At 32.9% G+C, this 70,088-nt stretch overlaps 1 protein-coding gene across 1 annotated transcript; it reads right to left on the bottom strand.

Annotated features, from left to right (window-relative positions):
- Positions 1-28,724: 28,724 nt before the first annotated feature.
- Positions 28,725-59,976, bottom strand: LOC143241947 (anoctamin-8-like). The gene is given in 17 exon segments (XM_076485263.1): positions 28,725-29,429; positions 30,416-30,526; positions 31,084-31,215; positions 31,859-32,044; positions 32,046-32,057; positions 35,158-35,372; positions 35,375-35,429; positions 35,902-35,976; positions 38,451-38,506; positions 44,907-45,056; positions 48,692-48,830; positions 49,338-49,499; positions 49,825-49,955; positions 50,486-50,602; positions 51,067-51,302; positions 52,799-53,045; positions 59,905-59,976. Coding segments are annotated over 17 exon segments (2,652 nt in total). The 5' UTR covers positions 59,969-59,976; the 3' UTR covers positions 28,725-28,865.
- Between the last annotated feature and the right edge of the window lie 10,112 nt (positions 59,977-70,088).

The raw sequence follows: 70,088 nt of genomic DNA, 5'->3' as shown, positions 1-70,088 counted from the left end.
TGAAGTCAAACACCAGACACAGAAGATAATGTACTAATAACTGTCTTGATGAAGTCAAACACCAGACACAGGAGATAATGTACTAATAACTGTCTTGATGAAGTCAAACACCAGACACAGAAGATAATGTACTAATAACTGTCTTGATGAAGTCAAACACCAGACACAGAAGATAATGTACTAATAACTGTCTTGATGAAGTCAAACACCAGACACAGAAGATAATGTACTAATAACTGTCTTGATGAAGTCAAACACCAGACACAGAAGATAATGTACTAATAACTGTCTTGATGAAGTCAAACACCAGACACAGAAGATAATGTACTAATAACTGTCTTGATGAAGTCAAACACCAGACACAGAAGATAATGTACTAATAACTGTCTTGATGAAGTCAAACACCAGACACAGGAGATAATGTACTAATAACTGTCTTGATGAAGTCAAACACCAGACACAGGAGATAATGTACTAATAACTGTCTTGATGAAGTCAAACACCAGACACAGAAGATAATGTACTAATAACTGTCTTTGATGAAGTCAAACACCAGACACAGGAGATAATGTACTAATAACTGTCTTGATGAAGTCAAACACCAGACACAGGAGATAATGTACTAATAACTGTCTTGATGAAGTCAAACACCAGACACAGGAGATAATGTACTAATAACTGTCTTGATGAAGTCAAACACCAGACACAGGAGATAATGTACTAATAACTGTCTTGATGAAGTCAAACACCAGACACAGGAGATAATGTACTAATAACTGTCTTGATGAAGTCAAACACCAGACACAGGAGATAATGTACTAATAACTGTCTTGATGAAGTCAAACACCAGACACAGGAGATAATGTACTAATAACTGTCTTGATGAAGTCAAACACCAGACACAGAAGATAATGTACTAATAACTGTCTTGATGAAGTCAAACACCAGACACAGGAGATAATGTACTAATAACTGTCTTGATGAAGTCAAACACCAGACACAGGAGATAATGTACTAATAACTGTCTTGATGAAGTCAAACACCAGACACAGGAGATAATGTACTAATAACTGTCTTGATGAAGTCAAACACCAGACACAGGAGATAATGTACTAATAACTGTCTTGATGAAGTCAAACACCAGACACAGGAGATAATGTACTAATAACTGTCTTGATGAAGTCAAACACCAGACACAGAAGATAATGTACTAATAACTGTCTTGATGAAGTCAAACACCAGACACAGAAGATAATGTACTAATAACTGTCTTGATGAAGTCAAACACCAGACACAGAAGATAATGTACTAATAACTGTCTTGATGAAGTCAAACACCAGACACAGGAGATAATGTACTAATAACTGTCTTGATGAAGTCAAACACCAGACACAGAGATAATGTACTAATAACTGTCTTGATGAAGTCAAACACCAGACACAGGAGATAATGTACTAATAACTGTCTTGATGAAGTCAAACACCAGACACAGGAGATAATGTACTAATAACTGTCTTGATGATAAACTGTCTTGATGAAGTCAAACACCAGACACAGAAGATAATGTACTAATAACTGTCTTGATGAAGTCAAACACCAGACACAGAGATAATGTACTAACTGTCTTGATGAAGTCAAACACCAGACACAGAAGATAATGTACTAATAACTGTCTTGATGAAGTCAAACACCAGACACAGAAGATAATGTACTAATAACTGTCTTGATGAAGTCAAACACCAGACACAGAAGATAATGTACTAATACACTGTCTTGATGAAGTCAAACACCAGACACAGAAGATAATGTACTAATAACTGTCTTGATGAAGTCAAACACCAGACACAGGAGATAATGTACTAATAACTGTCTTGATGAAGTCAAACACCAGACACAGAAGATAATGTACTAATAACTGTCTTGATGAAGTCAAACACCAGACACAGAAGATAATGTACTAATAACTGTCTTGATGAAGTCAAACACCAGACACAGAAGATAATGTACTAATAACTGTCTTGATGAAGTCAAACACCAGACACAGAAGATAATGTACTAATAACTGTCTTGATGAAGTCAAACACCAGACACAGAAGATAATGTACTAATAACTGTCTTGATGAAGTCAAACACCAGACACAGAAGATAATGTACTAATAACTGTCTTGATGAAGTCAAACACCAGACACAGAAGATAATGTACAGAAGATAATGTACTAACTGTCTTGATGAAGTCAAACACCAGACACAGGAGATAATGTACTAATAACTGTCTTGATGAAGTCAAACACCAGACACAGGAGATAATGTACTAATAACTGTCTTGATGAAGTCAAACACCAGACACAGGAGATAATGTACTAATAACTGTCTTGATGAACAAACACCAGACACAGAAGATAATGTACTAATAACTGTCTTGATGAAGTCAAACACCAGACACAGAAGATAATGTACTAATAACTGTCTTGATGAAGTCAAACACCAGACACAGAAGATAATGTACTAATAACTGTCTTGATGAAGTCAAACACCAGACACAGAAGATAATGTACTAATAACTGTCTTGATGAAGTCAAACACCAGACACAGAAGATAATGTACTAATAACTGTCTTGATGAAGTCAAACACCAGACACAGGAGATAATGTACTAATAACTGTCTTGATGAAGTCAAACACCAGACACAGGAGATAATGTACTAATAACTGTCTTGATGAAGTCAAACACCAGACACAGGAGATAATGTACTAATAACTGTCTTGATGAAGTCAAACACCAGACACAGGAGATAATGTACTAATAACTGTCTTGATGAAGTCAAACACCAGACACAGGAGATAATGTACTAATAACTGTCTTGATGAAGTCAAACACCAGACACAGGAGATAATGTACTAATAACTGTCTTGATGAAGTCAAACACCAGACACAGATAATGTACTAATAACTGTCTTGATGAAGTCAAACACCAGACACAGAAGATAATGTACTAATAACTGTCTTGATGAAGTCAAACACCAGACACAGATAATGTACTAATAACTGTCTTGATGAAGTCAAACACCAGATAATGTACTAATAACTGTCTTGATGAAGTCAAACACCAGACACAGGAGATAATGTACTAATAACTGTCTTGATGAAGTGAAGTCAAACACCAGACACAGGAGATAATGTACTAATAACTGTCTTGATGAAGTCAAACACCAGACACAGGAGATAATGTACTAATAACTGTCTTGATGAAGTCAAACACCAGACACAGAAGATAATGTACTAATAACTGTCTTGATGAAGTCAAACACCAGACACAGAAGATAATGTACTAATAACTGTCTTGATGAAGTCAAACACCAGACACAGAAGATAATGTACTAATAACTGTCTTGATGAAGTCAAACACCAGACACAGGAGATAATGTACTAATAACTGTCTTGATGAAGTCAAACACCAGACACAGAAGATAATGTACTAATAACTGTCTTGATGAAGTCAAACACCAGACACAGAAGATAATGTACTAATAACTGTCTTGATGAAGTCAAACACCAGACACAGGAGATAATGTACTAATAACTGTCTTGATGAAGTCAAACACCAGACACAGGAGATAATGTACTAATAACTGTCTTGATGAAGATAATGTCTAATAAAGTCAAACACCAGACACAGGAGATAATGTACTATTAACTGTCTTGATAAAGTCAAACACCAGACACAGGAGATAATGTACTAATAACTGTCTTGATGAAGTCAAACACCAGACACAGAAGATAATGTACTAATAACTGTCTTGATGAAGTCAAACACCAGACACAGAAGATAATGTACTAATAACTGTCTTGATGAAGTCAAACACCAGACACAGAAGATAATGTACTAATAACTGTCTTGATGAAGTCAAACACCAGACACAGAAGATAATGTACTAATAACTGTCTTGATGAAGTCAAACACCAGACACAGAAGATAATGTACTAATAACTGTCTTGATGAAGTCAAACACCAGACACAGAAGATAATGTACTAATAACTGTCTTGATGAAGTCAAACACCAGACACAGAAGATAATGTACTAATAACTGTCTTGATGAAGTCAAACACCAGACACAGGAGATAATGTACTAATAACTGTCTTGATGAAGTCAAACACCAGACACAGGAGATAATGTACTAATAACTGTCTTGATGAAGTCAAACACCAGACACAGGAGATAATGTACTAATAACTGTCTTGATGAAGTCAAACACCAGACACAGAAGATAATGTACTAATAACTGTCTTGATGAAGTCAAACACCAGACACAGAAGATAATGTACTAATAACTGTCTTGATGAAGTCAAACACCAGACACAGGAGATAATGTACTAATAACTGTCTTGATGAAGTCAAACACCAGACACAGGAGATAATGTACTAATAACTGTCTTGATGAAGTCAAACACCAGACACAGGAGATAATGTACTAATAACTGTCTTGATGAAGTCAAACACCAGACACAGGAGATAATGTACTAATAACTGTCTTGATGAAGTCAAACACCAGACACAGGAGATAATGTACTAATAACTGTCTTGATGAAGTCAAACACCAGACACAGAAGATAATGTACTAATAACTGTCTTGATGAAGTCAAACACACACAGATAATGTACTAATATGTACTTAACTGTGAAGTCAAACACCAGACACAGTCAAACACCAGAGATAACTGTCTTGATGAAGTCAAACACCAGACACAGAAGATAATGTACTAATAACTGTCTTGATGAAGTCAAACACCAGACACAGAAGATAATGTACTAATAACTGTCTTGATGAAGTCAAACACCAGACACAGAAGATAATGTACTAATAACTGTCTTGATGAAGTCAAACACCAGACACAGAAGATAATGTACTAATAACTGTCTTGATGAAGTCAAACACCAGACACAGAAGATAATGTACTAATAACTGTCTTGATGAAGTCAAACACCAGACACAGAAGATAATGTACTAATAACTGTCTTGATGAAGTCAAACACCAGACACAGAAGATAATGTACTAATAACTGTCTTGATGAAGTCAAACACCAGACACAGGAGATAATGTACTAATAACTGTCTTGATGAAGTCAAACACCAGACACAGGAGATAATGTACTAATAACTGTCTTGATGAAGTCAAACACCAGACACAGGAGATAATGTACTAATAACTGTCTTGATGAAGTCAAACACCAGACACAGAAGATAATGTACTAATAACTGTCTTGATGAAGTCAAACACCAGACACAGATAAGATAATGTACTAATAACTGTCTTGATGAAGTCAAACACCAGACACAGGAGATAATGTACTAATAACTGTCTTGATGAAGTCAAACACCAGACACAGAAGATAATGTACTAATAACTGTCTTGATGAAGTCAAACACCAGACACAGGAGATAATGTACTAATAACTGTCTTGATGAAGTCAAACACCAGACACAGGAGATAATGTACTAATAACTGTCTTGATGAAGTCAAACACCAGACACAGGAGATAATGTACTAATAACTGTCTTGATGAAGTCAAACACCAGACACAGGAGATAATGTACTAATAACTGTCTTGATGAAGTCAAACACCAGACACAGGAGATAATGTACTAATAACTGTCTTGATGAAGTCAAACACCAGACACATGTACTAATAACTGTCTTGATGAAGTCAAACACCAGACACAGAAGATAATGTACTAATAACTGTCTTGATGAAGTCAAACACCAGACACAGAAGATAATGTACTAATAACTGTCTTGATGAAGTCAAACACCAGACACAGAAGATAATGTACTAATAACTGTCTTGATGAAGTCAAACACCAGACACAGAAGATAATGTACTAATAACTGTCTTGATGAAGTCAAACACCAGACACAGAAGATAATGTACTAATAACTGTCTTGATGAAGTCAAACACCAGACACAGAAGATAATGTACTAATAACTGTCTTGATGAAGTCAAACACCAGACACAGGAGATAATGTACTAATAACTGTCTTGATGAAGTCAAACACCAGACACAGAAGATAATGTACTAATAACTGTCTTGATGAAGTCAAACACCAGACACAGAAGATAATGTACTAATAACTGTCTTGATGAAGTCAAACACCAGACACAGGAGATAATGTACTAATAACTGTCTTGATGAAGTCAAACACCAGACACAGGAGATAATGTACTAATAACTGTCTTGATGAAGTCAAACACCAGACACAGAAGATAATGTACTAATAACTGTCTTGATGAAGTCAAACACCAGACACAGAAGATAATGTACTAATAACTGTCTTGATGAAGTCAAACACCAGACACAGAAGATAATGTACTAATAACTGTCTTGATGAAGTCAAACACCAGACACAGAAGATAATGTACTAATAACTGTCTTGATGAAGTCAAACACCAGACACAGGAGATAATGTACTAATAACTGTCTTGATGAAGTCAAACACCAGACACAGAAGATAATGTACTAATAACTGTCTTGATGAGTCAAACACCAGACACAGGAGATAATGTACTAATAACTGTCTTGATGAAGTCAAACACCAGACACAGAAGATAATGTACTAATAACTGTCTTGATGAAGTCAAACACCAGACACAGGAGATAATGTACTAATAACTGTCTTGATGAAGTCAAACACCAGACACAGGAGATAATGTACTAATAACTGTCTTGATGAAGTCAAACACCAGACACAGGAGATAATGTACTAATAACTGTCTTGATGAAGTCAAACACCAGACACAGGAGATAATGTACTAATAACTGTCTTGATGAAGTCAAACACCAGACACAGAAGATAATGTACTAATAACTGTCTTGATGAAGTCAAACACCAGACACAGAAGATAATGTACTAATAACTGTCTTGATGAAGTCAAACACCAGACACAGAAGATAATGTACTAATAACTGTCTTGATGAAGTCAAACACCAGACACAGAAGATAATGTACTAATAACTGTCTTGATGAAGTCAAACACCAGACACAGAAGATAATGTACTAATAACTGTCTTGATGAAGTCAAACACCAGACACAGAAGATAATGTACTAATAACTGTCTTGATGAAGTCAAACACCAGACACAGGAGATAATGTACTAATAACTGTCTTGATGAAGTCAAACACCAGACACAGAAGATAATGTACTAATAACTGTCTTGATGAAGTCAAACACCAGACACAGAAGATAATGTACTATAACTGTCTTGATGAAGTCAAACACCAGACACAGAAGATAAATAACTGTCTTGATGAAGTCAAACACCAGACACAGGAGATAATGTACTAATAACTGTCTTGATGAAGTCAAACACCAGACACAGGAGATAATGTACTAATAACTGTCTTGATGAAGTCAAACACCAGACACAGAAGATAATGTACTAATAACTGTCTTGATGAAGTCAAACACCAGACACAGAAGATAATGTACTAATAACTGTCTTGATGAAGTCAAACACCAGACACAGAAGATAATGTACTAATAACTGTCTTGATGAAGTCAAACACCAGACACAGGAGATAATGTACTAATAACTGTCTTGATGAAGTCAAACACCAGACACAGGAGATAATGTACTAATAACTGTCTTGATGAAGTCAAACACCAGACACAAACACTGTCTTGATGAAGTCAAACACCAGACACAGGAGATAATGTACTAATAACTGTCTTGATGAAGTCAAACACCAGACACAGAAGATAATGTACTAATAACTGTCTTGATGAAGTCAAACACCAGACACAGGAGATAATGTACTAATAACTGTCTTGATGAAGTCAAACACCAGACACAGGAGATAATGTACTAATAACTGTCTTGATGAAGTCAAACACCAGACACAGGAGATAATGTACTAATAACTGTCTTGATGAAGTCAAACACCAGACACAGGAGATAATGTACTAATAACTGTCTTGATGAAGTCAAACACCAGACACAGGAGATAATGTACTAATAACTGTCTTGATGAAGTCAAACACCAGACACAGGAGATAATGTACTAATCAAACACCAGACACAGGAGATAATGTAACTGTCTTGATGAAGTCAAACACCAGACACAGAGAAGATAATGTACTAATAACTGTCTTGATGAAGTCAAACACCAGACACAGATAAGATAATGTACTAATAACTGTCTTGATGAAGTCAAACACCAGACACAGAAGATAATGTACTAATAACTGTCTTGATGAAGTCAAACACCAGACACAGAAGATAATGTACTAATAACTGTCTTGATGAAGTCAAACACCAGACACAGGAGATAATGTACTAATAACTGTCTTGATGAAGTCAAACACCAGACACAGAAGATAATGTACTAATAACTGTCTTGATGAAGTCAAACACCAGACACAGAAGATAATGTACTAATAACTGTCTTGATGAAGTCAAACACCAGACACAGAAGATAATGTACTAATAACTGTCTTGATGAAGTCAAACACCAGACACAGAAGATAATGTACTAATAACTGTCTTGATGAAGTCAAACACCAGACACAGGAGATAATGTACTAATAACTGTCTTGATGAAGTCAAACACCAGACACAGGAGATAATGTACTAATAACTGTCTTGATGAAGTCAAACACCAGACACAGGAGATAATGTACTAATAACTGTCTTGATGAAGTCAAACACCAGACACAGGAGATAATGTACTAATAACTGTCTTGATGAAGTCAAACACCAGACACAGAAGATAATGTACTAATAACTGTCTTGATGAAGTCAAACACCAGACACAGAAGATAATGTACTAATAACTGTCTTGATGAAGTCAAACACCAGACACAGAAGATAATGTACTAATAACTGTCTTGATGAAGTCAAACACCAGACACAGGAGATAATGTACTAATAACTGTCTTGATGAAGTCAAACACCAGACACAGAAGATAATGTACTAATAACTGTCTTGATGAAGTCAAACACCAGACACAGAAGATAATGTACTAATAACTGTCTTGATGAAGTCAAACACCAGACACAGAAGATAATGTACTAATAACTGTCTTGATGAAGTCAAACACCAGACACAGAAGATAATGTACTAATAACTGTCTTGATGAAGTCAAACACCAGACACAGAAGATAATGTACTAATAACTGTCTTGATGAAGTCAAACACCAGACACAGAAGATAATGTACTAATAACTGTCTTGATGAAGTCAAACACCAGACACAGAAGATAATGTACTAATAACTGTCTTGATGAAGTCAAACACCAGACACAGGAGATAATGTACTAATAACTGTCTTGATGAAGTCAAACACCAGACACAGAAGATAATGTACTAATAACTGTCTTGATGAAGTCAAACACCAGACACAGAAGATAATGTACTAATAACTGTCTTGATGAAGTCAAACACCAGACACAGAAGATAATGTACTAATAACTGTCTTGATGAAGTCAAACACCAGACACAGGAGATAATGTACTAATAACTGTCTTGATGAAGTCAAACACCAGACACAGGAGATAATGTACTAATAACTGTCTTGATGAAGTCAAACACCAGACACAGGAGATAATGTACTAATAACTGTCTTGATGAAGTCAAACACCAGACACAGGAGATAATGTACTAATAACTGTCTTGATGAAGTCAAACACCAGACACAGGAGATAATGTACTAATAACTGTCTTGATGAAGTCAAACACCAGACACAGGAGATAATGTACTAATAACTGTCTTGATGAAGTCAGGAGATAAACACCAGTCAAACACAGACACAGAGATAATGTACTAATAACTGTCTTGATGAAGTCAAACACCAGACACAGAAGATAATGTACAGAAGATAATAACTGTCTTGATGAAGTCAAACACCAGACACAGAAGATAATGTACTAATAACTGTCTTGATGAAGTCAAACACCAGACACAGAAGATAATGTACTAATAACTGTCTTGATGAAGTCAAACACCAGACACAGACACAGGAGATAATGTACTAATAACTGTCTTGATGAAGTCAAACACCAGACACAGGAGATAATGTACTAATAACTGTCTTGATGAAGTCAAACACCAGACACAGAAGATAATGTACTAATAACTGTCTTGATGAAGTCAAACACCAGACACAGAAGATAATGTACTAATAACTGTCTTGATGAAGTCAAACACCAGACACAGAAGATAATGTACTAATAACTGTCTTGATGAAGTCAAACACCAGACACATGAAGTCAAACACCAGACACAGAAGATAATGTACTAATAACTGTCTTGATGAAGTCAAACACCAGACACAGGAGATAATGTACTAATAACTGTCTTGATGAAGTCAAACACCAGACACAGGAGATAATGTACTAATAACTGTCTTGATGAAGTCAAACACCAGACACAGGAGATAATGTACTAATAACTGTCTTGATGAAGTCAAACACCAGACACAGGAGATAATGTACTAATAACTGTCTTGATGAAGTCAAACACCAGACACAGAAGATAATGTACTAATAACTGTCTTGATGAAGTCAAACACCAGACACAGGAGATAATGTACTATTAACTGTCTTGATGAAGTCAAACACCAGACACAGGAGATAATGTACTAATAACTGTCTTGATGAAGTCAAACACCAGACACAGAAGATAATGTACTAATAACTGTCTTGATGAAGTCAAACACCAGACACAGAAGATAATGTACTAATAACTGTCTTGATGAAGTCAAACACCAGACACAGAAGATAATGTACTAATAACTGTCTTGATGAAGTCAAACACCAGACACAGAAGATAATGTACTAATAACTGTCTTGATGAAGTCAAACACCAGACACAGAAGATAATGTACTAATAACTGTCTTGATGAAGTCAAACACCAGACACAGAAGATAATGTACTAATAACTGTCTTGATGAAGTCAAACACCAGACACAGAAGATAATGTACTAATAACTGTCTTGATGAAGTCAAACACCAGACACAGAAGATAATGTACTAATAACTGTCTTGATGAAGTCAAACACCAGACACAGGAGATAATGTACTAATAACTGTCTTGATGAAGTCAAACACCAGACACAGGAGATAATGTACTAATAACTGTCTTGATGAAGTCAAACACCAGACACAGGAGATAATGTACTAATAACTGTCTTGATGAAGTCAAACACCAGACACAGGAGATAATGTACTAATAACTGTCTTGATGAAGTCAAACACCAGACACAGAAGATAATGTACTAATAACTGTCTTGATGAAGTCAAACACCAGACACAGGAGATAATGTACTAATAACTGTCTTGATGAAGTCAAACACCAGACACAGGAGATAATGTACTAATAACTGTCTTGATGAAGTCAAACACCAGACACAGGAGATAATGTACTAATAACTGTCTTGATGAATACTAATAACTGTCTTGATGAAGTCAAACACCAGAAGTCAATGTACTAATAACTGTCTTGATGAAGTCAAACACACAGGAGATAATGTACTAATAACTGTCTTGATGAAGTCAAACACCAGACACAGAAGATAATGTACTAATAACTGTCTTGATGAAGTCAAACACCAGACACAGGAGATAATGTACTAATAACTGTCTTGATGAAGTCAAACACCAGACACAGGAGATAATGTACTAATAACTGTCTTGATGAAGTCAAACACCAGACACAGGAGATAATGTACTAATAACTGTCTTGATGAAGTCAAACACCAGACACAGGAGATAATGTACTAATAACTGTCTTGATGAAGTCAAACACCAGACACAGGAGATAATGTACTAATAACTGTCTTGATGAAGTCAAACACCAGACACAGGAGATAATGTACTATTAACTGTCTTGATGAAGTCAAACACCAGACACAGGAGATAATGTACTAATAACTGTCTTGATGAAGTCAAACACCAGACACAGAAGATAATGTACTAATAACTGTCTTGATGAAGTCAAACACCAGACACAGAAGATAATGTACTAATAACTGTCTTGATGAAGTCAAACACCAGACACAGAAGATAATGTACTAATAACTGTCTTGATGAAGTCAAACACCAGACACAGAAGATAATGTACTAATAACTGTCTTGATGAAGTCAAACACCAGACACAGAAGATAATGTACTAATAACTGTCTTGATGAAGTCAAACACCAGACACAGAAGATAATGTACTAATAACTGTCTTGATGAAGTCAAACACCAGACACAGAAGATAATGTACTAATAATGTCAAACACCAGACACAGGAGATAATGTACTAATAACTGTCTTGATGAAGTCAAACACCAGACACAGGAGATAATGTACTAATAACTGTCTTGATGAAGTCAAACACCAGACACAGGAGATAATGTACTAATAACTGTCTTGATGAAGTCAAACACCAGACACAGAAGATAATGTACTAATAACTGTCTTGATGAAGTCAAACACCAGACACAGAAGATAATGTACTAATAACTGTCTTGATGAAGTCAAACACCAGACACAGAAGATAATGTACTAATAACTGTCTTGATGAAGTCAAACACCAGACACAGGAGATAATGTACTAATAACTGTCTTGATGAAGTCAAACACCAGACACAGGAGATAATGTACTAATAACTGTCTTGATGAAGTCAAACACCAGACACAGGAGATAATGTACTAATAACTGTCTTGATGAAGTCAAACACCAGACACAGAAGATAATGTACTAATAACTGTCTTGATGAAGTCAAACACCAGACACAGAAGATAATGTACTAATAACTGTCTTGATGAAGTCAAACACCAGACACAGAAGATAATGTACTAATAACTGTCTTGATGAAGTCAAACACCAGACACAGAAGATAATGTACTAATAACTGTCTTGATGAAGTCAAACACCAGACACAGGAGATAATGTACTAATAACTGTCTTGATGAAGTCAAACACCAGACACAGAAGATAATGTACTAATAACTGTCTTGATGAAGTCAAACACCAGACACAGAAGATAATGTACTAATAACTGTCTTGATGAAGTCAAACACCAGACACAGAAGATAATGTACTAATAACTGTCTTGATGAAGTCAAACACCAGACACAGAAGATAATGTACTAATAACTGTCTTGATGAAGTCAAACACCAGACACAGAAGATAATGTACTAATAACTGTCTTGATGAAGTCAAACACCAGACACAGGAGATAATGTACTAATAACTGTCTTGATGAAGTCAAACACCAGACACAGGAGATAATGTACTAATAACTGTCTTGATGAAGTCAAACACCAGACACAGGAGATAATGTACTAATAACTGTCTTGATGAAGTCAAACACCAGACACAGAAGATAATGTACTAATAACTGTCTTGATGAAGTCAAACACCAGACACAGGAGATAATGTACTAATAACTGTCTTGATGAAGTCAAACACCAGACACAGAAGATAATGTACTAATAACTGTCTTGATGAAGTCAAACACCAGACACAGAAGATAATGTACTAATAACTGTCTTGATGAAGTCAAACACCAGACACAGAAGATAATGTACTAATAACTGTCTTGATGAAGTCAAACACCAGACACAGAAGATAATGTACTAATAACTGTCTTGATGAAGTCAAACACCAGACACAGAAGATAATGTACTAATAACTGTCTTGATGAAGTCAAACACCAGACACAGAAGATAATGTACTAATAACTGTCTTGATGAAGTCAAACACCAGACACAGAAGATAATGTACTAATAACTGTCTTGATGAAGTCAAACACCAGACACAGGAGATAATGTACTAATAACTGTCTTGATGAAGTCAAACACCAGACACAGGAGATAATGTACTAATAACTGTCTTGATGAAGTCAAACACCAGACACAGAAGATAATGTACTAATAACTGTCTTGATGAAGTCAAACACCAGACACAGAAGATAATGTACTAATAACTGTCTTGATGAAGTCAAACACCAGACACAGGAGATAATGTACTAATAACTGTCTTGATGAAGTCAAACACCAGACACAGGAGATAATGTACTAATAACTGTCTTGATGAAGTCAAACACCAGACACAGGAGATAATGTACTAATAACTGTCTTGATGAAGTCAAACACCAGACACAGGAGATAATGTACTAATAACTGTCTTGATGAAGTCAAACACCAGACACAGGAGATAATGTACTAATAACTGTCTTGATGAAGTCAAACACCAGACACAGGAGATAATGTACTAATAACTGTCTTGATGAAGTCAAACACCAGACACAGAAGATAATGTACTAATAACTGTCTTGATGAAGTCAAACACCAGACACAGAAGATAATGTACTAATAACTGTCTTGATGAAGTCAAACACCAGACACAGAAGATAATGTACTAATAACTGTCTTGATGAAGTCAAACACCAGACACAGGAGATAATGTACTAATAACTGTCTTGATGAAGTCAAACACCAGACACAGGAGATAATGTACTAATAACTGTCTTGATGAAGTCAAACACCAGACACAGGAGATAATAATGTACTAATGTACTAATAACTGTCTTGATGAAGTCAAACACCAGACACAGGAGATAATGTACTAATAACTGTCTTGATGAAGTCAAACACCAGACACAGGAGATAATGTACTAATAACTGTCTTGATGAAGTCAAACACCAGACACAGGAGATAATGTACTAATAACTGTCTTGATGAAGTCAAACACCAGACACAGGAGATAATGTACTAATAACTGTCTTGATGAAGTCAAACACCAGACACAGAAGATAATGTACTAATAACTGTCTTGATGAAGTCAAACACCAGACACAGAGATAATGTACTAATAACTGTCTTGATGAAGTCAAACACCAGACACAGGAGATAATGTACTAATAACTGTCTTGATGAAGTCAAACACCAGACACAGGAGATAATGTACTAATAACTGTCTTGATGAAGTCAAACACCAGACACAGAAGATAATGTACTAATAACTGTCTTGATGAAGTCAAACACCAGACACAGGAGATAATGTACTAATAACTGTCTTGATGAAGTCAAACACCAGACACAGGAGATAATGTACTAATAACTGTCTTGATGAAGTCAAACACCAGACACAGGAGATAATGTACTAATAACTGTCTTGATGAAGTCAAACACCAGACACAGGAGATAATGTACTAATAACTGTCTTGATGAAGTCAAACACCAGACAGGAGATAATGTACTAATAACTGTCTTGATGAAGTCAAACACCAGACACAGGAGATAATGTACTAATAACTGTCTTGATGAAGTCAAACACCAGACACAGGAGATAATGTACTAATAACTGTCTTGATGAAGTCAAACACCAGACACAGGAGATAATGTACTAATAACTGTCTTGATGAAGTCAAACACCAGACACAGAAGATAATGTACTAATAACTGTCTTGATGAAGTCAAACACCAGACACAGAAGATAATGTACTAATAACTGTCTTGATGAAGTCAAACACCAGACACAGAAGATAATGTACTAATAACTGTCTTGATGAAGTCAAACACCAGACACAGAAGATAATGTACTAATAACTGTCTTGATGAAGTCAAACACCAGACACAGAAGATAATGTACTAATAACTGTCTTGATGAAGTCAAACACCAGACACAGAAGATAATGTACTAATAACTGTCTTGATGAAGTCAAACACCAGACACAGAAGATAATGTACTAATAACTGTCTTGATGAAGTCAAACACCAGACACAGAAGATAATGTACTAATAACTGTCTTGATGAAGTCAAACACCAGACACAGGAGATAATGTACTAATAACTGTCTTGATGAAGTCAAACACCAGACACAGAAGATAATGTACTAATAACTGTCTTGATGAAGTCAAACACCAGACACAGGAGATAATGTACTAATAACTGTCTTGATGAAGTCAAACACCAGACACAGGAGATAATGTACTAATAACTGTCTTGATGAAGTCAAACACCAGACACAGGAGATAATGTACTAATAACTGTCTTGATGAAGTCAAACACCAGACACAGGAGATAATGTACTAATAACTGTCTTGATGAAGTCAAACACCAGACACAGAAGATAATGTACTAATAACTGTCTTGATGAAGTCAAACACCAGACACAGGAGATAATGTACTAATAACTGTCTTGATGAAGTCAAACACCAGACACAGGAGATAATGTACTAATAACTGTCTTGATGAAGTCAAACACCAGACACAGGAGATAATGTACTAATAACTGTCTTGATGAAGTCAAACACCAGACACAGGAGATAATGTACTAATAACTGTCTTGATGAAGTCAAACACCAGACACAGAAGATAATGTACTAATAACTGTCTTGATGAAGTCAAACACCAGACACAGAAGATAATGTACTAATAACTGTCTTGATGAAGTCAAACACCAGACACAGACACAAGATAATGTACTAATAACTGTCTTGATGAAGTCAAACACCAGACACAGAAGATAATGTACTAATAACTGTCTTGATGAAGTCAAACACCAGACACAGAAGATAATGTACTAATAACTGTCTTGATGAAGTCAAACACCAGACACAGAAGATAATGTACTAATAACTGTCTTGATGAAGTCAAACACCAGACACAGACACAGAAGATAATGTACTAATAACTGTCTTGATGAAGTCAAACACCAGACACACAGGAGATAATGTACTAATAACTGTCTTGATGAAGTCAAACACCAGACACAGGAGATAATGTACTAATAACTGTCTTGATGAAGTCAAACACCAGACACAGGAGATAATGTACTAATAACTGTCTTGATGAAGTCAAACACCAGACACAGGAGATAATGTACTAATAACTGTCTTGATGAAGTCAAACACCAGACACAGGAGATAATGTACTAATAACTGTCTTGATGAAGTCAAACACCAGACACAGGAGATAATGTACTAATAACTGTCTTGATGAAGTCAAACACCAGACACAGAAGATAATGTACTAATAACTGTCTTGATGAAGTCAAACACCAGACACAGAAGATAATGTACTAATAACTGTCTTGATGAAGTCAAACACCAGACACAGAAGATAATGTACTAATAACTGTCTTGATGAAGTCAAACACCAGACACAGAAGATAATGTACTAATAACTGTCTTGATGAAGTCAAACACCAGACACAGGAGATAATGTACTAATAACTGTCTTGATGAAGTCAAACACCAGACACAGGAGATAATGTACTAATAACTGTCTTGATGAAGTCAAACACCAGACACAGGAGATAATGTACTAATAACTGTCTTGATGAAGTCAAACACCAGACACAGGAGATAATGTACTAATAACTGTCTTGATGAAGTCAAACACCAGACACAGGAGATAATGTACTAATAACTGTCTTGATGAAGTCAAACACCAGACACAGAAGATAATGTACTAATAACTGTCTTGATGAAGTCAAACACCAGACACAGAAGATAATGTACTAATAACTGTCTTGATGAAGTCAAACACCAGACACAGAAGATAATGTACTAATAACTGTCTTGATGAAGTCAAACACCAGACACAGAAGATAATGTACTAATAACTGTCTTGATGAAGTCAAACACCAGACACAGAAGATAATGTACTAATAACTGTCTTGATGAAGTCAAACACCAGACACAGAAGATAATGTACTAATAACTGTCTTGATGAAGTCAAACACCAGACACAGAAGATAATGTACTAATAACTGTCTTGATGAAGTCAAACACCAGACACAGAAGATAATGTACTAATAACTGTCTTGATGAAGTCAAACACCAGACACAGAAGATAATGTACTAATAACTGTCTTGATGAAGTCAAACACCAGACACAGAAGATAATGTACTAATAACTGTCTTGATGAAGTCAAACACCAGACACAGAAGATAATGTACTAATAACTGTCTTGATGAAGTCAAACACCAGACACAGGAGATAATGTACTAATAACTGTCTTGATGAAGTCAAACACCAGACACAGGAGATAATGTACTAATAACTGTCTTGATGAAGTCAAACACCAGACACAGGAGATAATGTACTAATAACTGTCTTGATGAAGTCAAACACCAGACACAGGAGATAATGTACTAATAACTGTCTTGATGAAGTCAAACACCAGACACAGGAGATAATGTACTAATAACTGTCTTGATGAAGTCAAACACCAGACACAGGAGATAATGTACTAATAACTGTCTTGATGAAGTCAAACACCAGACACAGAAGATAATGTACTAATAACTGTCTTGATGAAGTCAAACACCAGACACAGGAGATAATGTACTAATAACTGTCTTGATGAAGTCAAACACCAGACACAGGAGTCAAACACCAGACACAGGAGATAATGTACTAATAACTGTCTAACTGTCTTGATGAAGTCAAACACCAGACACAGGAGATAATGTACTAATAACTGTCTTGATGAAGTCAAACACCAGACACAGAAGATAATGTACTAATAACTGTCTTGATGAAGTCAAACACCAGACACAGAAGATAATGTACTAATAACTGTCTTGATGAAGTCAAACACCAGACACAGAAGATAATGTACTAATAACTGTCTTGATGAAGTCAAACACCAGACACAGAAGATAATGTACTAATAACTGTCTTGATGAAGTCAAACACCAGACACAGAAGATAATGTACTAATAACTGTCTTGATGAAGTCAAACACCAGACACAGAAGATAATGTACTAATAACTGTCTTGATGAAGTCAAACACCAGACACAGAAGATAATGTACTAATAACTGTCTTGATGAAGTCAAACACCAGACACAGGAGATAATGTACTAATAACTGTCTTGATGAAGTCAAACACCAGACACAGAGATAATGTACTAATAACTGTCTTGATGAAGTCAAACACCAGACACAGAAGATAATGTACTAATAACTGTCTTGATGAAGTCAAACACCAGACACAGGAGATAATGTACTAATAACTGTCTTGATGAAGTCAAACACCAGACACAGGAGATAATGTACTAATAACTGTCTTGATGAAGTCAAACACCAGACACAGAAGATAATGTACTAATAACTGTCTTGATGAAGTCAAACACCAGACACAGAAGATAATGTACTAATAACTGTCTTGATGAAGTCAAACACCAGACACAGAAGATAATGTACTAATAACTGTCTTGATGAAGTCAAACACCAGACACAGAAGATAATGTACTAATAACTGTCTTGATGAAGTCAAACACCAGACACAGAAGATAATGTACTAATAACTGTCTTGATGAAGTCAAACACCAGACACAGGAGATAATGTACTAATAACTGTCTTGATGAAGTCAAACACCAGACACAGGAGATAATGTACTAATAACTGTCTTGATGAAGTCAAACACCAGACACAGGAGATAATGTACTAATAACTGTCTTGATGAAGTCAAACACCAGACACAGGAGATAATGTACTAATAACTGTCTTGATGAAGTCAAACACCAGACACAGGAGATAATGTACTAATAACTGTCTTGATGAAGTCAAACACCAGACACAGAAGATAATGTACTAATAACTGTCTTGATGAAGTCAAACACCAGACACAGAAGATAATGTACTAATAACTGTCTTGATGAAGTCAAACACCAGACACAGAAGATAATGTACTAATAACTGTCTTGATGAAGTCAAACACCAGACACAGGAGATAATGTACTAATAACTGTCTTGATGAAGTCAAACACCAGACACAGGAGATAATGTACTAATAACTGTCTTGATGAAGTCAAACACCAGACACAGGAGATAATGTACTAATAACTGTCTTGATGAAGTCAAACACCAGACACAGGAGATAATGTACTAATAACTGTCTTGATGAAGTCAAACACCAGACACAGGAGATAATGTACTAATAACTGTCTTGATGAAGTCAAACACCAGACACAGAAGATAATGTACTAATAACTGTCTTGATGAAGTCAAACACCAGACACAGGAGATAATGTACTAATAACTGTCTTGATGAAGTCAAACACCAGGAGATAATGACTGTCTTGATGAAGTCAAACACCAGACACAGAAGATAATGTACTAATAACTGTCTTGATGAAGTCAAACACCAGACACAGAAGATAATGTACTAATAACTGTCTTGATGAAGTCAAACACCAGACACAGAAGATAATGTACTAATAACTGTCTTGATGAAGTCAAACACCAGACACAGAAGATAATGTACTAATAACTGTCTTGATGAAGTCAAACACCAGACACAGAAGATAATGTACTAATAACTGTCTTGATGAAGTCAAACACCAGACACAGAAGATAATGTACTAATAACTGTCTTGATGAAGTCAAACACCAGACACAGAAGATAATGTACTAATAACTGTCTTGATGAAGTCAAACACCAGACACAGAAGATAATGTACTAATAACTGTCTTGATGAAGTCAAACACCAGACACAGAAGATAATGTACTAATAACTGTCTTGATGAAGTCAAACACCAGACACAGAAGATAATGTACTAATAACTGTCTTGATGAAGTCAAACACCAGACACAGGAGATAATGTACTAATAACTGTCTTGATGAAGTCAAACACCAGACACAGGAGATAATGTACTAATAACTGTCTTGATGAAGTCAAACACCAGACACAGAAGATAATGTACTAATAACTGTCTTGATGAAGTCAAACACCAGACACAGAAGATAATGTACTAATAACTGTCTTGATGAAGTCAAACACCAGACACAGAAGATAATGTACTAATAACTGTCTTGATGAAGTCAAACACCAGACACAGAAGATAATGTACTAATAACTGTCTTGATGAAGTCAAACACCAGACACAGGAGATAATGTACTAATAACTGTCTTGATGAAGTCAAACACCAGACACAGGAGATAATGTACTAATAACTGTCTTGATGAAGTCAAACACCAGACACAGGAGATAATGTACTAATAACTGTCTTGATGAAGTCAAACACCAGACACAGGAGATAATGTACTAATAACTGTCTTGATGAAGTCAAACACCAGACACAGGAGATAATGTACTAATAACTGTCTTGATGAAGTCAAACACCAGACACAGAAGATAATGTACTAATAACTGTCTTGATGAAGTCAAACACCAGACACAGATAAGATAATGTACTAATAACTGTCTTGATGAAGTCAAACACCAGACACAGGAGATAATGTACTAATAACTGTCTTGATGAAGTCAAACACCAGACACAGAAGATAATGTACTAATAACTGTCTTGATGAAGTCAAACACCAGACACAGAAGATAATGTACTAATAACTGTCTTGATGAAGTCAAACACCAGACACAGAAGATAATGTACTAATAACTGTCTTGATGAAGTCAAACACCAGACACAGAAGATAATGTACTAATAACTGTCTTGATGAAGTCAAACACCAGACACAGGAGATAATGTACTAATAACTGTCTTGATGAAGTCAAACACCAGACACAGGAGATAATGTACTAATAACTGTCTTGATGAAGTCAAACACCAGACACAGAAGATAATGTACTAATAACTGTCTTGATGAAGTCAAACACCAGACACAGAAGATAATGTACTAATAACTGTCTTGATGAAGTCAAACACCAGACACAGAAGATAATGTACTAATAACTGTCTTGATGAAGTCAAACACCAGACACAGGAGATAATGTACTAATAACTGTCTTGATGAAGTCAAACACCAGACACAGGAGATAATGTACTAATAACTGTCTTGATGAAGTCAAACACCAGACACAGGAGATAATGTACTAATAACTGTCTTGATGAAGTCAAACACCAGACACAATAAGATAATGTACTAATAACTGTCTTGATGAAGTCAAACACCAGACACAGAAGATAATGTACTAATAACTGTCTTGATGAAGTCAAACACCAGACACAGAAGATAATGTACTAATAACTGTCTTGATGAAGTCAAACACCAGACACAGAAGATAATGTACTAATAACTGTCTTGATGAAGTCAAACACCAGACACAGAAGATAATGTACTAATAACTGTCTTGATGAAGTCAAACACCAGACACAGAAGATAATGTACTAATAACTGTCTTGATGAAGTCAAACACCAGACACAGAAGATAATGTACTAATAACTGTCTTGATGAAGTCAAACACCAGACACAGGAGATAATGTACTAATAACTGTCTTGATGAAGTCAAACACCAGACACAGGAGATAATGTACTAATAACTGTCTTGATGAAGTCAAACACCAGACACAGGAGATAATGTACTAATAACTGTCTTGATGAAGTCAAACACCAGACACAGGAGATAATGTACTAATAACTGTCTTGATGAAGTCAAACACCAGACACAGGAGATAATGTACTAATAACTGTCTTGATGAAGTCAAACACCAGACACAGGAGATAATGTACTAATAACTGTCTTGATGAAGTCAAACACCAGACACAGAAGATAATGTACTAATAACTGTCTTGATGAAGTCAAACACCAGACACAGGAGATAATGTACTAATAACTGTCTTGATGAAGTCAAACACCAGACACAGGAGATAATGTACTAATAACTGTCTTGATGAAGTCAAACACCAGACACAGGAGATAATGTACTAATAACTGTCTTGATGAAGTCAAACACCAGACACAGAAGATAATGTACTAATAACTGTCTTGATGAAGTCAAACACCAGACACAGAAGATAATGTACTAATAACTGTCTTGATGAAGTCAAACACCAGACACAGAAGATAATGTACTAATAACTGTCTTGATGAAGTCAAACACCAGACACAGAAGATAATGTCAAACACCAGACACAGAAGATAATGTACTAATAACTGTCTTGATGAAGTCAAACACCAGACACAGAAGATAATGTACTAATAACTGTCTTGATGAAGTCAAACACCAGACACAGAAGATAATGTACTAATAACTGTCTTGATGAAGTCAAACACCAGACACAGAAGATAATGTACTAATAACTGTCTTGATGAAGTCAAACACCAGACACAGGAGATAATGTACTAATAACTGTCTTGATGAAGTCAAACACCAGACACAGGAGATAATGTACTAATAACTGTCTTGATGAAGTCAAACACCAGACACAGGAGATAATGTACTAATAACTGTCTTGATGAAGTCAAACACCAGACACAGGAGATAATGTACTAATAACTGTCTTGATGAAGTCAAACACCAGACACAGAAGATAATGTACTAATAACTGTCTTGATGAAGTCAAACACCAGACACAGAAGATAATGTACTAATAACTGTCTTGATGAAGTCAAACACCAGACACAGAAGATAATGTACTAATAACTGTCTTGATGAAGTCAAACACCAGACACAGAAGATAATGTACTAATAACTGTCTTGATGAAGTCAAACACCAGACACAGGAGATAATGTACTAATAACTGTCTTGATGAAGTCAAACACCAGACACAGGAGATAATGTACTAATAACTGTCTTGATGAAATGAAGTCAAACACCAGACACAGGAGATAATGTACTAATAACTGTCTTGATGAAGTCAAACACCAGACACAGGAGATAATGTACTAATAACTGTCTTGATGAAGTCAAACACCAGACACAGAGAGATAATGTACAGGAGATAATGTACTAATAACTGTCTTGATGAAGTCAAACACCAGACACAGAAGATAATGTACTAATAACTGTCTTGATGAAGTCAAACACCAGACACAGAAGATAATGTACTAATAACTGTCTTGATGAAGTCAAACACCAGACACAAAAGATAATGTACTAATAACTGTCTTGATGAAGTCAAACACCAGACACAGGAGATAATGTACTAATAACTGTCTTGATGAAGTCAAACACCAGACACAGGAGATAATGTACTAATAACTGTCTTGATGAAGTCAAACACCAGACACAGGAGATAATGTACTAATAACTGTCTTGATGAAGTCAAACACCAGACACAGGAGATAATGTACTAATAACTGTCTTGATGAAGTCAAACACCAGACACAGGAGATAATGTACTAATAACTGTCTTGATGAAGTCAAACACCAGACACAGAAGATAATGTACTAATAACTGTCTTGATGAAGTCAAACACCAGACACAGGAGATAATGTACTAATAACTGTCTTGATGAAGTCAAACACCAGACACAGGAGATAATGTACTAATAACTGTCTTGATGAAGTCAAACACCAGACACAGAAGATAATGTACTAATAACTGTCTTGATGAAGTCAAACACCAGACACAGAAGATAATGTACTAATAACTGTCTTGATGAAGTCAAACACCAGACACAGAAGATAATGTACTAATAACTGTCTTGATGAAGTCAAACACCAGACACAGAAGATAATGTACTAATAACTGTCTTGATGAAGTCAAACACCAGACACAGAAGATAATGTACTAATAACTGTCTTGATGAAGTCAAACACCAGACACAGAAGATAATGTACTAATAACTGTCTTGATGAAGTCAAACACCAGACACAGAAGATAATGTACTAATAACTGTCTTGATGAAGTCAAACACCAGACACAGAAGATAATGTACTAATCACTGTCTTGATGAAGTCAAACACCAGACACAGAAGATAATGTACTAATAACTGTCTTGATGAAGTCAAACACCAGACACAGAAGATAATGTACTAATAACTGTCTTGATGAAGTCAAACACCAGACACAGGAGATAATGTACTAATAACTGTCTTGATGAAGTCAAACACCAGACACAGGAGATAATGTACTAATAACTGTCTTGATGAAGTCAAACACCAGACACAGAAGATAATGTACTAATAACTGTCTTGATGAAGTCAAACACCAGACACAGAAGATAATGTACTAATAACTGTCTTGATGAAGTCAAACACCAGACACAGAAGATAATGTACTAATAACTGTCTTGATGAAGTCAAACACCAGACACAGGAGATAATGTACTAATAACTGTCTTGATGAAGTCAAACACCAGACACAGGAGATAATGTACTAATAACTGTCTTGATGAAGTCAAACACCAGACACAGGAGATAATGTACTAATAACTGTCTTGATGAAGTCAAACACCAGACACAGGAGATAATGTACTAATAACTGTCTTGATGAAGTCAAACACCAGACACAGAAGATAATGTACTAATAACTGTCTTGATGAAGTCAAACACCAGACACAGAAGATAATGTACTAATAACTGTCTTGATGAAGTCAAACACCAGACACAGAAGATAATGTACTAATAACTGTCTTGATGAAGTCAAACACCAGACACAGGAGATAATGTACTAATAACTGTCTTGATGAAGTCAAACACCAGACACAAAAGATAATGTACTAATCACTGTCTTGATGAAGTCAAACACCAGACACAGAAGATAATGTACTAATAACTGTCTTGATGAAGTCAAACACCAGACACAGAAGATAATGTACTAATAACTGTCTTGATGAAGTCAAACACCAGACACAGAAGATAATGTACTAATAACTGTCTTGATGAAGTCAAACACCAGACACAGAAGATAATGTACTAATAACTGTCTTGATGAAGTCAAACACCAGACACAGGAGATAATGTACTAATAACTGTCTTGATGAAGTCAAACACCAGACACAGGAGATAATGTACTAATAACTGTCTTGATGAAGTCAAACACCAGACACAGGAGATAATGTACTAATAACTGTCTTGATGAAGTCAAACACCAGACACAGAAGATAATGTACTATTAACTGTCTTGATGAAGTCAAACACCAGACACAGGAGATAATGTACTAATAACTGTCTTGATGAAGTCAAACACCAGACACAGAAGATAATGTACTAATAACTGTCTTGATGAAGTCAAACACCAGACACAGGAGATAATGTACTAATAACTGTCTTGATGAAGTCAAACACCAGACACAGGAGATAATGTACTAATAACTGTCTTGATGAAGTCAAACACCAGACACAGAAGATAATGTACTAATCACTGTCTTGATGAAGTCAAACACCAGACACAGGAGATAATGTACTAATAACTGTCTTGATGAAGTCAAACACCAGACACAGAAGATAATGTACTAATCACTGTCTTGATGAAGTCAAACACCAGACACAGAAGATAATGTACTAATACTGTCTTGATGAAGTCAAACACCAGACACAGAAGATAATGTACTAATAACTGTCTTGATGAAGTCAAACACCAGACACAGAAGATAATGTACTAATAACTGTCTTGATGAAGTCAAACACCAGACACAGAAGATAATGTACTAATAACTGTCTTGATGAAGTCAAACACCAGACACAGGAGATAATGTACTAATAACTGTCTTGATGAAGTCAAACACCAGACACAGAAGATAATGTACTAATAACTGTCTTGATGAAGTCAAACACCAGACACAGAAGATAATGTACTAATCACTGTCTTGATGAAGTCAAACACCAGACACAGAAGATAATGTACTAATAACTGTCTTGATGAAGTCAAACACCAGACACAGAAGATAATGTACTAATAACTGTCTTGATGAGGTCAAACACCAGACACAGAAGATAATGTACTAATAACTGTCTTGATGAAGTCAAACACCAGACACAGGAGATAATGTACTAATAACTGTCTTGATGAAGTCAAACACCAGACACAGGAGATAATGTACTAATAACTGTCTTGATGAAGTCAAACACCAGACACAGAAGATAATGTACTAATAACTGTCTTGATGAAGTCAAACACCAGACACAGAAGATAATGTACTAATAACTGTCTTGATGAAGTCAAACACCAGACACAGAAGATAATGTACTAATAACTGTCTTGATGAAGTCAAACACCAGACACAGAAGATAATGTACTAATAACTGTCTTGATGATGAAGTCAAACACCAGACACAGAAGATAATGTACTAATAACTGTCTTGATGAAGTCAAACACCAGACACAGAAGATAATGTACTAATAACTGTCTTGATGAAGTCAAACACCAGACACAGAAGATAATGTACTAATAACTGTCTTGATGAAGTCAAACACCAGACACAGAAGATAATGTACTAATAACTGTCTTGATGAAGTCAAACACCAGACACAGAAGATAATGTACTAATAACTGTCTTGATGAAGTCAAACACCAGACACAGAAGATAATGTACTAATAACTGTCTTGATGAAGTCAAACACCAGACACAGGAGATAATGTACTATTAACTGTCTTGATGAAGTCAAATACCAGACACAGAAGATAATGTACTAATCACTGTCTTGATGATGTCAAACGTTCATCTCCCCAAATGGGAGAATATTAATGGCAGTTTATAAAATAAAAAATAATTATTTAAACCATGAGAAACTAAAATAGAAAGTAAAACTTCTTTTTTATAACCTCAGGAACATAACAATTTTATTGAAATTATTGAAAAGAATTAAGTATGGTTATTAGATGTCACACCCGACATTTTAGCTCCCACCTTAACATAGAAAATAAAACCATAGTTAACCTTGCATTGAAATAATAAAAAGTAATTACTGGTCATTTTATGACCCACTACACACAAAGGTCATAATTAAATTATGGAAGCCCTGGCAGAAACCTATAAAATGAGTGATAATTTTGGAGGTAAAAAGTACTGAATCATTACTGGATGTGTGGTTCATAATTTTCACTGAAAAGGTATCCTTTGATGGTACCCGAGGTTTTCTATTACCTCTTAAGTACATGAAAAGGTATCTTTTGATGGTACCGAGGTTTTCTATTACCTCTTAAGTACGTTATGTATTTTACATACATGGGTCAAACTGCACATGCCTTGCATAAAAATATGAAAATTTGAACAATATTTCACAACCAAAATTGATTTCTTTTACACTAGATATCACTGGAAAAGCCCACTAATCATGTTTAACAGTGAGCTAACACACATCATGATAGAAACAGCATGAAGAGACCATATCACAATCAACCTGATGTCTGTAAAATGTCATATGACTAGGTCTCCTACCAGATTTACTTCAAACTATTTACCATCCGTTCACTTAAAAGAGAACGTCATGCCATCAACCGACTGTAGAGAAAAAGTGACAAATTTAAAACAACATCATAAATAGTTAATATTTTAAAAGGAAAAGGGTTATAAAGCTATGAATGTTAAGAACTTGAATTTTTTCCAAATTACACTTTACATAACAAAACCATATATATCCTCACAATGCATCAGTAATTTCAGAAATATGAAACTGTGGGATAAAACAAGGTACACTGAAAGTTGGACCCCTCAATTACCTCCCACATGATTGTCCTCTTGAGTCAGGATGTTACTGAGAAACTGTCTACTTGAACTGAATGAATTATGATAACAGCTTCAGACTTTCCATCTTTTTTCATTTGGGAAAACAAAAGCTTTTCCATCTTTGGGGGAGGAAACTCTGAGGGGGCCAGAGACGTCAGGATCTTGTTCGGACTGGCTGGTATTCCAATTTCCAGGTACATCAAGAGAAGAGGAGTGTGGAAATGGATGCTTTTTTCTTTTAAGTGTTGGAAATTTTAAGGATTTCTTTCCATTCATAGTTTTACTGGGGCTGCTGTGGGGATTTTCACCAAGTGATGGACCAGAGGATGGTGAAGGAGATGAGGATTCAGAGTCCTGTGATTCTGACTTCTTTATAAGACGAAGATGGGACAGACTAAACTTATGACGACCAGACTTTTCTTTAACTTGTATTTCCTGAGTTTCTACAGCCAAGATGGGCCGTTCATCCAACTCTACATTCTTTTGATGTGAGGTTACAGAAGCATCTGAACACAAGCTCTCCTTTTTGCCTGATTTTTCTTTCCTCTTGAGGAGAAGAACAGGAGACCCAGGTTGTAGCTCCAGTCCACAAGGAGAAGGAACTCTTGTCCTGTGAGATGAGGTCTGTGTACTTCCAGGGTCAGCATCATCACCTTCATCCTTCTGGTCCACTTTTTGATCCTTGTCCTCCACATCCGTGTGGTTTGATCACTCTCAGAATTGCCACAAAGTAACACATTTACAGCTTTCTCGCTGTCTTCAACTAAGTTTTCCAAATGGCTATCTCCACAGAAACTTACAGTTCTACGTTTCTCTACCACAGTTTGTACACTCTGGTTTATCAAGAATTCTGTCTGGCAAGCAGCATCCTCAACGTTCGGCCAGACCGTGTTCGTATGTTTGTGATCCTGACCAGAGACACCAGATTCAACCTGAGAAGAATCCCTTATTTTCTGAGCTGAAGTAGCTCTTTCTTCTTGAGGTTCTGGAACACTGCTAGACTTTGATGAATTTTCAGCCTTATATTTATCTGACAGAACTGTTGAGCTCTGTAGTCGCTACACAGGAAAGAAAGGAAGCTTCAGAAATGGATGGTTTTTTGTAGATAATATATTTACTCACTGTTTGTTCAGGGTAAAATATTCAAATAGCAAAGTTAATCTTTTACACAGCTTTAAACAGAGACTTATGTTACATTGTAAATGTTTAAGTTATGAAATTACTTATTTTACAGCAGCATAAGAACTGCTGTGAAAAACATGGTGTAGAAGTTAAAAGTCAACTGTCCCTCTGTAGTTATTTCAATGAATGTTGTACAAGTTGAAATAGAGAATTAACACCACATCAGTTTTAAGGACTCAAGGTACAACATCAGTTTTAAGGACTCAAGGTACCACAGCCTTCTCTCATAAACAAGGTCATTCACATCACCTAATTACTTAATTTCAGATGCTAATTTATCTTGTCAAAGTTCAAGTCCCTTGACTCAAAATCAAACCCAAAACAGTCGACAAGCAAGTGCTCTACGAGCTGAGAAAATCCTTTCTAACAATACATATTAACACAGTCTTCTCCCCTCACACAAGATCCGCCATGGGCCTTATCACCCAACATTGAGCATCAGTTTTTCTGGCTGTAAGTAAGAATTTCTTTTATTACTTCTCTGTCTCATATTTGAGCTTCTTGCAGATCAGGTGAGTGCTCTAAAAACTGACATAAAGGGTTAACTTATCATAAACTGCTTATGGCACTTTTTAACAAATTAAACTGCAAAGCCTTGAAGCCTGGTTATTTGAGGTATAAGCTTATTTTTACTAATTTAATCATTTGGTTAATATTTTCACACTGAATAAGTTGCTGATGTACATAATAGTGAATTTAAATGAGCACAGAGCCACCCTATTTACTTGACTGACTAAATAACAGTACAAGAGAATTATGTAAGAAATATAAGCACACTGAAAGAAAAATTACTGGTTTTCATAACTCACTAGAAATGTTTTTATGTACAATTTTCTGTTTAATTACACGATAAAAAAAATACCTTGGTAGCTTCTCGACGCTGGAACTCTACTTTGGCCATCTCTGTCGCTACCCAGTGTGGAACATCAGGTATAGCGTAGGCTATACCAAACTTCAAAGCTAAGATAATATGCTACAAAGAATGTCAAGAATGGAATATGAATACTGGGATATGAATACACTTCTAAAACTTTCCACTGTTTTTATGGCATCTGATTTGGAAAACTTAATTAATATTATTCATTTTACTATTACTGACAGTTTTAACAGCCATTCAGAGCCTTCTGGCCTGTACACAGAGAAGGAAGAAAACAACTAAAAAGAAAAAGACACTTTGTTGTATTTGTTGATATATAATTTGTTGAATACTACATTACCAAAACTCTTAAGTATCAGAGTATATGAAAACAAGGTTACTTAAGCAAAACATATTTAAGACAAAACTTGTACAAATCACGTACTGTCATTTAAAGTCTCCATTATTCTACCCCAGCAAGACCACTCTTTCACTTCACCTTATAGAAAGTTTACAACTAGCTGCAATGGAAAACTGAAGAAGGCAAAGTAATGAAAGATTTTTGTGGCAGTCTGGACAAAACCGTAAAGTTAATGAATTACGTTCTGTTATTCTTGTCTTACACAAAATATTATGTAGAGTTTCAGTAAACTTTAATTCATGTATACACGTACCTCTAATACAATTATCAGAAGTATGGTGCCACTAGTGGACATTGAAGGAAACATTCTTTGAACTTGACCTGACATACCAATCAGTGCACAGTTAACTGTTACTGCTATCACACCCATCAGTTCCATTGCGTCCTAAAAGATGACATGTACATCTTAAAAAACTTGCACTGTTTTTGACGTATCACCACACAGTTTAAAATAAAGTTTGAATTGTGCATTACACATGACAGTTCACATCCTTACCAAGTAACCATGTAAGTTTAATAACAAGTAAATCTATGTCACATCACTATTCTGACAGAAGGTGCAAGACATCACAACTAAAAGACATTATCAGAAGCAATTTATCATTTTAAAATAACACAGAAAGTAATAATCCAAGTCTGTACTTACCATCAGTAAACTAATTACACCTGTTTGGGTATTAATGAAACACCTTACTGGATAACTGGAATCACATATAGAGTTCTAACTGGCAACTAAATTACAAAACCTATGAACCAAATGTCTCTATGAATCTTGAATAGTTTTGAGGCCTAATTCATACAAACATTCTGCTGACCTTGACCAAACATATCAATCAGTATAAAATTAAAACTGACAAAAGTCCTGTCACATTTTCTAAGATATAGAATTTTTTCTCCACCAGTTAGTGCCACAGTGTTTCATGAAGGAAATCTCCCAAGTTATTTTAACATGTTAATATCTCACAAGTATGAATTATAAGTAAATTAGACGTGTTTATTGTACGTTATAAACACAAAATATGACCTACTTGCCAGCTCCCAATATTTTCACACCGCTGTCCAAACGGCCGTTGGAAGATCACGCAGAGTTTGAAAGCATCGCTACGTATCTCTATGACGTTGTTAAGAAGAGCACAGAAGGCTGCCAAGGGGAAAGCTGAACTGAATAAAATGACGTATCCAAACTGGATGAACATCTCCAGGTAATCTTCAAAAAGTGCCTTCATACTGACAGTCACAGTCATGTTATAAAAATACATTATTCAGGTACAAGCATGGATATGGAGATTAAACATTTATTGAAATATTTAACAAAGTTTAAACTGGTAATAGAACTGATAAAACATAAATATCCTATGTCATGGATTAAACTGTTACAGGACATAACAGAATCAAAGAAATTTCAAGAGAAAATTTTTCATTTCACTTTTATTAATCTCTGTTTTGAAAGTTCAGAAATGAATTTTGAACCATATCTCAATCCGTAACCCCTCAATTTTCATAATTCATTATTTTGTAAAAATAAGACACTCAAAAAGTAAAACAAACATCACAGTTAATCTCAAAATCAATAATTGTGTCGCTTTGTAAGAACTGAAAGTCATTTTCTTACAGCTGTACATCTGCTCATTCATTTTCTTTATCAAAAAAGCATCAAACTCTGAACAACTTTAATGACAAAAATTTAAAGATAACTAACTGTATAAGCTCGTGTATAAGTCACTCCTTTAGGCTGTGATTTTTCTTTGATAAGTTCTACCCTCAATTTATACATGTGGAACAAAATCTACAACATTTGTTTTATAAATTTTTTCTTTCATCTTATTTCTAAGTGCCCTGATATTAGCTTTATGCAACTATTTGTTTGCTGTTTATAAACAATTCCTTAATAAAACAGAATGACACAGAAAATATTCACGCTGATACAACCTCACGTGCTGATACAGATGACTTGTAATGCGAAGATAAAGAGTTTTACATGCTTGTGGAAAGTGATGGTAAACAATAAAAGTTTATTACAAGTTGTAAGTCTTTTAATTAATATGATAATGTTAAGTAAGCTTCCATAGTATCCTTTATTTCTTTAAAACACAGCATTGAAAAGTTTAGGAGAAAACCCATGGGTGAGTCTTAATACCTTCTAAAGACAAAACAAATACAGAAGACTTTAGCTTCAGAGGAAACTGTGATATTTTGAGGATAATATTTACCTAAAATTAAACATTTATTAAAAGGCAAAGTTTTTATTTTCAAACCCTTCCTTCAACTAATACACAGAGTATGAGTGTAATAGCTCTATTTCTTACTTAGGTTTAGTTCTCGATTTATATGTGGGTAAATATTTACGGTAATCAGCACAACCAGTGAAATTTCTCCAGCTGTTATAGAATAAAATTCAGCTATGAGTAACAGTCATGTTTCTTCAATTTTCACAGACTTAAACTGTTACATAATAATTACTTTTGTTTTTTTGAAATACTTTATATTTTATATCTCTCTCTATTTGTGGTATAGATAAACAAATGCCTTGTGATACATGTACCACAAGGGTTTGGAGTCAGTGCCAGTACTGGTATCAGCAGTACTTGACATCCAGCATGGGCCATCACCACCTGTACTGGTTTATAGTATATCATAAGTTAAGAATAATATCTGTTATCATATGTCCCATCTTCAGAGTTCTGACATAATGCTTCCTCTTGCATTTCAGATTCACTTTTCACAGAATTATAATTGTTTCTTCTGGTACTTTTGAGTTCATACTTCAGTTGATATGCAAACCTCACTGTGAAAGTTAGCAACAGCAAGAGATATGGGAAATCTGCAACTCCCACACGCTGGAAGAGAACGTGAATGTTCCTACGTGACTGACTGCACTTTAGGCAAGTGCATGCATGATTAACCCTAAGCAGGCAGGCAGGTCACACTGCACATGTGACATTCAAAATTCAGTTAAACTAGTTTATTTTACGGTATATGTATCTGACATCAAATCACAGATAATAAATCAAATTTTAATACTCTTCAAGTTTCAAGTTCTTAAATGTGTAGGGAAATATTTAAAACAACCTCAAATTCTCCTAATGTGAGAATTTGTTCTTGTGCCGTTCCTCTTCTGTCCACCCCAAGAAAATTATAAAACTGTAAAATGTAACGTAATATATTCTCTGTAATTTTGTTATCAGTATTATGAAGCTATATTTTTATATTCTTTAATTTTATGGGATAAAAGAGCAACCAATGAATATTCAGAAAACACTTCCATACCTGTGTCCACATGCTCTAATTTAGAATTTGCTAATAAATATTCTGAGGCATTAAGTTTATAACAAATAGGAAGACAAGTTTCAAATGATTCATAGACATAGTCATCACACCACAGGGGCTTACAGATAATCGACAATTCTGGAAAGAATACTTGAATTTCTAATTTCTCAAATAATATTATTAGAGATGCTTGAGTACCAGCACTTGAGCCTGGCACTGCTGGTACTATGCAAACCCTGACCACATATACGATGTCCAGCATCTGGTGAGCATATGTCTTATGGCACATATACCATAAGTGATGTCCAACATCCGATACATACACATCTGATGGTACACGTACCATAAGTGATGTTCAACACCTGGTAAGCACAAGTCTGATGGTACACGTACCGTGATGTCCAACATCTGATGGTACACATACCATAAGTGATGACCAACATCTGAGAAGCACATGTCTGATGGTATACATACCATAAGTGATGTCCAACATCTGATACGTACATATCTGATGGTACACATACCATAAGTGATGACCAACATCTGATACGTACATGTCTGATGGTACACATACCATAAGTGATGACCAACATCTGATACATTACATGTCTGATGGTACACATACCATAAGTGATGACCAACATCTGATACGTACATGTCTGATGGTACACATACCATAAGTGATGTCCAATATCTGATACGTACATGTCTGATGGTACACATACCATAAGTGATGTCCAATATCTGATACGTACATGTCTGATGGTACACATACCATAAGTGATGTCCAATATCTGATACTACATGTCTGATGGTACACATACCATAAGTGATGTCCAACATCTGATATGTACATGTCTGATGGTACACATACCATAAGTGATGTCCAACATCTGATACGTACATGTCTGATGGTAAACATACCATAAGTGATGTCCAACATCTGATGGCACAATGTACCAATAGCTTTGTTAATACAGTATTCAAATGTTCCTTATTCAACCTTATAAAAATCATTACAAGACATCACTTAACTACAATTTCAAGAGCTATTTTCTACCTTGTACATAGAACTTTCAACTTCAGCTTGAGTGAGCTTATTCTTTAACAAAGTTTCACTCTTGTCATCTTCCTGGGCATGTCTGTCCAAAACTTCATGTTCATCTGGTTTTAGGCTTCTCGTCTCGGGAACTGTTTTCTGCTCGTTGGTCTTGGGTGTCGAAACGGATCTTGCCCCAAGTTTGGCAAGTTTCAAAGACTCAGATAGGAAAGGAGAAGAGATTCTTTGATGTTTCCCACTACTTGTCTCGTGATAAGCAAAACAGCCAATTGCTGAAAAGTAAAAGCTGTAATACCACATGCCACACTTTTATATCACTAGTTACACATTAAGAGGAGAAGGTATAAGTTTAATATAAGGAATCTGTCTTTTGCTATATATCACACAGATGTAGTTTAACACTAGATAAATTTACATTGCAACTAGTAACAACCTATTAAAGTAAAAACACCCTAATATTTTTCTTCAACAATACTGGACTGCCAGTAAACTGTTTTTACATTTTACCTGAGAGTTATCAAATAGTGCTAGTAACATGTAAACTCTACATCTCAGGTTTAAAACTAGATTCATAAATGTTTGTATTTGACACATGATAACCATAGTTACACGGAAACTCCTTAATTCAAAGTTTTAAGTCAAATCACCATAATTTTTACCACACACATCATATCTATTTTTAACCATTATATGTACAAAGTATAAACTACTTTTTAAAATCAGAAACAGAACTGTTCTACTTACCTCCTTTAACTTGTCCATGTCTTGAAGATAAAAAGCAATGTAGAACAGTGAAAGAAATGAGTTGAAGGACTGGAACTATAAATTAAAACTAGGTTAAAATAACAGTAGCAACAATCTGAACACATAACCTATCAGATGTATAAGAAAATGGCATGAAACATGCATAATTCAATAAGCAAAGATGAAGAACATGCTAAGCAGCAGAAATCAAAGCTACTTTTATTTTGGAGATTACACATGTTGACATGCTTTTCATATGTTAAATGTTCCCTTTCATGTTACTGCTTCTTAAATTGAAAATTGAATGATTCACCTTTATTATTATTTCAGCTTCTTTCTGATAATGAACAATAGATGCATTGTTGTGAGACAATTAAAAGATTCTTACAATATTTGACTTCTTACACTCACTTAACCCTTGTTTCTCTACTCTTTGTTATTGGTGGAGCCCACATGCCGTATTTTGTGTGATTTTATGTTTTTGTCCATCACACCACGTTGCATAAAGAACAGAGCATGAAAATATCCATAACTTTCTGTGTAAAATAAACAGGAAAACCCAGCATGAATTATTGTGATTATGTGTAATATCAATAGTATTTGTGTGTGTATTTTCTTACGATTCAATGACCATATGTTATTGTGGACCTTGTGACAAACAGCCTAGCGTATTCATAAGCAACATCGCAGATAAAGAGTTTAGCTGAATGTAAACAAAAACCCAACACAGTTCATGTGAGTTGCCTCACTAGTTCTGCATTAAAGTGTATTTCTGAAACAGAAAAATAGTGAAAGACAACTTGGTCCTTATACTATCCTTTCTTCTTAAAGAAAACACTCAGTAATCAGTAATTTAAATTAAAGTTGTATACTCTAAATTTTAAAAGTTTCATTGTTCATCCAGTAACAAATGAAATACTGACTAGAGTTTATTATCAGATACAGCAGAAAAAAAAAGTTTATATTATTCTACAATAAAATATCGAATTTCCTTACATTCCATCTAATCTGTTTCTACAGTACATACAATAAAATCACAACTACTGTTTTTACAACACACCAAATGTTTGTGTGGTCTGACAAAGACAAACTGTCAAAGCTTAACTAACATTTTCAAATGAGCTCACAGTAAACACAAGTGAGCAACGTATAATTCTGTCATTAAATACAAATCGCCCATACTAATTACTTTAGATTATACTTTCTGATAACAGTATCTTTTGACCAATCACTGTTTGAAGTTACAGAAGGTTTATCCAATAAACATAAGTACTTACTTCAGTGTTCTTCTATAAAAATAAAAGGTTTTTAAAAATCCTTGAAAACACACACAAAACTTAATAATGCAAGCCTGATCACTCAAAATGAGTTTAAAAATTATTTTTATTTTTTTGTTTTAGTAAGAAGATGAAACTGACACCAAATCTTTCCTTTTATATAAAATACAATCATTTGTATTTTACAAATAAAATAATCTTCTTGAAAACCCAAGATTGTATCTTATGCAAAATAAAAATACAATACAGTATTTGAACAATTACCTATAAAATGGAAACATAAAACAAAACAGTTTTGTTAATCAAAACAATTAGTTATAATATTGGTAAGACAATTTACAGTGTGATAAAAACAGTTAGTTATAATGTTGGTAAGACACTTTACAGTGTGATAAGAACAATTAGTTATAATGTTGGTAAGACAGTTTACAGTGTGATAAGAACAATTAGTTATAATGGTGGTAAGACACCTTACAGTGTGATAAGAACAGTTAGTTATAATGTTGGTAAGACACTTTACAGTGTGATAAGAACAATTAGTTACAATGTTGGTAAGACACTTTACAGTGTGATAAGAACAATTAGTTATAATGTTGGTAAGACACTTTACAGTGTGATAAAAACAATTAGTTATAATGTTGTTAAGACAGTTTACAGTGTGATAAGAACAGTTAGTTATAATGTTGGTAAGACACTTTACAGTGTGATAAGAACAATTAGTTACAATGTTGGTAAGACACTTTACAGTGTGATAAGAACAATTAGTTACAATGTTGGTAAGACACTTTACAGTGTGATAAGAACAATTAGTTACAATGTTGGTAAGACACTTTACAGTGTGATAAGAACAATTTGTTATAAGTAAGACACTTTACAGTGTGATAAAAACAGATAGGGTAATGTGGACAAACAGACATGACTGTGTTTCAATGTCACAAGAACAGTGAGGTTAAAATGGATATACAATGATCATATATACAGAATGACCTTCTATTAGAAATCATTAAACATAAACACAAGTTAATAAAACTGTTGTTATGTAAATTTAAATAATTCTTTATTGCTACAAAATACCAATCAACAATATCAAAATAGTTACTTGAATTATCACTAGGGGAGACACAAGCAACAAAGACAGCTAGCTATAAGATATCAACTGCTCATGCATACTGCACCATCACATTAATGACCATGCAGTTCTAAAGAATCAGTAGCACATGATATAAACCAGAGTTCCATGCACAGAAACTGAGATCAACAAAAGATACTAACCACCACTATTTTGACAATCAGATGGTTTTCAAACTCTTCTTCCAGTCTATAGTTCTCTGAGAGGACAGAAGTGAAAGATAGAGACAGAGATATGGGCCACACAGATTAGCACACACTATAAGAAAGGTTTAAGTACTTGGAACACTGTGGGGAGGTTGCGTGTCTTCTTATCAGTGGTATGAAACAAAAGTTATGCTTCATAAACATTATTTTGCTATTATGTTTTTCAAATTAATAACAGTAGAACTGAAGTATAGAATTATACTGTTTTTAGACTATGAAAAAAACTGGCTCAAGCATTCTGTACCTGAAAAATAATGTTTTAATTATAAGACAATTTTACTCAACATTGAAACATGATCGTGTGCTTTTCCTGACTGGTACATGTGCTAAAAATGAAAAAAAACATTCCAATAAAAAGTAATTACTTGCCATATGTACCAAATGAAACATTTAATAAAGTATCTCCTACAACCTGTATTAATTACCCTAGTGGTAGAGTCTTGAAACTATTTACTACTACTTGATTTAGTTGCTTTGACTGAGTGATTTAAAATTTTTCTGGAAGATACCAGAAGTCTCCTTGGGTTGATACAAATATGCTTATTCTAATGTTCGATACTGTTTACGTGAGCACAGGAATGTTACTGCAATGTGTGTGAATACCTTAAGACACCAACACTGAACAGTGATGAATGAAAAAAAATTATATTACTTCACAAACCAAGCAGATAAAAAGACATACAAACATTTGAAGGAAAAAAAACAGATGCAAAACCAAGCAAACCAACCTCAAACAAAACCAATATAATGGGTACTAGTATGGTACAAACCAGAACTAATTTGATAATGAGATGGTTCTGGAAGGCTTCTTCTAACCTATAGTTTTCTGAAAGTAAGTCAAACAGAATGGTTAGTATATTAAGTGTTTACAGTTGTGGCCTAAGTAACTTATGCTAAGAGAGTGAACACAGTTTACTTAACTTCCACTTACACACTGTCTTTTAATTGTTCCTAAATAAATGTTAATATTCATTGTAAATATGTGATGAAAGAAATGATATACAGATATTCACCCAATTTACTTCATAAAAGAATACTGACAGAGATATCTTTTAATCCAAGAGCCTGGGTTCAAGTCTTGAAGTTTCTTCTTCACTTATCAATTTTTTTTACTCAGGATAATTCAGGAGCCCTGATAGCCAGAGATTCTGGGTTCAAGTCCTGGATTATATTTTTATTTACTGTTTTTTTTTTTTCATATGAAACTTACATTTATTCAACTACAGTAAGTTTAATTACATAATGTATCACAACAAGTAAGAGACTTTAAACAGAAAGCATTGGTAACTCAGTGAGCTTCAATTACCATTTGTATACAAAGCCTAAGTGACTCAACTAAAGTCCTACATTAACAAATCAAAATAATTCTTAAACAATTATAAAACACTGCCCTCTAAAGTCTTCATGTACACAGACTAGTTCCTTCGCACTGTGGTAGTGAAGTGGATAACAATACTTGAAAAATTAAACATCTTCAAAATAATACTTGTTACATACACCATCACATGGTTCATGAGCATTTTGTAAAATATTTGAAACTTAAGTCTAAAAGTATATATACATTATTTATAATACTTTATCCATGGTACCTTTCCACCACATTACACTGTAGTGATATTAACTTTACATTATATAATACTTTATCCATAGTACCTTTCCACCATGTTACACTCTAGTAACATTAACTTTACATTATATAATATTTTATTCATAGTACCTTTCCACCATGTTTACACTCTAGTAACATTAACTTTACATTATATAATACTTTGTTCATAGTACCTTTCCACCATGTTTACACTCTAGTAACATTAACTTTACATTATATAATACTTTGTTCATAGTACCTTTCCACCATGTTTACACTCTAGTAACATTAACTTTACATTATATAATACTTTGTTCATAGTGCCTTTCCACCATGTTACACTTTAGTAACATTAACTTTACATTATATAATACTTTGTTCATAGTACCTTTCCACCATGTTTACACTCTAGTAACATTAACTTTACATTATATAATACTTTGTTCATAGTACCTTTCCACCATGTTTACACTCTAGTAACATTAACTTTACATTATATAATACTTTGTTCATAGTACCTTTCCATCATGTTTACACTCTAGTAACATTAACTTTACATCATATAATACTTTGTTCATAGTACCTTTGCACCATGTTACACTCTAGTAACATTAACTTTACATTATATAATACTTTGTTCATAGTACCTTTCCACCATGTTTACACTTTAGTAATATTAACTTTACATTATATAATACTTTGTTCATAGTACCTTTCCACCATGTTTACACTTTAGTAATATTAACTTTACATTATATAATACTTTGTTCATAGTACCTTTCCACCATGTTACACTTTAGTAATATTAACTTTACGTTATATAATACTTTGTTCATAGTACCTTTCCACCATGTTTACACTCTAGTAACATTAACTTTACATTATATAATACTTTGTTCATAGTACCTTTCCACCATGTTTACACTCTAGTAACATTAACTTTACATTATATAATACTTTGTTCATAGTACCTTTCCACCATGTTTACACTCTAGTAACATTAACTTTACATTATATAATACTTTGTTCATAGTGCCTTTCCACCATGTTACACTTTAGTAACATTAACTTTACATTATATAATACTTTGTTCATAGTACCTTTCCACAATGTTACACTTTAGTAATATTAACTTTACATTATATAATACTTTATCCATAGTTCCTTTCCACCATGTTTACACTCTAGTAACATTAACTTTACATCATATAATACTTTGTTCATAGTACCTTTGCACCATGTTACACTCTAGTAACATTAACTTTACATTATATAATACTTTGTTCATAGTACCTTTCCACCATGTTTACACTTTAGTAATATTAACTTTACATTATATAATACTTTGTTCATAGTACCTTTCCACCATGTTTACACTTTAGTAATATTAACTTTACATTATATAATACTTTGTTCATAGTACCTTTCCATCACGTCACACTTTAGTAATATTAACTTTACATTATATAATACTTTGTTCATAGTACCTTTCCACCATGTTACACTTTAGTAATATTAACTTTACATTATATAATACTTTGTTCATAGTACCTTTCCACCATGTTTACACTCTAGTAACATTAACTTTACATTATATAATACTTTGTTTATAGTACCTTTCCACCATGTTTACACTTTAGTAATATTAACTTTACATTATATAATACTTTGTTCATAGTACCTTTCCACCATGTTACACTCTAGTAACATTAACTTTACATTATATATTACTTTGTTCATAGTACCTTTCCACCATGTTTACACTCTAGTAACATTAACTTTACATTATATAATACTTTGTTCATAGTACCTTTCCACCATGTTACACTCTAGTAACATTAACTTTACATTATATAATACTTTGTTCATAGTACCTTTCCACCATGTTACACTCTAGTAACATTAACTTTACATTATATAATACTTTATCCATAGTACCTTTCCACCATGTTTACACTCTAATAACATTAACTTTATATTATATAATATTTTATTCATAGTACCTTTCCACCATGTTACACTTTAGTAATATCAACTTTACATTATATAATATTTTATTCATAGTACCTTTCCACCATGTTTAAACTCTAGTAACATTAACTTTACATTATATAATACTTTGTTCATAGTACCTTTCCACCATGTTACACTCTAGTAACATTAACTTTACATTATATAATACTTTATCCATAGTACCTTTCCACCATGTTTACTCTTTAATAACATTAACTTTATATTATATAATATTTTATTCATAGTACCTTTCCACCATGTTACACTTTAGTAATATCAACTTTACATTATATAATATTTTATTCATAGTACCTTTCCACCATGTTTAAACTCTAGTAACATTAACTTTACATTATATAATACTTTGTTCATAGTACCTTTCCACCATGTTACACTTTAGTAATATTAACTTTACATTATATAATACTTTGTTCATAGTACCTTTCCACCATGTTACACTTTAGTAATATTAACTTTACATTATATAATACTTTGTTCATAGTACCTTTCCACCATGTTACATTCTAGTAACATTAACTTTAGAATACATACAATACTTTATTCACGATATATTTCTTTGGTACTACACCAACTATACTAGCTCTACATAATAAATACAACATCCAAGGTACTTTCACATTATGTTACAAGGGCAGCTTTTCTATAACATAGCAGTTTTGTTATGAATACTGATTTTGTTACAGGTTTAGAACCCTTTCCTGATGGGCTCAGTATAAAACGCACAAGTTTGTATACATACTTGCAAACGCTAAGTATTCATACTATAATTTTCAACACATTATTAATCTTGTAAACATTTAGTAATGATTCCACATCTTCACTGAACATTTCTTTTTGAAAATATCTAATGTGTTTTCTTACTAGAAAAGTGCTTATCATGTTACAAGTAAAATCTATTCTTCATCTCCAAAATCACAAGTACTATTTGTGTAATCTCTAAAACCTCCTAAATACATTTCAAATATTTGTTTTCATTCAGATTATATATTTTCTCTGTCACTTTCTATACCCTAATTATAGGGGGTCTGTCAATTTGACCGAAGTCGTAATCACCATGAAAATTAGAATATAAATTATGCTTTTTTCTTCTAGAATGAATGCAAATTATAACAAAAACAAAATCCAAATGTTTAGTATAAATACCTGAAATCTCATAACATTACACATTTATATGTATTTATTAGTTTCCGTATACTGGCCTTCCACTCATGTCTGGGTAACAGCATAAATGTTATAATGACTCTGTGCACCTGAACTTGCTACCACATCCAATAACATAAAAATAACCTTAAGTCTTTACAAAGTGACCAGTCTTAGCTGTGTTTTATTAAACTAGTATTTTGTATTATAAAGTCAGATTTCAATTATTATACATTGCACAGGTAAATAGATTATTATTATTTATAAACAAGTTCTTAGAAGTATTTTTTCTGAAAACACAGGACGGTAAGTGAAAATGTAATGCACACAATTACCTCTTCTTGTTATGACCTTTTTACTCAGTCAGAGATTCTTGTAACTTGCTGAGCATTTTAAACTTTCGAGCATGGTGAACATTAAATGAAATCATTTTTTGGTTTTATATATATACATTTGAATAACCAAAAAATCATAAATTATCATACTGATACCATAGAATTCCACTATAATTTATCAAATTTAGTAACTAAGCTGTATTTCAGTCTAAAAAATATGCAATTTCAAACAGACTAAAGACACAACCTACCTGCTTGAAATTTTGGTTCAAAAGAACAAGGTTGCATCTTAACACATGAAAATGGCTAAGAAAGCCACAAGGGAGACAATCTGAACTTTGGACTCACATGTCATATTCAAAAGCAAGTGTATATAAAGGACCATTTCCAAAAATTAAAGATGTGAGAAGGGCCATTGTGTTTGATTCAATATATGAACAATATCTCAGAAGACAGAAAATTCTTATTTTATATTCTAACTTGGTAATATCAGAGATTTGAGTTCCTAATTCATATGAAACTGTAGATTTTGTATTTTGACATAAGAAACGTATAATTTGAACCTCTGCAACATTGAACAAAGCACATGGCACACAAAAAGCACAGTTTCAGGTTTTGAATATTTATTTTGAAATTAAGAAATTGAATAATGTATGATACTACGATTTGAATTATAATCTGCAGGTTGATACCAAATTTGATGACATAAATTCATAAAATAGTATTTCAGTAACATTTTGAAAGTAAATCAATAAACACTGTGACACGGCCTTTGACCCGTGACTCATATGTACAGGGTTAAATACAAACTTCATTGTTTATAATAACAGACTGTAAATTGCAGAATCATTTTGGGACCACTCAAATTATTACATAATGCTTTGGGGTAGAGAGGGTGTCTAAGTCTGCATTAATATGTGCTATTGAGGACAGATGTCGAGTGCATTCTTGTAACAAAATTCACAAAACAACACTTGTAATGAAACTTTTTTGTAACAATGTTATGGTAACTTGGATGCCATGAGGAAATGTTATTTGTAACACAAAAATCTACATTACAAGCTGTTTGTAAGGAAATGTTCCAGATTCGACAAAACTGCTAAATATTCCTGACAAACAATAAACTGTTATGTAATGCAATTACTGAATCAGAAATGTTTCATTCTAGAATTTTACCACAACAGAACCAAACTAATTTCCTCCTACATAATTCTTAATCTTTATGCAACAACAAGTAAAATTTCTGTTGAACAACAGAGAGAAGAGAACATGTTAACACACAAATGTATGATTTACCTTTGTCATTCAGCCAGTAAGCTATACGATAATAGATTGAATCGAGTACATTGATGACTAAAGCTAAGAATATCTTGGGTAGAAAAGTTAACCAGAATGGATATTCAAACTGTCTTATCTTCTTATCCCACCAAACCTGAAAGTAAAAAAACAGATTTAAATAGGTATCAGATAAACTTTATACTTCATTACATATGCTAACATACAACTCTTAAGAACTTATTCAAAAGGTTAAGTGGTTTACAACAAATAGCATGGATATTTTAAGCTGATGAATAACAGTGTTCTATAGAGTATTGAAACTACATTTTACTTTCTCTTGATGACGAGAAACCCACTTGAAATAAAATGTAACTCAGAACGGCTGGTATGGGTATTAACACTTTTACTGATAAGGAGGGAACAATGTTTCGACCTTCCCAGGTTAAGAAATAGAGAGTTTACAAGTGACCGTTGCTGGACACGTCTTAGGAACAAGAGTATAAATGGGTGTGGGATTGTAAGGGACGCTGCAGTTGTAATTGCCCACTGTGTTGTGTGTTGCATTCTGATCCAGTAACTCAACCCAAGTGTTGTATTACTAATCTTTTTATTAAATAGCAAGTGCTAAGTAATAAGCAACCGTCAACTACAAGTGCTAAGTAATAAACGACTGTCAACTACAATGAAGAAAAATAACAGTTGAAAGTATACAATATGAAAAAATGATTCAATAGCACGATATATGATTTGATCTGGTTAGCAAAAACAACATATCTTCCAAAAGCTCGTATATAAAACACATAAAGACCACATAACATGAATCGGGTAAATTGCCACAAAAATCAATATTACTGTTTATAATCAACAAAACTTGAACAGTTGCTTACCAACTTTGGGGTGAATACAGTTGTTGGTTGAATACAAGGACAATCTAAAGCTTGAACGTTTCTCGTGTCTGCTTCATGATAACGACAACATTTCTTGTAACAATCTCAATCTCACGTGGATCTGATCCAGTGTACGGATGCTCATTACCTTTATATAGGGTGTTCGGAAAGTCACTGTGCACTTATATATTTATTAACAGACATGTTTCAGTATAGAATACAGAAGGTAAATATGAATAACAATTATAAACAATGTTGAAAGTAATCCCCATTGGAACCAATACAGGCCTGGATCCTTCTTATTTTGTTTCTAAACACTGCTATCACTTGCTGGCTTGAAATAGACTGAAAGACATATGATTACAAAACTGCACAGTGACTTTCCAAACGCCCTGTACAATACTGTATCACTGCACGCGGCATTTGAATTCATTTACAATCGGGATTTAACACTCGGTAAGCCATAGAACACTATTGTATATTCAGATAAAACTGCATGTAATGGAATCTGAAAGAAATGCAAAGTTACAACTAGTACTATTTTTAACGGCACAAGATTCTCATTCCAGAAAGGTGATTTGGCTAGAGCCACTTCTAACTAATACAAATTATCATGTAGAGCTGAAGACACTTGAAACATTGTGTGACACAAGATAAATAAGTGAGGAAAACTTTCATCAAACTTCACAGAAGTTGGGTTATTAATTAGTATAGGTACAAAGGTGTTCCTTTATGTTGGTTTAATTTTGGTTTTAGTTGCTGTATAAGTAAGGTTTCTTTGATTTTGTGTTTGTTTATATTTGTTTCCCTACTTTGGAAGAAACTTATAACAAAACACAACATCCCAGTACACAAAAAATTTGTTCAAAGACCAGGTACAAAACTGAAGTCCATACCATATAAAAACTACACTGACAAACACAACACCAACATAATTTATAAAATACAATGCAACAACTGACACAACTTCTATATTGGAGAAACAAACAGAAAAATGGAAACCAGATTCAAAGAACATATAAAAAAACACTTTCACATGTTTTCGAACACTGCAAATCAAATAAATACAACATAAACAGAGAAAACACCCAAATACTAAGTAGGGAAACAGATATAAACAAAAGCAAAATCAAAGAAGCCCTATTTATACAGCAACTAAAACCAAAATTAAACCAATATAAAGGAACACCTTTATACCCATGCCAATTAATAATTTAACATCCAATTGAGACGCGCCAGAACTGTTTATAGTCTCATTCTTAAGACAGGTGTCTGGCAACGGTTACTTGCAAACTCTCTGTTTCTTAACCTGGGAAGGTCTAAACGTTGTTCTCTCCTTATCAATGAAAGTGTTAATACCCATACCAGCTGTTCTGAGATACATTTTTATTTTAGTTTTCTTGCTGGTGTTTCATTTTAAGCAAACAGAAATACCATTTCGCTTCTTTTTAAGTACATTTATCCAAACAAAAACACTAAAGTTTCTGAAATATAACCATAAACTGTAAAAGGAAGTAAAATTAAAAAAAAAATCTTTTTATTCCAAAATATGACAATTGTTATTTAAAAACAAGTTTGAAAATATACAATAACTGTCTTCAGCACACCTGGGGTACATGTGGACTCCAATGACTTTCTCAATTTTACATCTTTTTAGATAATCATTACAAATCTATGTCAATTCATGTAATTGTCAAGTAGTAACCCTGGATCAATACTACACTCTTGATTTTGTTTGTTTTCTTATTACTTAGCGCAGAGATACACTAGGACTATCTGCATTAGCCATCCTTAATTTAGCAGCGTAAGACTAGAGGGAAGACAGCTAGTCATCACCACCCACCACCAACTTTTGGGCTACTCCTTTACCAATGAATAGCAGGATTGACAGTCACATTATAACACCCCCACAGCTGAATTGGCGAGCATGTTTGATGTGACAGGGATTTGAACCCATGACCCACAGATTGTAAGTCAAGCACCCTAACCACCTGGCCATGCAGGGCCTATTATTTTTGAAACAGGTATATAGCATAGGTAGCTATAATGTGATATTTCTCTGGGTCTGCACATACTCCATATTAACATGACCATTACTATAAATGCAGTTCTCATATACCATAAAAAACAAATTTCTAAACATTTATTTCATTACATATACTGTTTCAGGGAATAATTTATCAAAGTAGTTTAGTATCATCTGGTCTATCAGCTTATAACATCATTATAGTAAGCATGTATGTGTACCTAATTCCTCAACAAGTGTTCTCTGTGATTACCAATTATAATACCCTATCTTATAGAAACATGTTATAAGAATACATCTGGGTTCGGGTCCGGTCTGACCCAAGGAGACCCACAATGTGCGCTTTCAGTTTCCTTTGAGTTAAATTTTGCAATATTGTGGTAACTTCATCGTGTATTGGTGGATAACGACTTAAATATAGAAGCACGATACAAATCTGACATTTCTTTGGTACAATGTTTGTATATAATGAATAGTTTTAACACTACTAACTTGTATACAGAGAAACAATGTAGTTTTATATTTTCTTAATTTGTCAACTTATTTCCTCTAGAATAAATGGACTATTACATCATTCATATTGCATGCAAACCCCTAAAAAAAGTTGTAATACAATAGGTTTCTGGCATTTAAAACCAAATATTACTTTAATGGTAAGTTAAGGGTACAGTTGGACCCCTGGTGGTCATTCATGCAACTTTTCAAAGGTTTGCTGATGAGGATGAAGCACTGTCTTTCACATTAAGAATGAATCTGTTCGAACTTCAACCAACCAATCAGAACGACTCTGAATAAAATTATTTTTAACTGCTGTTCCGAACACCAATAATGTAACATTTAAGATGTATGTTGATTCACAAAAAATCTGATGTTACCTGAAGTTCAAAAAATAAGGAACATGACAACAAACACCACAAGTAAGAAGAAAGCAATGACTGGTAGGCTAACACAGTATCTGAAGAGATTTCGTTTCCAGGCAGGATAAGTGGGCTCCAACCTCCCGGTTACCTCACTTTGTTGAAGTGGACCCTGAACAATAATAATTTAATGGTATGAATAATTATCTCACTCTTCAGTTTAGCTTCCTAATATCTAAAAATTCATTATTTAACCTGGCAGATGAAACTAGGGGTAAAGTTTGCTTTTCTACTGAAATTTATTCACATATCAAAACCATGTATCAGACACTGAAACAACTTATTAGATCTTGGCTAATGAACAGTAAATATGCATGGTTTTGTTTTTAATGTACCCAAAACCCTAATGATTTTAGAAAAATCAGATGAGAGATATCATGCAACCAAAATTCAAGTTTTAAACCAAATTGTACTCCCACACACAAGTCATAATTTTTTAAAGTTTATTTTGTATTTATTTGTTTAGTTTTCTCAAGATAAGCTGCATATATGTTCTAGTGTGCATATGATCACCAAAATACACATACGCTTAAACAGATAAACGTGTGAAATGGTTGTAGAAATAACAGAATTAAATACTCTTAACTGAAACTGTGACCAAAATATAAATAGTCCTAACCAAGAAGAGAGGACGTGGCTAAAAAAGCAGTTCACTCTGGCTGTCTAAAGTACCCCAACGATATGCATGCTCTGCACACGTGCGTTTCCAAGATTCCAGATACAACGTTGCCCACAGAACGTTAAAAAGAGCAAATACTACAAAACAAAGATCTTCAGTGGCCTGTTTAAACACAAAATAAAATATCAAATTACCGTATAAACCAGAATCAGGTTACGGTTACTGTATACAAACTCTGAAGATATTTGAAGTACTCTAACTCTGCTTAAAGATGTTGAAATTTCATGGAGACGCACTGCTGATTTCTCAGAAAAACGTTTAATTTCGTATACAGACAAGCACATTTTTCACTTTCCATCACAACTTTCTACATTTTATATCTCTGCTGGCTGAATATCAAATAAAACTCTGGAACTTCACTGAAATGTATCAAATTATTATAAAGCACTTTAACCTAAACAATAAACTACTGGTCAAATGATCATACCTGGTCCTGTCCATAGTACCACATCCACAAAAAAAAGCCAAAAGCAGCAGGAACAGTGAGAGCTTTAGTGTAATGACCTAGCCAGGCAAAATATATTGCTATCTTCACTCCAAAATAACCACAAATGTCATCTGTAACAAACAAATAACTACCATTAATGCAAAGTTTAAGTCATACATATTTCACAACTTAGACTGTAAGTAGGATAAAGTTCTTCAACTGAATGTAATATTTTGGTTAAAGTGCAGACTTAAAATAATACCCAGTTATGCTTCACAGTGGAACAACTACAAGCTGTTAAGCCAAAAATAGATATGTCTTACTTAGTGGCTGTAAGAAAAACTTTAAGTATTCTATTACCTGATGATCTGTTTCAACAGAAATAGATAAATATTAATTGTGTAATGACTGTTTAACAAAGGGTCCAAATAAGTCACTATTTTACAGACAAGTTATGTTTTATGTCTGTAATGTCTAAGTAGGGTTCTATTTTACAGATGACTTACATTGCATACCTGTGATAAAATTCTGCTAAACCTCTCCTCTGACTTTCAGAAAAGTCTAAAAAAACCAATGTATGTAAAACGTTCTGTTTATTAACTCTAATGATTCCTGGTAAGACTTCATAACAAATGATGTAAATAATACTTAAATAACGCACCTAGTGGCTGAAACTGGAAAAAAGCTTGAACCCAGGTCTTCTTTAGCTTTGTCAATGTTTCACTGTTGTGCAACGGTAAAACCTGGCTGACAATTCCTGTTGCTAGACACTTAGGAACTGGAAAATATCAACAAGTGAGCTATAAAATTGTAAATTACATAGATTCATAACACATGAATTTGAAGAACTTATATATATGTTTATTTTGTAATTCACAGCTATAAAATATTAATAAACACTTGATTAAGTTACCCATAAGGCCCTAAAACCAGTCAAACAGAACATCACACAACATAACTTGTGCCAAACAGTGCTCTTACATCTGTACAAAATAAACGTTTCAACTGACATCAGTGAGTCAGAACTTAGTAAGTGTTGAACTGAAAACAAACTTATCACATCTGAACTTGATTCACTATCAGTTACTTACAGCATGCAATTAAATTTGAACTGATATATATATAAGAACATAATAGTAAGAAAAATGGATATATTTTAAGAGAAATGCTTTATTTAAAATGCTTGTCAGGATTTATAATGTTAGAGTGAATATAGTAAGTAATATTGATGACAGCACTTACTGATTGTCTGTCCTTCTACAAAGTGAATATGATTCAGCTGGTCTGCTTTTTCAGCTCTAAGACTGTATATGAAATACAAAATGATGCTCTGTCTCTCTTGTGAACTGAAGAAGTTAACAGAATCTTCCACATTCTCAAAGAAATCCTGTTCTTCAAACACAAATTCTTTCATGCCTCCTCCAAACACAGGTTTAAGCTGTTTGCGTAACTTCAACTGCTCGGCACCTTTTAAGAGACTGATGAATGAAAGAAGTCATCAGATCTTATGCAAACTACGATGGAAATCACTTTGAGTTTCTCAAAAAGTAGGTTTTAAATACTCCAACAGAAAATAGAAAATAGTTTTTCTAACTTTATAGAAATAAAATTCACTTATAAAGTTCTGGACATCAAAATCTCTTCAGTTGATTGACTTAAAGCTACATTATAATAATGGAATTATCAAAATGATACTACCTTCTACTGTTATATCGTCAGCATAAAAACAATGAGTAATATACAACAAAAATTATAACTTGCAGTTAAATCAGTTTTCATTTTTAAGTAATGCTTCATACTAGTTGATTAACTACAACTCAAATTAAAGTTTTTAATGTTACAATAGAATATACACCTGGATATTTTAAGCAACTCATCTGATAAAAAAAAAACCTTTATGTTCAAAGTCAGATCCTGTGATAATGTTCTCATATTTACATGTCCATTCACACAACTTCTATAACTTGAAATGTTTGCTTATGCTACTGTAGTCCCTTCAAGTGTCTGCTTACGTTACTTTATTCCACTGAAATATCTTTTTACATGACTTCAGTCTCTGATATGTCTATTTACACTACCTCATTCCTCTGATGTATCTGTTTACATTATTTCAGTCCTCTGTTGCATCTGTTTACATCACTTTAATGCTCTGCTGTATCCGTTTACATCACTTCACTCCTCTGCTGTATCTGTTTACATCACTTCAGTCCTCTGATGTATCCGTTTACATCACGTCAGTCCTCTGATGTATCTGTTTACATTACTTTAGTCCTATGCTATGTCTGTTTACATCACTTCACTCCTCTGCTGTATCTGTTTACATCACTTCAGTCCTCTGATGTATCTGTTTACATTACTTTAGTCCCATGCTATGTCTGTTTACATCACTTTAGTCCTCTGATGTATCTGTTTACATCACTTCAGTCCTCTGATGTATCTGTTTACATCACTTTAGTCCCATGCTATGTCTGTTTACATCCCTTTAATCCTCTGCTATGTCTGTTTACATCACTTCACTCCTCTGCTGTATCTGTTTACATCACTTCACACCTCTGATGTATCTGTTTACATAATTTCAGACTCCTGATATGTCTGTTTACATTACTTTGGTCACCTGATATGTCTGTTTAACAATACTTCAGTCTTCTAGTGTATCTGTTGTAGTCTCTAATGTTTGATTATGTTGTTTAAATACTTCACAAAGCTCAAAAACTAAAAACAAAAGTTTTCCCACGAGCTTTTAACCAAAACAAACAAAATGCCATACAATAATACAAAGTCAGGCTGCCCATCACAATATAACATAAAGTGAAAATGACCATCACATTACTATTATATTAGTATAAACAAAATTGTACTTTTACTTCAAGTGATACAGTGGTACGTAGCTGGCAGAACACGGATAGTGCATTGTGTATCCTTGTGCTTAATTACAAACAAACATACTTGAAGTTACATCATCATCAAAACTTACTTTTCATAAGGAGCAGTGAAGTAAAACACATACACTCCAGAATATCTATGATGGCGAACTTCAACTGAAATATCTGGTACACACGTTTTCAGTTTTGTCAATAGCCACACCAGTGTAGCTTCGCTGGCATTAGGAGGGAAGGTCATAACAACATCACAGTCATGGCTGGGAACTGTATGTTTCAACACCTGCCCAGCAGCAAGTAGCTGTCGAGATGAGGAGATTCGTTTTCCAATTAGTTGGCTCGCTTTGAAAGAGAAAACCACAAGGTTATATATCACAAGTAAAGGTACTTGAAAGAAATGAAGGTCACAATTGTTTTACAAACACGCTATAGTATACATAATTATCATAACTTCTGGTTTCTTATTAAATTAATATAAAACACACAGTTTCTCTACCTTTTCTTAACTAACAGCATGGTAGATTTCTGTGCACAAATATTTACAAATGGAAGTTCAATCAATAACCCATATATTTGTGTTCCAAACCTGAACAGTTGTATCCTATTAAGAACATGTGTTTCATGTACATCTATGATTCCATAACCCATACTTGAATCCACAAGTCAAGGAAAGTTTAATTAGAACACGAAAAAGACGTGATAATTATGGTCTATACTGCATTGATCACATAAACTTTAAGCACTTTCGCACTCTCTTGAAGCATTTTTTGGAAGCTAAAATCTACATCAAAATGAATCTGATTATATTGAAATTTAAAAAAATGTGAATGTAAACTGAAACAAAAAGTATTTACTCCATTGAACTGTGCAACATTCATTAAAGTTAGATATATTGATATATTCTGTTACTATGATCTATTCAAATACATTTGCAAAAAAAGGTACTGTTTTCAAGGACTTTTTGAGGAATTGTATGCACCTTAGATCAGTGATAAAGTGCCTATTGTATTCAAAGTGACTGTTTAGACTATCAGGATGTATTAGTAACCAGGAAGAATAGTTTGTTACAAATACATTCAGGTTAACACGGTTTCACTATGTTCTATAAAGGTTTCTTATCATGTAATGTCAGACTAGAAGAGTATGGAAGGTGAAACTTCAGTGGTTTGAAAACTTTCATAAATATTTAAGTTTCTGAAATTTGAACATTTTAGTAACTGCTTGTATAAAGTTTTGAAGAACTTCCAAATTTGAGACATTGAATTTTTATAAACTACTAAAAAGTTAAGCATTTCAAAGTCTGAATTATATTATCGAGTATTATATTAATGAGTATCTCTGATCTCTTGTCTATTTGAAAATATTCATACTGAGATATAAAGTTGTATCTCAGGCTGGCTGGTATGGGTATTAGCACTTTTACTAATAAAGCAGAAAATAGCATTTTGACCTTCTTAGGACATCTTTAGGTTTAACCGTTGTTCTCTCCTTATCAATAAAAGTGTTAATATCCATACCAGCTGTCTTGAGATTAACTGTGTAAATTTAGATAAACCGTGTTAGTTTAGTTTTAACTAAACTAAGGTTTCATAACTGTGCTGAAAGGTGTAGTAAAAACAACATTTATCTAACATACACCCACCCTAAATTCAACCCTCAAACAGCAGTCATCATCAACTGATGCTGCAACCTACAACATTTTTGTTGTTTAATGGTAAATCTGGACATGACATAACTCTGTTATTACTCACTTTCTACATTCAACAACAGTTGCATGTATGGTTAGATAGTTAATGAAAGTTGCTAAATGATGAATCATTAGGTTCATTAACCAATTACATTCAATTTTTTCAGTTGTTCCCATGAGACAAATAAAAATAAATTTCATTACATGCCATACTAACATCATAATGTCCATGTAAAATCAAAATAACTCACTTTACTAGCTCATACTTAATGTTAACAAAATAACTCACTTTACTAGCTCGTACTTATGGTTAACAAAATAACTCACTTTACTAGCTCATACTTAGGGTTAACAAAATACCTCACTTTACTAGCTCATACTTAGGGTTAACAAAATACCTCACTTTACTAGCTCATACTTAGTGTTAACAAAATACCTCACTTTACTAGCTCATACTTAGTGTTAACAAAATAACTCACTTTACTAGCTCATACTTGCCACGGTTAACAAAATAACTCACTGTACTAGCTCATACTACGGTTAACAAAATAACTCACTTTACTAGCTCATACTTAGGGTTAACAAAATACCTCACTTTACTAGTTCATACTTAGTGTTAACAAAATAACTCACTTTACTAGCTCATACTTAGTGTTAACAAAATAACTCACTTTACTAGCTCATACTTAGTGTTAACAAAATACCCTCACTTTACTAGCTCATACTTACGGTTAACAAAATAACTCACTTTACTAGCTCATACTTACGGTTAACAAAATAACTCACTTTACTAGCTCATACTTAGTGTTAACAAAATACCTCACTTTACTAGCTCATACTTAATGTTAACAAAATACCTCACTTTACTAGCTCATACTTACGGTTAACAAAATAACTCACTTTACTAGCTCATACTTAGGGTTAACAAAATTACTCACTTTACTAGCTCATACTTAGGGTTAACAAAATAACTCACTTTACTAGCTCGTACTTACGGTTAACAAAATACCTCACTTTACTAGCTCATACTTACATTTAATAAAATAAATCACTTTACTAGCTCATACAGTTAATAAAATAAATCACTTTACTAGCTCATACTTACAGTTAATAAAATAAATCACTTTACTAGCTCATACTTATGGTTAACAAAATAACTCACTTTACTAGCTCATATTTAAGGTTAACAAAATCCCTCAGTCTGAACCCCAAGACGAACTACATATAAATAATGTAAACATAAAAGATTTTGCAACAAACAGAATAGCATACTACAAAATAAACTTCAGGCTTTGAAGTTTCTGGAAGCTAAAACCTTCTTTCTCTCTAAAATACAACAGACTTTTGAACTCTTTGAATTTTCATTTTTTGTCTGAATTTTTGGAGGATTCAGGTTTCAGGTGTTTAAATTACAAACTCTGTATCCCAAGACGGCTGGTTTGGGTATTAAAACTTTTACCAAACTAAAATATAGAACAAAGTTTCAACCTTCTTAGGTCATGTTCAGGTTAACAAAAAGAGTTTCCAACTGACATTTGCTGAGCACGTCTTACGGAAGAGATTGTAAATATCCTTGGCGAACAGTTTTTTTAAAAATACTAAGTTTGGTTTTGAAATTTCACATTAACGTTCCATATGCTTCACCCTCATTACTAACCAAATCAGCTCAATGGGCAATCTTACAACAAATCTGATTGTTCTTAATAGCTAAGAAAAGTATTTATTTTTCTATTTATCTACTGATATTTTAGTAAAGGTGTATCCTTCACAATCAATGATATCCATACTTAATAATACAGCTGTCTCCTTGTCAACCAGGGGTACAACAGTTAATAATACAGCTGTCTCCTTGTCTACCAGTAGTACAACAGTTAATAATACAGCTGTCTCCTTGTCTACCAGTGGTACAACAGTTAATAATACAGCTGTCTCCTTGTCTACCAGTGGTACAACAGTTAATAATATAGCTGTCTCCTTGTCTACCAGTGGTACAACAGTTAATCATACAGATGTCTCCTTGTCTACCAGTGATACAACAGTTAATAATACAGCTGTCTCCTTGTCTACCAGTGGTACAGCAGTTAATAATACTGCTGTCTTGTTATTAACCAGGGGTACAACAGTTAATAATACAGCTGTCTCCTTGTCTACCAGTGGTACAACAGTTAATAATACAGCTGTCTTGTTGTTAACCAGTGGAACACCAGTTAATAATAAAGCTGTCTTGTTGTCAACTGGTGGTACAACAGTTAATAATACAGCTGTCTTGTTGTTAACCAGTGGTACAACAGTTAATAATACAGCTGTCTTGTTGTCAACTGGTGGTACAACAGTTAATAATACAGCTGTCTTGTTGTCAACCAGTAGTACAACAGTTAATAATACAGCTGTCTCGTTGTCAACCAGTGGTACAACAGTTAATAATACAGATGCCTTGTTGTCAACCAGTGATACGACAGTTAATAATACAGCTGTCTCCTTGTCTACCAGTGGTACAACAGTTAATAATACAGCTATCTTGTTGTCAACCAGTGGTACAACAGTTCATAATACAGCTATCTTGTTGTCAACCAGTGATACAACAGTTAATAATACAGCTGTCTCCTTGTCTACCATTGGTACCACAGTTAATAATACAGCTATCTTGTTGTCAACCAGTGGTATAACAGTTAATAATACATCTGTCTCCTTGTTTACCATTGGTACAACAGTTAATAATACAGCTGTCTCCTTGTCTACCAGTGGTACAACAGTTAATAATACAGCTATATTGTTGTCAACCAGTGGTACAACAGTTAATAATACAGCTATCTTGTTGTCAACCAGTGGTACAATAGTTAATAATACATCTGTCTCCTTGTCTACCAGTGATAAAACAGTTAATAATACAGCTGTCTCCTTGTCTACCATTGGTACAACAGTTAATAATACAGCTGTCTTGTTGTCAACCAGTGGTACAACAGTTAATAATACAGCTATCTTGTTGTCAACCAGTGGTACAACAGTTAATAATACATGTCTCCTTGTCTACCAGTGGTACAACAGTTAATAATACAGCTGTCTCCTTGTCTACCAGTGGTACAACAGTTAATAATACAGCTGTCTTGTTGTCAAGCAGTGGTACAACAGTTAATAATACAGCTATCTTGTTGTCAACCAGTGGTACAACAGTTAATAATACATGTCTCCTTGTCTACCAGTGGTACAACAGTTAATAATACAGCTGTCTCCTTGTCTACCAGTGGTACAACAGTTAATAATACAGCTGTCTTGTTGTCAAGCAGTGGTACAACAGTTAATAATACAGCTATCTTGTTGTCAACCAGTGGTACAACAGTTAATAATACATCTGTCTCCTTGTCTACCAGTGGTACAACAGTTAATATTACAGCTGTCTCCTTGTCTACCATTGGTAAAACAGTTAATAATACAGCTGTCTTGTTGTCAAGCAGTGGTACAACAGTTAATAATACAGCTATCTTGTTATCAACCAGTGGTACAACAGTTAATAATACAGCTATCTTGTTATCAACCAGTGGTACAACAGTTAATAATACAGCTATCTTGTTATCAACCATTGGTACAACAGTTAATAATACAGCTATCTTGTTATCAACCAGTGGTACAACAGTTAATAATACATCTGTCTCCTTGTCTACCAGTGATAAAACAGTTAATAATACAGCTGTCTCCTTGTCTACCATTGGTACAACAGTTAATAATACAGCTATCTTGTTGTCAACCAGTGGTACAGCAGTTAATAATACATGTCTCCTTTTCTACCAGTGGTACAACAGTTAATAATACAGCTATCTTGTTGTCAAGCAGTGGTACAACAGTTAATAATACAGCTATCTTGTTATCAACCAGTGGTACAACAGTTAATAATACAGCTATCTTGTTGTCAACCAGTGGTACAACAGTTAATAATACAGCTGTCTTGTTGTGAACCAGTGGTACAACAGTTAATAATACAGCTGTCTTGTTGTGAACCAGTGGTACAACAGTTAATAATACAGCTGTCTCCTTGTCTACCAGTGGTACAACAGTTAATAATACAGCTGTCTTGTTGTCAAGCAGTGGTACAACAGTTAATAATACAGCTATCTTGTTGTCAACCAGTGGTATAACAGTTAATAATACATCTGTCTCCTTGTTTACCATTGGTACAACAGTTAATAATACAGCTGTCTCCCCTTGTCTACCAGTGGTACAACAGTTAATAATACAGCTATATTGTTGTCAACCAGTGGTACAACAGTTAATAATACAGCTATCTTGTTGTCAACCAGTGGTACAATAGTTAATAATACATCTGTCTCCTTGTCTACCAGTGATAAAACAGTTAATAATACAGCTGTCTCCTTGTCTACCATTGGTACAACAGTTAATAATACAGCTGTCTTGTTGTCAACCAGTGGTACAACAGTTAATAATACAGCTATCTTGTTGTCAACCAGTGGTACAACAGTTAATAATACATGTCTCCTTGTCTACCAGTGGTACAACAGTTAATAATACAGCTGTCTCCTTGTCTACCAGTGGTACAACAGTTAATAATACAGCTGTCTTGTTGTCAAGCAGTGGTACAACAGTTAATAATACAGCTATCTTGTTGTCAACCAGTGGTACAACAGTTAATAATACATGTCTCCTTGTCTACCAGTGGTACAACAGTTAATAATACAGCTGTCTCCTTGTCTACCATTGGTAGAACAGTTAATAATACAGCTGTCTTGTTGTCAAGCAGTGGTACAACAGTTAATAATACAGCTATCTTGTTATCAACCAGTGGTACAACAGTTAATAATACAGCTATCTTGTTATCAACCAGTGGTACAACAGTTAATAATACATCTGTCTCCTTGTCTACCAGTGATAAAACAGTTAATAATACAGCTGTCTCCTTGTCTACCATTGGTACAACAGTTAATAATACAGCTATCTTGTTGTCAACCAGTGGTACAGCAGTTAATAATACATGTCTCCTTTTCTACCAGTGGTACAACAGTTAATAATACAGCTATCTTGTTGTCAAGCAGTGGTACAACAGTTAATAATACAGCTATCTTGTTATCAACCAGTGGTACAACAGTTAATAATACAGCTGTCTTGTTGTCAACCAGTGGTACAACAGTTAATAATACTGCTATCTTGTTGTCAACCAGTGGTACAACAGTGAATAATACATCCGTCTCCTTGTCTACCAGTTATAACAAGAGTTAAAAGCACAGCAACAAACAGTTTCTTTATAATTTCAACAGTGAATTAAACTTGTCTTCATTACATTAATTAATAAAGAAAGGTTATGATTGTAAACTCTAAATATTTTTACTTATTAGTAACTGTCAACTATACAGTACATAAACTACTCAAACTAACTGACTCCTAAACAGTAATTTCTTGAAAACACTACTGAATAGTTCCTTCCACACTGGCCTATACTTTTATAATCAACAAAATTAGTCAGTAGATATTCACTAAGTTCAGAATAAATAATGAATTTCATCATACCTGGCTGAAATATGGAATTGCATGCAGACAAAAACCATATTTTCACTGCCTGAAACCTTGTCATAGTGTCAAACACATATATTATTAGCCCAAGAGTTTCATGTCTGTAAGCAAATGGCAAAATGCCAAAACAAATTTGGCAGGAACCAATACTTTACTCACCTATATTCCTAGTGATCAAAATAGATTAACTTTCTTTTCTTACACACTGTTTAAAAGAACAAATGGAAGTTCTTCCATCTTCATTTTAACGGGATTATTTATTTTTAGACTGTTTTTTTTTGTCAACCAAGGAAGTATTTTTGTCACATGCTTAAAAAAAGCCAATTCGTTAATTAAACATGTTAAACAAAAGATATAGTACATCACAATATAGATAAGTATATATTCCCTCTTCTCTCAGACAGATTATTTAATGTAGGTTGTCTGTTCATTTAAAACAAACAATCTATTTTTAAATATTCAACTACTATTAATACCACATTATCTCATACAGAATGATTTAAATTATTTCTGTGGTCACCACCTTAATTAAAGGTTAGGAGTTCATCCTGACATTTGTTTTATTTAAAATATACACACATGAATAAATAAATAAGTTAATAAGTTCATAAGGTATTCCTCTCACATGTCAACTGTATATGCTATGGTATAAATGATTCAAAACATTTCATTCAACTGGTACCTATTCTAACCAAGAAGTCTACCAACTGCAGAATGAAATTCCAGAGAAAACATCATAATGACCACATTGGAAGGTTTGCTGGGTAAAATAATAATAATTTATCACATAACTTTCAAGTTTATCAAATATAGCTTTTGTCATATCAGTTCCATGTTGTTTTCAAAAGAGATAACCACATGTCATTGGATATACTGTTACCATATCATTCTGTACCTTCAACATATGACAGTTGTCAGGTTTTTCAACTATGACTAAAATTGGAAACATTACATTTTAACCTCACATAAAAATACTAATAAAATATAGCTCCTAACTGGTATATTGCTTCTCAAAATGTTGATTCCGTAAGTTCAAAATTTATGCAGAACAAACAAGGAGTCAACACGTACAACCTGACCTTGAAAAACAAGTGTCCCTGAGTTACCTCACAGAAAAATGGGAAGTTTCAGATCATAAGCAGTCCTGGAGAAACAGATACACAGCTCCATTCACATGTGTATGGCCTTCAGTCTTGCCAATACATGTGTTTCACCTCTATAGCACATCACCAAATACACAGTTGTACACTATGTATCTTAAGGTTAGAGTCACACATTCTTAAAACAGGTACATTTATGAGTGCAACCTGCCTTTCACTCTTATCAGAGGGAAATATTTAACATAAAGTTAAAAAAACATTTTCAAGGAAAATTATCTTTCCATGTCACACGGTTATAAAATAAAACACTACAAACCTCAACTGGAAACTTCATTCCTTAATAGACTGTATAGACAGATAATTCATGTTGAAACTTTGTAAAATAGATGGCAACTGACTGTTCTAGAAATGCAAGTGCAGAGAACAGAACATCAATCTCTACACACATGTCTCCACAACGGCCAGTTGCCGTCCATTCCACAAAAAATTCATCATCAAAACTTCATTATAATCTAGTTCTTCTTGACAGTAACCAAAAGTTACAAACCAGCCCAGCAAATGAAACTTGATACAAAGATAGTTTTATTTTTATAACTGTATTCACAAGCACATAAAACAATATAAAATGTTACCGTCTCTGTCAAATTGGACTCAAATTTTACATCTACACTAATGTTCTGGTACAGAAATGATATATGCACTATATCAAGTACACATATATTCCTGCAAACATACTGTTGGTAAACGACAGTATATTTATTTTTATTAAACTCTAAAAAATAATCACAAAATATTGAATTATTGCTGTATACACAACAGACTATTAATCATATTGGTAAACAGGCTATGAAACAATGTTATATACACAACAGACTGTTAATCATATTGGTAAACAGGCTATGAAACAATGTTATATACACAACATACTATTAATCATATTGGTAAACAGGCTATCAAACAATGTTATACACACAACATACTATTAATCATATTGGTCAACAAGTTATGAAACAATGTTATACACACAACATACTATTAATCATATTGGTAAACAAGTTATGAAACAATGTTATACACACAACATACTATTAATCATTGGGTAAACAGGCTATGAAACAATGTTATATACACAACATACTATTAATCATATTGGTAAACAAGCTATGAAACAATGTTATATACACAACATACTATTAATCATATTGGTAAACAGGCTATGAAACAATGTTATACACACAACATACTATTAATCATATTGATAAACAGGCTATGAAACAATGTTATACAAACAACATACTATTAATCATATTGGTAAACAAGTCATGAAACAATGTTATATACAACATACTATTAATCATATTGGTAAACAGGCTATGAAACAATGTTATACACACAACATACTATTAATCATATTGGTAAACAGGCTATGAAACAATGTTATACACACAACATACTATTAATCATATTGGTAAACAAGTTATGAAACAATGTTATACACACAACATACTATTAATCATATGGGTAAATAGGCTATGAAACAATGTTATACACACAACATACTATTAATCATATTGGTAAACAAGTTATGAAACAATGTTATACACACAACATACTATTAATCATATGGGTAAACAGGCTATGAAACAATGTTATATACACAACATACTATTAATCATATTGGTAAACAAGCTATGAAACAATGTTATATACACAACATACTATTAATCATATTGGTAAACAGGCTATGAAACAATGTTATATAGACAACATACTATTAATCATATTGGTAAACAGCCTATGAAACAATGTTATATATACAACATACTATTAATCATATTGGTAAACAAGTTATGAAACAATGTTATATACAACATACTATTAATCATATTGGTAAACAGGCTATGAAACAATGTTATATACAACATACTGTTAATCATATTGGTAAACAGGCTATGAAACAATGTTATATACACAACATACTATTAATCATATTGGTAAACAGGCTATAAAACAATGTTATATATACAACATACTATTAATCATATTGGTAAACAGGCTATGAAACAATGTTATACACACAACATACTATTAATCATATTGGTAAACAGGCTATGAAACAATGTTATACACACAACATACTATTAATCATATTGGTAAACAGGCTATGAAACAATGTTATACACACAACATACTATTAATCATATTGCTAAACAAGTTATGAAACAATGTTATATACACAACATACTATTAATCATATTGGTAAACAAGTTATGAAACAATGTTATATACACAACATACTATTAATCATATTAGTAAACAGGCTATCAAACAATGTTATACACACAACATACTATTAATCATATTGGTAAACAAGTTATGAAACAATGTTATATATACAACATACTATTAATCATATTGGTAAACAAGTTATGAAACAATGTTATATACAACATACTATTAATCATATTGGTAAACAGGCTATGAAACAATGTTATATACAACATACTATTAATCACATTGGTAAACAGGCTATGAAACAATGTTATACACACAACATACTATTAATCATATTGGTAAACAGGCTATGAAACAATGTTATATATACAACATACTATTAATCATATTGGTAAACAGGCTATGAAACAATGTTATATACACAACAGACTATTAATCATATTGGTAAACAGGCTATGAAACAAATGTTATATACACAACATACAATTAATCATATTGGTAAACATGTTATGAAACAATATTATATATACAACATACTATTAATCATATTGGTAAACGAGCTATGAAACAATGTTATATACACAACATACTATTAATCATATTGGTAAACAGGCTATGAAACAATGTTATATACACAACATACTATTAATCATATTAGTAAACAGGCTATGAAACAATGTTATATACACAACAGACTATTAACCATATTGGTAAACAGGCTATGAAACAATGTTATACACACAACATACTATTAATCATATTGGTAAACAAGTTATGAAACAATGTTATATACACAACATACTATTAATCATATTGGTAAACAGGCTATGAAACAAATGTTATATACACAACATACTATTAATCATATTGGTAAACAGGCTATGAAACAATGTTATACACACAACATACTATTAATCATATTGGTAAACAAGTTATGAAACAATGTTATATATACAACATACTATTAATCATATTGGTAAACAAGTTATGAAACAATGTTATATACAACATACTATTAATCATATTGGTAAACAGGCTATGAAACAATGTTATATACACAACAGACTGTTAATCATATTGGTAAACAGGCTATGAAACAATGTTATATACACAACATACTATTAATCATATTGGTAAACAGGCTATCAAACAATGTTATACACACAACATACTATTAATCATATTGGTCAACAAGTTATGAAACAATGTTATACACACGACATACTATTAATCATATTGGTAAACAAGTTATGAAACAATGTTATACACACAACATACTATTAATCATATGGGTAAAGAGGCTATGAAACAATGTTATATACACAACATACTATTAATCATATTGGTAAACAAGCTATGAAACAATGTTATATACACAACATACTATTAATCATATTGGTAAACAGGCTATGAAACAATGTTATATAGACAACATACTATTAATCATATTGGTAAACAGGCTATGAAACAATGTTATACACACAACATACTATTAATCATATTGATAAACAGGCTATGAAACAATGTTATACACACAACATACTATTAATCATATTGGTAAACAAGTTATGAAACAATGTTATATACAACATACTATTAATCATATTGGTAAACAAGCTATGAAACAATGTTATACACACAACATACTATTAATCATATGGGTAAACAGGCTATGAAACAATGTTATACACACAACATACTATTAATCATATTGGTAAATAAGTTATGAAACAATGTTATACACACAACATACTATTAATCATATGGGTAAACAGGCTATGAAACAATGTTATATACACAACATACTATTAATCATATTGGTAAACAAGCTATGAAACAATGTTATATACACAACATACTATTATTCATATTGGTAAACAGGCTATGAAACAATGTTATATAGACAACATACTATTAATCATATTGGTAAACAGGCTATGAAACAATGTTATACACACAACATACTATTAATCATATTGGTAAACAGGCTATGAAACAATGTTATACACACAACATACTATTAATCATATTGGTAAACAAGTTATGAAACAATGTTATATACAACATACTATTAATCATATTGGTAAACAGGCTATAAAACAATGTTATATATACAACATACTATTAATCATATTGGTAAACAGGCTATGAAACAATGTTATACACACAACATACTATTAATCATATTGGTAAACAGGCTATGAAACAATGTTATATACACAACATACTATTAATCATATTGGTAAACAGGCTATGAAACAATGTTATACACACAACATACTATTAATCATATTGGTAAACAAGTTATGAAACAATGTTATACACACAACATACTATTAATCATATTGGTAAACAAGATATGAAACAATGTTATACACACAACATACTATTAATCATATTGGTAAACAAGTTATGAAACAATGTTATATACACAACATACTATTAATCATATTAGTAAACAGGCTATGAAACAATGTTATACACACAACATACTATTAATCATATTGGTAAACAAGTTATGAAACAATGTTATATATACAACATACTATTAATCATATTGGTAAACAAGTTATGAAACAATGTTATATACAACATACTATTAATCATATTGGTAAACAGGCTATGAAACAATGTTATACACACAACATACTATTAATCATATTGGTAAACAGGCTATGAAACAATGTTATATATACAATACAAACATACTATTAATCATATTGGTAAACAGGCTATGAAACAATGTTATATACACAACAGACTATTAATCATATTGGTAAACAGGCTATGAAACAAATGTTATATACACAACATACTATTAATCATATTGGTAAACAGGCTATGAAACAATGTTATATACACAACATACTATTAATCATATTGGTAAACATGTTATGAAACAATGTTATATATACAACATACTATTAATCATATTGGTAAACAAGGTATGAAACAATGTTATATATACACTACATACAAATAAATAATATTGGTAAACAGGCTATGAAACAATGTTATATACACAACATACTATTAATCATATTGGTAAAACAGGCTATGAAACAATGTTATATACACAACATACTATTAATCATATTGGTAAACAGGCTATGAAACAATGTTATACACAACATACTATTAATCATATTGGTAAAAGTAAGGTTTCATGGAAACAATGTTATATATACAACATACTATTAATCATATTGGTAAACAGGTTATATGAAACAATGTTATATACAACATGTATGTAAATCATATTGCTAACAATTTGCAAAACAATGATATACACACACAACATACTTCATTAATCATGTTGATTGACAAACCCAGTAGAAACAATGTTATATATACAATACTATTAATCATATTGGTAAACAGGTGTGTTATATGACAACAATGTTAACATATAAACAACTATACATACTATTAAATCATGTTATTGGTAAACAGGCTATGAAACAATGTTATATCACAACATACTATTAAAATCATATTGGTAAACTGTACTGTAAAGAGCAATGTTATATACACACTGACCAATCATGTTGATGCAGAAACTATGTTATATGATAAATGTTATATATACAACTTATACTATTAATCATGATGAGTAAAGCAAACTGTGGAAACAATGTTATACCATACAACATACTAATTAATCATATTGGTAAAACAGGGTATGAAACAATGTTATATATACAACATACTATTAATCATATTGGTAAACAAGCTGTATGAAAACAATGTTATATATACAACATACTATTAATCATATTGGTAAACAGGTTATGAAACAATGTTATATACAACATACTATTAATCATATTGGTAAACAAGCTATGAAAACAATGTTATACACACAACATACTATTAATCATATTGGTAAACAGGTTATGAAACAATGTTATATATACAACATACTATTAATCATATTGGTAAACAGGCTATGAAACAATGTTATATACACAACATACTATTAATCATATTGGTAAACAAGGCTATGAAACAATGTTATATACACAACATACTATTAATCATATTGGTAAACAGGCTATGAAACAATGTTATATACACAACATACTATTAATCATATTGGTAAACAGGTACAATGATGAAACAATGTTATATCCAATTAACATACTATTAATCATATTGGTAAACATGTGCTATGAAACAATGTTATATACACAACATACTATTAATCATATTGGTAGGTTATGAAACATGTTGTATGAAACAATGTTATATATAAACAGGCAACATACTATTAATCATAATTGGTAAACAGGCTATAAAGAAACAATGTTATATATACAACATACTATTAAGCCTATTAATCATATTGGTACACAAAACTAGGTCATATGGGGTAAACAATGTTATATATACAACATACTATTAATCATATTGGTAAACAGGCTATGAAACAATGTTATATACACAACATACTATTAATCATATTGGTAAACAGGCTATGAAACAATGTATATATACACACATACTATTAATCATATTGGTAAACAGGCTATGAAAACAATGTTATATACACACAACATACTATTAATCATATTGGTAAATGTAAACAATGTTAATGTATACATGTACTATTAACATATTGGTGTTATTAAAGTAAATGTTATATACCACAACATACTATTAATCATATTGGTAAACAGGTATATGAAACAATGTTATATATACAACATACTATTAATCATATTGGTAAACAGGCTATGAAACAATGTTATATACACAACATACTATTAATCATATTGGTAAACAGGCTATGAAACAATGTTATATACACAACATACTATTAATCATATTATTGGTAAACAGGCTATGAAACAATGTTATACACACAACATACTATTAATCATATTGGTAAACAGGTTATGAAACAATGTTATATACACAACATACTATTAATCATATTGGTAAACAGGCTATGAAACAATGTTATATACACAACATACTATTAATCATATTGGTAAACAGGTTATGAAACAATGTTATATACACAACATACTATTAATCATATTAGGACAAACAGGTTATGAAACAATGTTATATATACAACATACTATTAATCATATTGGTAAACAAGTTATGAAACAATGTTATACATATACAACATATACTATTAATCATATTGAAATGGGCTGCAAACAAATACTATGAAACAATGTTATATACACAACATACTATTAATCATATTGGTAAAACAGGCTATGAAACAATGTTATATACACAACATACTATTAATCATATTGGTAAACAGGCTATGAAACAATGTTATATATACAAACATACTATTAATCATATATTGGTAAACAGGCTTATGAAACAATGTTATATACACAACATACTATTAATCATATTGGTAAAAAGGCTATGAAACAATGTTATATACACAACATACTATTAATCATATTGGTAAACAGGCTGCAATGTTATAACAATACATACATATTGGTATATACAACATACTATTATTAATCATATTGGTAAACAGGCTATAAAAAACAATGTTATATACACAACATACTATTAATCATATATTGGTAAACAAGCTATGAAACAATGTTATATATGTACAACATACTATTAATCATATTGGTAAACAGGTTATGAAACAATGTTATATACATAAATATCACTATTAATCATATTGGTAAACAGGCTATGAAACAATGTGTTAAAAAAATAAACATACTATTAATCATATTGGTAAACAGGCTATGAAACAATGTTATATATACACTTTTAACATACATACAGTAATCATATTGGTGAAACATGGTGCCTAGGAAACAACAAGATATAATACAACTTTACTATTAATCATATTGGTAAACAGGTTATGAAACAATGTTATATATATACCAACATATACCAGTAATCATATTGGTAAAACAGGCTATAAAAACAATGTTATATACACACAACATACTATTAATCATATTGAGGGTGGTAAACCATACTATTGAAACAGTATGTATACAACATACTATTAATCATATGCAGGGCAAACAATGCTGTAATTAATGTTATATACACAACATACTATCATTAATCATATTGGGTAAAACAGGCTATGAAACAATGTTATATATACAACATAACTATTAATCATATTGGTAAACAGGCTATGAAACAATGTTATATACACAACATACTATTAATCATATTGGTAAACATGTTGGCATATGAAACAATGTTATATATACAACATACTATTAATCATATTGGTAAAACAGGCTATGAAACAATGTTATATACACAACATACTATTAATCATATCAATATGTTGTAAAACAGGTTATGAAACAATGTTATATATACAACATACTATTAATCATATTGGTAAACAGGCTATGAAACAATGTTATATACACAACATACTATTAATCATATTGGTAAACAGGCTATGAAACAATGTTATATACACAACATACTATTAATCATATTGGTAAACAGGCTATGAAACAATGTTATATATACAACATGTACTATTAATCATATTGGTAAACAGGTTATGAAACAATGTTATATATACAACATTATACATAATGAAAATGTTATTGGTAAATATAAGTTATGAAACAATGTTATATACAACATACTATTAATCATAATGGTAAACAGGAATATAAAAATACCAACTAAAATATATATACACCAAGCATACTATATAATCATGGTAACATATTGGTAAACAGGCTATGAAACAATGTTATATACACAACATACTATTAATCATATTGGTAAACAGGCTAATGAAACAAATGTTATGGTATACAAACACAATATTAATCATATTGGTAAACAGGCTATGCAATT

The sequence above is a fragment of the Tachypleus tridentatus genome, unplaced genomic scaffold (assembly GCF_004210375.1).
Source record: "Tachypleus tridentatus isolate NWPU-2018 unplaced genomic scaffold, ASM421037v1 Hic_cluster_1, whole genome shotgun sequence".
NCBI classification, from domain to species: domain Eukaryota; kingdom Metazoa; phylum Arthropoda; class Merostomata; order Xiphosura; family Limulidae; genus Tachypleus; species Tachypleus tridentatus.
Note: the sequence above shows the minus strand (reverse complement) of the source record. Positions and strands in the feature narration are given on the sequence as shown.